At 46.3% G+C, this 64933-nt stretch overlaps 1 protein-coding gene across 2 annotated transcripts; it reads right to left on the bottom strand.

Annotated features, from left to right (window-relative positions):
* Positions 1 to 35462: 35462 nt before the first annotated feature.
* Positions 35463 to 63443, bottom strand: cpeb2 (cytoplasmic polyadenylation element binding protein 2). Of its 2 annotated transcripts, XM_084338224.1 has the most exons (10): positions 62005 to 63443; positions 56377 to 56646; positions 50938 to 51028; positions 45535 to 45585; positions 41390 to 41551; positions 39616 to 39705; positions 39278 to 39396; positions 38994 to 39108; positions 38476 to 38657; positions 35463 to 36570 (listed from the first exon to the last, which is right to left on the bottom strand). In XM_084338224.1, the coding sequence occupies exons 1-10, from the start codon at positions 63151 to 63153 to the stop codon at positions 36343 to 36345; spliced, it is 2457 nt and encodes an 818-aa protein (XP_084194350.1). In that variant the 5' UTR covers positions 63154 to 63443; the 3' UTR covers positions 35463 to 36342. The 2 variants fall into 2 exon arrangements, with proteins under 2 accessions (XP_084194350.1, XP_084194351.1); XM_084338225.1 differs by lacking the exon at positions 45535 to 45585.
* Between the last annotated feature and the right edge of the window lie 1490 nt (positions 63444 to 64933).

The following is a 64933-nucleotide window of genomic DNA, read 5'->3' as shown; positions in this document are numbered from 1 at the left end:
CAATCATTTTGTAAAAACATCAAAAGTAGAATTTGTGCTTTCATCAAGAAGAAACGGGCACTGCACACATATACCAGGGTCAACGAAGGTAGACAAGAATGAACAATGAACATTATCGCACTTCTTCAACCATTATCTGAATTAAAAAAAAATTAAAAAAAAATCTAAACCTAACTAACCATACTGTCATGCACTTGTCCTAATAAACTAACCTACACTGTAGCACTCAACACTTTGATGAACATTGTTACTCAGCTGACAGAGTTGTGCCCTTCCTGATGGCTTGTCGTACAGAACTTGTAAGTCGCTTTGGATAAAAGCGTCAGCTAAATGACTAAATGTAAATGTAAATGTAAACTGAAACAAAGTACAAGTCTGCACTCTTATTTCAAAATCCAACGGCATCCCAGCTGTCTGATGAAGAGCACCATGGCTTGAAACATCACATTGACATGTCTTTGACTCTTTACATTACATTCAATCTAGTGGTGTTAGATTGTGTGGAGGGTGCAGACTTTACCGTGTACATTGTCTTTACTGTCGGAACCAATAGAGTGAGACCGGGAAGATTGGTTCAGTTTATGCGTGGGCAGCAGCTCATAGGCCACTCCCCTTTTTAGGTCATATTGTGAGGTCATCAGCCCATCCCCTTGACACAGAGTCGAGGCTAGAAGGCATACCCCTTTTAACTTAATTTTTGAAATTTTATTATCAGTATTCACAAAAAAAAGAAATGTTTTCGCACTTCTATTTTAGGTTAGGGTTGGGGCGTGATGTCTCCAGTGAAGTTAAATTCCAAGTTACTGAAATTAGTTTTCCGATGACACAAATATTTTCTGTTCTGGGGATAATTCAAATAAACGATAGGTTATGAATATAACCGTAGTTCTATGAGTATTAGTGACGCTCAGCGTCTACTGCACATATCTCACTCCAGTGACGTGCACTGAACAAAAACTCACAAATGTACCTTTACCTACCAACATCCGTCTGGCCACACCCCCATCTGCTACCTACAAAAGCAGGGGTGTGGCCACACACTCATCTCCTTCTCAATCATTTCACCACAAGGTAAGATCAAGGGCCGTGATATCGTATTTGCTCCGCTCAGCATCTACTGCACAACGGGAGCTGAGCGGGAGCTGATGCTCGACAAATGTACCCCACTGAGGCCCCCCACAACCATCAGAACCGGGGAGGACCGAGCCCCCCGACCCTCCCTAATGGAGGGATACCCTCCCTATTGGAGGACGGGAGGGAGACGGATCCGACCGTGCGAAGAGGAACTCGACGCACAGGGTGAGCAGACTGTGGCTTGACCCCACGACTATGCACACGCACAACCCGCATGCCACCAGGGAACGAACAGAAGGAACAAACCTCGTTACCGCCCCCAAAATCACGGGGTCAAGAGCAAAACTCAACCCCGTGGCAAGGCCGTAGCAGCGGAGCGCGAAGGAAGACCCAGACCCAGAAGGGACTGGATCCGGTCACTAGTGACACCGCCCCCCACATCGCCAGCGTATTAGGACAGGGCCCATCCAAGAGCAGGCCCTTCCCCCCACTAGCACGCCTCCTGGCACACTGCAGGGGCACACTCAACCGGGTAACCCGGGAGTTGACTCCACTCCAACACACCAGGGAATCAACCACCCTCTTGGTTCAACATGCGGTGGTTGTTCCTATAACCCCTCAGGAAAAAACTCAAACACACCTGCGGGTATACACTGGCTATACCGCAGTACAAGTGTTTTAGTTTTCAAAAAGGGGTTATCCCAGGCCTACGGGTCGATGAAAACGACTTCGGACCGGGCCCGGTGGACCGGGACGTACACAGGGATGCCAGAGGAGTACTACAAAAACCACCTCAACAGCCCCCTCTCAGCCATGCATAAGCGGGAGAAGAGAGGGGCGAAAAGAATGGAGAACGAACATCTCCATAATATCAAACCCTGTGACACCCGGGCCGACCCGGCATTTTTCCCCCTGAAAAAAGCACAAGTCCCTCAGGGTACCAGAACAGCAGATCTGCGTCCCCGGCGGACAACGGGTTAACTGACCTGGACCAGCGTGACCAGAACCAGTCCTGTGTCCTAATCACGGCGACATCCCCAACTCTAGGAGGGGGGGGTAGGTACGCGTGTCAATCTAAAACATTATAGAGGGCGCCACCCAGACGGTCCCGTTCGTACCGCGCTCAGTGGCCCACCCCAAGGGCGTGAGACCCCTCTACCTATGCTTTGATCTATTCCGTTAACATCCCCCAGATATGAACGAGAATTCGTCGAGACAAACCTAGTAAACTGGCGCTCGGAAGAGACAAACTCCATCCCAGTTGCCCCATAAAAACGCTGTTTTAATGATGAGCAACCAAGGCGCACAAGCCTCATGCGTGATTCCTATCAGAAACACCCAGGGCCAGCACTATGTCTAACAAGACACCAGATACCGTTCCTCCAAGCCGCCTGGGGAACGACAAGAAGCCGCTTTTTCAATTTTAAATTTTTTCAGAAAAAAGAAAAGATAATACGGACATGGGTCCCATGCGACGCGGCTGAGGGAAAACACCACCCCGTCAACCACACTTCATAAGAGGGGACGGTGAACACCAGAGGAGGAGGCTCTGACCCAATACACACACTACCAGTAGGGAGCAGCGCAGAAGAACCACGTCTCTACTGCGTTGCATCACCCACCAAGCTCAATAATCGAATTGAATTGAATCGAATACACATATGTCATGTACAAAGGTCTGATGACCACATAGAATAGTAACTGGAGCAGGCTGCACATGAACAAAAAACAGCCCCTCTCAGTAGATGCTTTTAAAGCACAGTCCCGGGCAGGTAAGAAAGTAACACACAAGACGTTTTCCAAATAGTAAATTATATATTTTATGGTGGTAGGGATTTAAACCTCCACCATAGTGCACAGGGAAAAAGGTAGGGGAGGACAAACAAGATATACATATATACAAACAAAACACTTAGTAAATAATATAATTGTGCCAGTCATGGGACACAAAGACAAAAGCCACACGATATCACTCCCAGACAGCTGGACGAAAGGGCAACCTCCTCACTCCATTCTGGACATGGCAGTGATTCAAATGAGGCGCTAGGATGTGTGTGTGCCTGTCAGGTTTTATCCACCCGTCCCTCGAAGTGACTACCGTCAGCTGCCACTAATCAGGTAATCAGCACTCCAGTGCAGGGACGGGCGGCACCTTGACAAAGAGAGAAATGGACAGGCATTAGTACCCTGACACACGTCACACCTCCCCCCATAAGAGCGAACCTGTAGGGTTAGCAAAACATTATTACTTATTTAACCAACATCAGATTAGCACCAACAGAATGCTTAGATTAGCATCAGATTAGCACCTTAGAATGTTAATGGAGAAGTATAGAGAAGGCCAGAAGGAGCTGCATTGCATCTTTGTAGACCTAGAGAAGGCATATGACAGGGTACCAAGAGAGGAGGTGTGGTACTGTATGAGAAAGTCAGGAGTAGCTGAAAAGTTTGTGAGGGTAGTACAGGACATGTATGAGGGCAGTGCGACTGTGGTGAGGTGTGCAGTGGGAGTGACGGAAGGGTTCAAGGTCGGGGTAGGATTGCACCAAGGGTCGGCCCTCAGTCCTTTCTTATTTGCAGTAGTGATGGACAGGCTGACAGACGAGGTCAGGCAGGAGTCCCCATGGACCATGATGTTCGCAGATGACATCGCAATCTGTAGTGAGAGCAGGGAGCAGGTGGAAGAGAACCTGGAGAAGTGGAGGCATGCCCTGGAGAGAAGGGGGATGAGGGTGAGCAGAAGCAAGACCGAGTATATGTGTGTGAACGGGAAGGAAGACGGGGGTGTGATGATGCAAGGAGTAGAGGTACCAAAAGTGGACGAGTTTAAGTACTTGGGGTCAACAGTCCAAAGTAATGGGGACTGTGGTAGGGAGGTGAAGAAGAGAGTGCAGGCCGGGTGGTGCGGGTGGAGAAGGATGACAGGGGTGATCTGCGATAGAAGGGTACCAGCAAGAGTAAAGGGAAAGGTCTACAGCACGGTAGTGAGACCAGCTATGCTGTATGGTCTAGAAACAGTGGCGCTGACCAACAAGCAGGTGGCGGAGCTGGAGGTGGCAGAGATGAAGATGTTAAGGTTCTCTCTGGGAGTAACAAGGTTGGACAAAATCGAAAATGTCTACATCAGAGGAACGGCCCATGTTGAGCAGTTCGAGCAGAAAGTGAGAGAAGCAAGACTGAGATGGTTTGGACATGTGCGGAGGAGGGAGGTGGGGTATATCGGGAGGAGGATGCTGGAGATGGAGCTGCCAGGAAAGAGGAGGAGGGGAAGGCCCAAGAGGAGGTTTATGGACACAGTGAAGGAGGACATGCAGGCAGTGGGAGTGACGGAGGACGACGCAGATGACAGAAACAGATGGAAACCGGCGGTTAGGTGGCCGAGCGGAGATTGCGTTCGTCACCAGCCCCGGAGCTGTGAGCTGGATTCGCCTGTTCGAATCCAGCTCACAGCTCCGGGGTTGTCACCAGCTTGGCTGGCCGTCTGCACTAATACAATTGGCTGTATTAGAGGGTGGGAGAAGCTGGCGGGGTGGGTCCGGGTCGTTGTAAACAGCGACTCCTACAGTTCGGTCGGGGCGCCTGCTAAGCGCGGATAGGACTCGAGGGGGATAGTGTGGTCCTCCCACACGCTACGCCCTCTCGATGAGAATCCGCGCTGCCAGGTGAAAAGAAGCGGTGATTGGCTGGACGTGTGTCGGAGGAAGCACGTGGTAGCCTCCACTCTCCCAGATGATCTGACTGTGGGGGGTAAGTGCGCAGCGACCAGGAAGGGACTGGGAATTGGCATACGACTAACATTGGGATGGGAGAAAATCGGAGGAAAATGGAGGGGGAAAAAGACCAAGAAAAAAAAGAAAAAAAAACAGATGGAAACGGATGATCCGCTGTGGCGACCCCTGACGGGAAAATCCGAAAGAAAAAGAAGAAGAAGATTAGCACCAACAGAACAACAGAAATAAATAAAAATCACCCTCCATACAGGCCATATATCACCTCCACATAGGCCACATGCCCCTATTCCGGGCCCACACGGTCGACCACCACATCACCCAAAACACATATTTCCCCCTTAGGCACATCTCCCAATACCAGATGCATCAGCCGTCGGAACGTGGCCGGTGTATTCCTCATACCGAGGCCATGACGGTATACTGCAGTCAACCATCCCGGGCAACGGGAACGAGTCAGGCACTGTCATTGCGTTCACCTTCCTGCATTCAGTAGAGAAAACGGGGGAGACACATCCGCATTAGGAGCCAGAAGGCAAGGAGGACTCCATGAACCATGGCTAGGTTTAGCTAGCCCCCTTTTCCAGGGAGTACAGAGCCTTTCTCCTCATGACCTCCCTCATCGCCACCGGACACCGATACGCGAATTGCTTAATGGGGTTCGCACTCCCAACATCAACACCGTGCGTCCTGTAAGGCACATTAGAACACAACACAGCATGTGAAACAACAGTCCTGTCACATCTCAACTCCGATGAGACGCGGGCAGGACTTTTCATTAGCCTATTCACATGACACCAGCGTGTCCTTCTCCGCCGCTCGGGCGCATACAACATATACTTAGTGGCAGACACCTTTCTCTTTACCACATAAGGTCCTGAGAACCGGGCAGTGAGCACATTACCAGGCGTGGGCAGCACAATAAACACCTCATCTCCCGCCTCAAATTGTTGCTCCACCGCAAATTTGCAAAACTCACCACAGACAGTCACCCAATGCTAGACCTTGGTCTCGCTTCCTCTCCTGTGCCCTGATGACAGCACAAATAGAAGAAACATTGGGGTGATTATCAATCAATGCATCACACAATGAGTCAGTAAATGGAGCGTTTTCAACCTCCAACACAGGGACGACTTTACCCCCAGCAATATCATTCCCCATGACGAAATCTACGCCCTTCACAGGAAAACATGGGCGAACCGCGACAGGAAAACACCGCTCACCGCTCACCTTCATTTACGAAACAAGCGCCACATCGCTCCACAGAATTTTTTTATTTTTTTTGGAGCATGATGTCAATTCGCTTGATTTGACCAAACTACAACAGTCTACACCCCTTGGGCCCCTTAACAATTGTTTGTATTGAGCCGTATTGTAATTGTACCCATTCTGCAATGTTAAATAACGTTGTTTATCCATTCACTACCTCTTCTAAGCGATGGTAGCTCGCCTAGCCACAATGCTATGGTCGCGGCCATTCACGTTAGCATGTAAGGCAAGCTAACGACAACAACAATGGCGGCATATACTTTTGTCTAACAGGATGTGAGTGACGGTTCACCCTTCTCATTGGTTGAAAATGGCCTTCATGTTTGTACATCGCCACCTGTTGCTTTGACATTGTACTACATGTATATTACATCAGTGTTAAACCACTGTGTGAGCGGCCCCGGAGCGGATTGGAGCGGAGGAGAACTCTCGCTCCGGACGTCGCGCCGACCCATTTTAAAACCCGCTCCGTCGCTCACGTCAAAACCGCCCGCGCCGCTCACGCGCCGCACCGCTCACATGCTCTGCACCTTATGCAACGGCACGCGCACACACCCCATGTCAATACCTCTCACCATTTCACTCGACTGACAGGAAGTCACATCCAATGGTAACACATCAGCCAGGATGAATGACTGAGAAGCTCCTGTATCACGGAGTATCCTCACCCGTTGATAGTCACCAACTTTACCCGACAGGGACACATAACCATCAAACACAAAGGGCTTAAAACAACTATCCGGCCTCCCCAGAGAGCTATTCAGGTCAGGACATGACACTGTACCAATCAACCCCACCCCTTTCGGTTCCTGGGCTGACCCCCTTGTCTCCTGCCGATCCCTTAGTGTATGACAGTCCCTCACAATATGCCCTGTCTTCTTACAATAATGACACACAATGGCGCTTTTAGATGGCGGTGAGCGTGGTCGGAATGCTCGCTCGTCACACAAGGCCTTTTTAGACGGCGGTGAGCGCGGTCGGAATGCTCGCTCGTCACCTCCCTGAAACGGTGACTCACAAGGAGAGAACGAGCTGCCACCAACATACACACCATCACGCACCTAAACATGTGCGTTTCCCACATGTCTGTGGGTCAATGCGAACTCATCTGCTAAAATTGCAGCTCCCTGGAGGGTAGATACTTTGTGTTCATTTAAATACACCACGATGTGCTCGGGCAAGCAGGTCTTAAATTGCTCAATGAGGACCAACTCGCTCAAAGCTGCTACATCATCCACTTCACATGCCGAACACCATCGATTAAATAGAATCCGCTGTTCACGGGAAAAATCAACATGTGTTTGAGAAGGGGACTTACATAATTGCCTAAAACGTTGCCGATACGCTTCTGGGACCAATTCATATACTCGTAAGACCGCACCTTTCACCTTCTCATACTCCAAGCTGTCATCCATTGATAATGAAGCGCATGCCTCTTGAGCCTTACCAGTGAGCTTGCATTGTAATAAAATTGCCCACATGTTATCTGGCCAATGCAAAGCACACGCTATACGCTCAAAAGCAGAGAAATATGATTCCACCTCAGACTCCCGAAAAATGGGAACTAGAGAAACATGCTGGCTAATGTTAAAAGGGCCCTGAGAGACCCCAGTTGAAGAGGAGGAAGAGGAGGAAGAGCTACCACTCTCCAACTCCAGTTTCCGTATAGTCAACTGGAGCTCCCTGTCCTTTTCTTCCTTTCTCTCCAGCCTGTCTCTCTCTCTCTCTCTCTCTCCTCCCTGTCTCTTTCCTCCTTTCTCTCTTCCCAGTCCCACACAGCCGCTCTCTCCTCTATCTGGAGACGGGCCAAACGCAGCTCAGCGCGTGCGCTCGATTTACGAGTGGAAGAAGAAACTGAGTGTACAGAGTTATCACTGTCATTCTCCTCAGCCTTAGTGCTTCTTTCTTTTTGTATAGCACCACCGGTTCCCTCGCTAGCCTCGCCAGACGCCTCGCCGTACGTGACGTCCTCCGAATCATTTCCCTGGGCTATGGGCGAACTGAATATGTTCTTATCTAATAACCCAGCGAGCACAATCGCCTTTACCTCCTCCTTACTTTTTGAACTTTGGACCGTAATGCCATAATGTTTGGCGACACTACACAATTCAGCTTTTGTGCAGATATCAAATTGATCCCTTGTAGGATCCGCCACAAAAACATCCAACGTAAAAGCTGCCCCAGCCATATTCTCTACCACAGAATATGACTATGCCACAAAAAAAAAAATATATATATATATACCCTGCGCTCCTGTAGCAACACACGTTACCACCAAACAAATCAGACTTCAATAAGCCCTACAAAATAGTCACTCAACTACTCAACAATATCCGTGCTCAACACCTTTAACAGCCACATTCCGCAGTACACAACTTAACCAATAAGATTTAATGACCACATCTACCATTGATGAAAATAATAAATGTTGATCCTAACCACCTAATTAGGATCACCTGGGTAACACTAACTACCCCGTCTAAACTACTCCCCTAGCGGGATGAGGACTACACATATCTTCAGTCGCTTACCGATTTCATTGTCCCGCGATGATGTCGGGGAGTTCGCGACCCTCTCTGCGCCACCCCCTATCTCCCTGTCTCCGGCTGTCCCTGAGCAACGACCGGAGTGTTTAATGTCCCGTGACTAAGACGGGGAGGACGTGACCCTCTTTGCGCCGCCCCTGTGCCTCAAATAGATCCGCTATCAACTCTATCTTTAATCCTTCAAAATGTTCAGTTGCTATCGCTATTAGCTCTATCTTTAATTTTTCAAAATGTACAGTTGCTATTGCATGCACTCATCTGTGTTTCACCACACACATGAGTGCATGCTTACCAACTGTCCGTCTGCAACACTACTATCACCAACATCTAAGAAGGGAGATCCCCCCTTGAATGGCCCTTCTAAGGTTTCTCTCCTCCACACTGCCTGTGGAGCTTTTTTCCCTATTGTTAGGTTTTAGTGAGTTTTTCCTTACCTTCGCGTGGGGTATGTCTGGGAGTGCTTGCATTCTTTCATTTATTTGTATTCATCTAAAAATGTTTGGACCTTATGGTGTTCTTGTTCTGTTCTTGACTTATTGTTATGTTGTCTTCTTGACTTGTTTAAAGAAGACCTGTACGGCCCATGGGGACATTAACGTGTGTTGTCGGGCCCTATAAATAAATTTGATTTGATTTGATTTGATTGCGCGCTCCACCGGATTCACAACGCGTGCCCCCCTCCCCCTAACCAAGCAGGTGATCCCCCTTTTACCTATGTGGCAGAAAACAGATCGATTAAGAGCATTACATACAAGAACGGTTTACATCAATCAAACTGTGTAGCATGGAAAATGGATACACAACAATATAATTTACCTGACATGCTCCAATTGACAAGTTACAATGTTACATAACAAACAAGGAACTATACAATTGTGCAAACTAGCGAGCCCCCATGTCATGTACAAAGGTCTGATGACCACATAGAATAGTAACTGGAGCAGGCTGCACATGAACAAAAAACAGACCCTCTCAGTAGATGCTTTTAAAGCACAGTCCCGGGCAGGTAAGAAAGTAACACACAAGACGTTTTCCAAATAGTAAATTATATATTTTATGGTGGTAGGGATTTAAACCTCCACCATAGTGCACAGGGGAAAGGGGAGGACAAACAAGATATACATATATACAAACAAAACACTTAGTAAATAATATAATTGTGCCAGTCATGGGACACAAAGACAAAAGCCACACGATATCACTCCCAGACAGCTGGACGAAAGGGCAACCGCCTCACTCCATTCTGGACATGGCAGTGATTCAAATGAGGCGCCAGGATGTGTGTGTGCCTGTCAGGTTTTATCCACCCGTCCCTCGAAGTGACTACCGTCAGCTGCCATTAATCAGGTAATCAGCACTCCAGTGCAGGGACGGGCGGCACCTTGACAAAGAGAGAAATGGACAGGCATTAGTACCCTGACACACACACATCTCAAGCATAACCTATACATATAAACATAACGTGAGATATACTAACCTGATGTTCACATGGTCTTTCAAATACAGTAATAATGATAATGACCAACCCACGTACCCATGTACGTCACAACATACAACAGAGCAGAACTCCTTTTCGAAGTTCTACTCACCTTGACAATCTGAGGAGGAGGCTCTGAAACTCTGAGGAGGCTCCCTCACTGGGAGGGAGGGTCCGAATTCACAGAAGGCTCTTCTCCCTGAAGAAGAGCTCTGTGAGGAGGAGGCTCTGAAAACTCCCTGAAACAGAACCATAACATGGAACCTGACCAACTCACGGAAGTCTTACCAATAGAAACGCGCCCAGTGAGGTACTCTATGGCGGGGGAATTTCCTCTCACCATTTCACTCGACTGACAGGAAGTCACATCCAATGGTAACACATCAGCCAGGATGAATCACTGAGAAGCTCCTGTATCACGGAGTATCCTCACCCGTTGATAGTCACCAACTTTACCCGACAGGGACACATAACCATCAAACACAAAGGGCTTAAAACAACTATCCGGCCTCCCCAGAGAGCTATTCAGGTCAGGACATGACACTGTACCAATCAACCCCACCCCTTTCGGTTCCTGGGCTGACCCCCTTGTCTCCTGCCGATCCCTTAGTGTATGACAGTCCCTCACAATATGCCCTGTCTTCTTACAATAATGACACACAATGGCGCTTTTAGATGGCGGTGAGCGTGGTCGGAATGCTCGCTCGTCACACAAGGCCTTTTTAGACGGCGGTGAGCGCGGTCGGAATGCTCGCTCGTCACCTCCCTGAAACGGTGACTCACAAGGAGAGAACGAGCTGCCACCAACATACACACCATCACGCACCTAAACATGTGCGTTTCCCACATGTCTGTGGGTCAATGCGAACTCATCTGCTAAAATTGCAGCTCCCTGGAGGGTAGATACTTTGTGTTCATTTAAATACACCACGATGTGCTCGGGCAAGCAGGTCTTAAATTGCTCAATGAGGACCAACTCGCTCAAAGCTGCTACATCATCCACTTCACATGCCGAACACCATCGATTAAATAGAATCCGCTGTTCACGGGAAAAATCAACATGTGTTTGAGAAGGGGACTTACATAATTGCCTAAAACGTTGCCGATACGCTTCTGGGACCAATTCATATACTCGTAAGACCGCACCTTTCACCTTCTCATACTCCAAGCTGTCATCCATTGATAATGAAGCGCATGCCTCTTGAGCCTTACCAGTGAGCTTGCATTGTAATAAAATTGCCCACATGTTATCTGGCCAATGCAAAGCACACGCTATACGCTCAAAAGCAGAGAAATATGATTCCACCTCAGACTCCCGAAAAATGGGAACTAGAGAAACATGCTGGCTAATGTTAAAAGGGCCCTGGGAGACCCCAGTTGAAGAGGAGGAAGAGGAGGAAGAGCTACCACTCTCCAACTCCAGTTTCCGTATAGTCAACTGGAGCTCCCTGTCCTTTTCTTCCTTTCTCTCCAGCCTGTCTCTCTCTCTCTCTCTCTCTCCTCCCTGTCTCTTTCCTCCTTTCTCTCTTCCCAGTCCCACACAGCCGCTCTCTCCTCTATCTGGAGACGGGCCAAACGCAGCTCAGCGCGTGCGCTCGATTTACGAGTGGAAGAAGAAACTGAGTGTACAGAGTTATCACTGTCATTCTCCTCAGCCTTAGTGCTTCTTTCTTTTTGTATAGCACCACCGGTTCCCTCGCTAGCCTCGCCAGACGCCTCGCCGTACGTGACGTCCTCCGAATCATTTCCCTGGGCTATGGGCGAACTGAATATGTTCTTATCTAATAACCCAGCGAGCACAATCGCCTTTACCTCCTCCTTACTTTTTGAACTTTGGACCGTAATGCCATAATGTTTGGCGACACTACACAATTCAGCTTTTGTGCAGATATCAAATTGATCCCTTGTAGGATCCGCCACAAAAACATCCAATGTAAAAGCTGCCCCAGCCATATTCTCTACCACAGAATATGACTATGCCACAAAAAAAAAAAATATATATATATATACCCTGCGCTCCTGTAGCAACACACGTTACCACCAAACAAATCAGACTTCAATAAGCCCTACAAAATAGTCACTCAACTACTCAACAATATCCGTGCTCAACACCTTTAACAGCCACATTCCGCAGTACACAACTTAACCAATAAGATTTAATGACCACATCTACCATTGATGAAAATAATAAATGTTGATCCTAACCACCTAATTAGGATCACCTGGGTAACACTAACTACCCCGTCTAAACTACTCCCCTAGCGGGATGAGGACTACACATATCTTCAGTCGCTTACCTATTTCATTGTCCCGCGATGATGTCGGGGAGTTCGCGACCCTCTCTGCGCCACCCCCTATCTCCCTGTCTCCGGCTGTCCCTGAGCAACGACCGGAGTGTTTAATGTCCCATGACTAAGACGGGGAGGACGTGACCCTCTTTGCGCCGCCCCTGTGCCTCAAATAGATCCGCTATCAACTCTATCTTTAATCCTTCAAAATGTTCAGTTGCTATCGCTATTAGCTCTATCTTTAATTTTTCAAAATGTACAGTTGCTATTGCATGCACTCATCTGTGTTTCACCACACACATGAGTGCATGCTTACCAACTGTCCGTCTGCAACACTACTATCACCAACATCTAAGAAGGGAGATCCCCCCTTGAATGGCCCTTCTAAGGTTTCTCTCCTCCACACTGCCTGTGGAGCTTTTTTCCCTATTGTTAGGTTTTAGTGAGTTTTTCCTTACCTTCGCGTGGGGTATGTCTGGGAGTGCTTGCATTCTTTCATTTATTTGTATTCATCTAAAAATGTTTGGACCTTATGGTGTTCTTGTTCTGTTCTTGACTTATTGTTATGTTGTCTTCTTGACTTGTTTAAAGAAGACCTGTACGGCCCATGGGGACATTAACGTGTGTTGTCGGGCCCTATAAATAAATTTGATTTGATTTGATTTGATTGCGCGCTCCAACGGATTCACAACGCGTGCCCCCCTCCCCCTAACCAAGCAGGTGATCCCCCTTTTACCTATGTGGCAGAAAACAGATCGATTAAGAGCATTACATACAAGAACGGTTTACATCAATCAAACTGTGTAGCATGGAAAATGGATACACAACAATATAATTTACCTGACATGCTCCAATTGACAAGTTACAATGTTACATAACAAACAAGGAACTATACAATTGTGCAAACTAGCGAGCCCCCATGTCATGTACAAAGGTCTGATGACCACATAGAATAGTAACTGGAGCAGGCTGCACATGAACAAAAAACAGACCCTCTCAGTAGATGCTTTTAAAGCACAGTCCCGGGCAGGTAAGAAAGTAACACACAAGACGTTTTCCAAATAGTAAATTATATATTTTATGGTGGTAGGGATTTAAACCTCCACCATAGTGCACAGGGGAAAGGGGAGGACAAACAAGATATACATATATACAAACAAAACACTTAGTAAATAATATAATTGTGCCAGTCATGGGACACAAAGACAAAAGCCACACGATATCACTCCCAGACAGCTGGACGAAAGGGCAACCGCCTCACTCCATTCTGGACATGGCAGTGATTCAAATGAGGCGCCAGGATGTGTGTGTGCCTGTCAGGTTTTATCCACCCGTCCCTCGAAGTGACTACCGTCAGCTGCCATTAATCAGGTAATCAGCACTCCAGTGCAGGGACGGGCGGCACCTTGACAAAGAGAGAAATGGACAGGCATTAGTACCCTGACACACACACATCTCAAGCATAACCTATACATATAAACATAACGTGAGATATACTAACCTGATGTTCACATGGTCTTTCAAATACAGTAATAATGATAATGACCAACCCACGTACCCATGTACGTCACAACATACAACAGAGCAGAACTCCTTTTCGAAGTTCTACTCACCTTGACAATCTGAGGAGGAGGCTCTGAAACTCTGAGGACGCTCCCTCACTGGGAGGGAGGGTCCGAATTCACAGAAGGCTCTTCTCCCTGAAGAAGAGCTCTGTGAGGAGGAGGCTCTGAAAACTCCCTGAAACAGAACCATAACATGGAACCTGACCAACTCACGGAAGTCTTACCAATAGAAACGCGCCCAGTGAGGTACTCTATGGCGGGGGAATTTCCGCGGTGCACACGCCCAATCTTTCAGGGGGGGGGGTTTCCTGGTCCCACGCCCTGAACGATTGGGCGTGTGCACCCTGGGAGTTTCCTGGTCCTCCCCCCCCCTACCCTGTAACGTGCCGAACTAGCAACGTGACAGGAAGCCCGAAGGACAGGGGGTTTTAACCCCTGCCCAAACGGAAAAAGGGGGAGGAAGGGTTTACCAGTTCACCCCTTTACGACCCCTCACCCCTGATACGATGTAATGACAAAGTAGAGCCATGACACCAGTCATAGCATGCTACATGAAGCATTTAACAGCTTCACATAGCTCATGTGCTAACCTGCTATTTGATTTTTACTAAGGAAAAAACACAGAACAGAGAGGGCCCCTTTAAGAGCCCCGGTACCAGACTTACACATGTGCTTCTGTGGGCCAAAACCTAACCCAGTTGTAGATCTCAACGACACACACAACCCTTCATCACAACAAAAAATGGCAAAAGTACACTCTTACTACAGAGGAACGCCGTTTTTCATAACGAGAGAGACATAAGTCCTCGATTACGTATTGGCCACAGGCCTTGCTAAGCACACATGATAGTGACCAAACAACCTTTTCCCTAGGAATTTTTTTTTTCTCAAGCAGAAGCACAACCCCAGCAGCTTAAGCTGAGGGTTACATCGTATCCCCACAAACACAGTGACACAATATATTGTAAACAAAACATGTCTGAGAGGAGGGGGGGAAGCCCCAGGGAAAAACCGGGGGGGTCACCCCTCCTACCTTACCCTTGATACGACCAGGTTGAACAGGTACCCCTGTTAATATGTGAATACGCTGTTCATTGTCATCACAAGCTGAGAGAAGAATTTATTCCTCAATCACATGTCACTAAGCATAGCTTCATAGGTTAATTAACCCACTTAGTTGTGAGTTCAACCACGTTACTAACGTTACATGAACACACATGTTCTCATCACAACTAAACCAGTTAATTTTTACACATGTAAAAAACAACGCCGATTTCCTAGGTAGAGAGAAGCTATACCAGGCGACAAGACAATTCACACACAACACGCGTCGTATCCTCAATGTATTGCAGCAACACACGTTTTGGAAAACATTGTTATTACAAAACATTTAGAAGGGAAGGAAAGAAGAAGTGTTAAAGGTAAGAAAGTAACACACAAGACGTTTTCCAAATAGTAAATTATATATTTTATGGTGGTAGGGATTTAAACCTCCACCATAGTGCACAGGGGAAAGGGGAGGACAAACAAGATATACATATATACAAACAAAACACTTAGTAAATAATATAATTGTGCCAGTCATGGGACACAAAGACAAAAGCCACACGATATCACTCCCAGACAGCTGGACGAAAGGGCAACCTCCTCACTCCATTCTGGACATGGCAGTGATTCAAATGAGGCGCCAGGTGTTACGTTCTGGACACCGACCTCGGTCGGTGACCACCCACATTCCTGGCATATGTCACTGGGCTTGTCACCTGTCATTTCCCTGTCAATTAGTGCTGTCACTTAGGGGTGGTTCCTGATTGGCTGTCACGGGGGTGTGTGTGGAATGTTGGTATTCTGTCTCTATTTAACATACCTCTCTTCTGCTTGTCCATTGACAGGTCTTCACTAATTGCGTTCGGGGATAACGCGGACGGTTCTACTGTGGACCTCCAATAAGCTCCCATTTACCTTATCTTACACTTGTGCTTTTAGCACTTGTTCTCTCTTAGAATTTACTCTGTGTTCTTACTATTAAAGTCGAACCTGTTCAAGAGTAAACACTCTCTGTCTCTGTGATTGCCTTCAACCATTGGAATTCACCTACCTGCATTCTGACAGAAGACCTGACCATCAGAATTCCATGGAGGCCATCATGGAGATGCTCCGGACGCAGGGAGCAGCCCAGACACGGATGGAGGAACATCAGCAGCTGGTCAGCGCCGAGTTAATCCGACTCAATGGGGTCGTCGGATCATCCCAAGCGGTGGCGCAGTCGGCGTTGGCCACAGCTCGACAAGCCCAAGAAGGAGTGGCTGGTGTGCAGTCGGCGGCGGGGGAAGCAGCGCTCCACGCAGAGGAAAGTCGGGGGGGGTTTGGGGTCCAGGAGCGGTCCCGCGAACCACATCTGCAGGCGCCCGCTCGCTATGACGGATCACCGGATGGTTGTCGGGAATTCATCACCCAGTGTCTACTCGTTTTCCGGCTGCAACCACGATCATTTCCATCGGAGACAGCGCAGGTAGCGTATATTATCACACTGCTCACCGGCGAAGCTCTCTCCTGGGCTACGGCGGAATTAGAGGCAGGGGCGATAATCTGCGACAGTCTGGACGCCTTTACCCGGGAATTGAGAAGAGTATTCGATACTTCCCGGGTACTCTCGATCTTCGAGGCTGGTGGTCGTCTTCTCGACTGCCGGCAGGGCCTCCGCACAGTCGCAGCTTATGCTATCAATTTCCGGATCTTGGCTCGGGAGACAGCTTGGGCGGAGAACGTCTGCGTGGTTCTGTTCGTCAGGGGACTCTCAGCGCGGATGCGAGATGCTCTCTCCGCGCGTGAGATCCCCGAGCAGCTGGAAGTGCTGATCAACACCACCATCAAGATGGATAATCGGCACCGGGAGAGGGAGAAGGAGCATGTCAACAACACCCAGCCCCAGGTATGTTTTCCTTCTTCTCCTGGTGTTGATAATTCCATGCATTACACGAGTGGGCCACTGGGTGATGAATCCATGCAGCTTGGAGCGCTGTCGCTCTCGGACGATGAGAGGCAGCGCTTCATCAAAGAGCGACGCTGCTTCCGGTGCGGCCGCACCGGTCACCGCTTCGGCAGCTGTCGGGTCCAGGCTGTATCGGCTCGGCGCCAATCGGGGATGGAAGGTGCGCCGTCGGGCCTCGAGAGGGCGCCAGCAGGTGGGCTCATTCCTGCCAAAACCACGGATTCTCGCAAATTTTTTGAGGTGGCGATCAACTGTGGGGGTGACATTAGGGGAACTAAGGCTCTCATTGACTCAGGGGCGGCGGGCAATTTTATTCACGTGGGATTGGTGAAGGAGTGGGGAACCCCGGTGGAGGACTTAGGGGTTCCCTTACCAGTCTATGCCCTGGACGGTCGGCCCCTGGGCAGTGGGAGCGTCACCCAGCGCACAGTTCCCTTACACATCCGGGTGGAGGGTGGGGAGTGGGAATGGGTTACTTTTTTTGTCATCTTTTCCCCCTATTCTGTCTTGGTGTTGGGTCATCCCTGGTTGTCGTCATGTGTTCGTGTCATTAATTGGAGCGCGGGCAAACTCTCAACGGCGGCCGACGTCAAGTCGATCGTCAGCGGGAGTTTGCCCAAACCCTTGTCTCCCCCCCCCTCTTCTCTTTTGTCTCCTCCCTCTTTCTCCAGGATGGTGGGGAGCGTGGCAGATTCTGATCTACCCTCTAATCCCGATTTAATAGGGGTGCCTGAGATCTATTGGGACCTGGCGGACGTTTTTAGCAAGACGCGTGCTAAAGCACTTCCGCCTCATAGATCATACGACTGTCCCATTAATCTTCTACCCGGTACCTCCCCGCCTCGCGGGCGAATGTTCTCTCTCTCACGCCCCGAAACCTTGGCCATGAACACCTACATAGAGGAGGCATTGCTTGCGGGGCACATACGCCCTTCCACTTCCCCTGCCGGCGCTGGCTTCTTTTTTGTTGATAAAAAGGATGGGGATCAGCGCCCATGCATTGATTATAGGGGATTGAATGACGTTTCCATCAAGAACCGATATCCTTTACCCCTCATGGACACGGCCTTTGAGTGCTTACAGGGGGCACAGGTCTTTTCTAAACTTGACTTACGTAATGCCATGCCTCCCACCCACAAAGCAGGCAACTCCTTGGATCTCATATTTTCCCGTAACTCCAGCATCATTAACACCACGGTAACTCCCCTACATGTATCTGACCATTCCTTCATATCCTTTTCACTAACTCTCATGCTTAACCGAAAGGTCTTCACCCCAACTCAAACCGTCTCACTCAGATGCAACCTGGCCTCCCTATCCCCCTCCACCCTCTCCTCTGACATACTGTCCGCTCTACCTTTGAGTGACACCTTCTCTGCTCTCTCCACAGAGATGGCAACCTCCACCCTCCTCTCAGCTCTTGCAACCTCCTTCGACAAGCTCTGTCCCCTCGTTGAGAAACCTGCCCGCCGTTCCCCACCCAGTCCATGGCTGACAGATCCAGTGAGAGAACAAAGACAGGTCCTGAGAGCAGCTGAAAGGAAGTATAGAAAGTCACGCCTCACTGCTGACATCGACACATATCACAACCTCTTGTTAACATTCTCCAAAACCATTACTAATGCCAAAGCTTCTTTCTTTCACCATAGGATCGAGGCCTCTGCCAAGAATCTTCGCAAACTGCATGCTACCATGTCCTCCCTCCTCACTCCCCCCCCACCCCCCCCCCTCCATCATCTTTCTCTGCCGAAGACTTTGCGATCTTCTTTGAGGAAAAAGTGGAGAACATCCGCAGCTCCTTCTCCCAACCCCCACCCATTCCAAATGCTGAATCGAGAACCTCATCCTTCACTCTGTCATCTTTCTCTCCCATTACAGAAGCCGAGACCCTGACACTGGTAACGTCGAACCGTCCGACTACATGCCAGCTGGACCGGCTACCTTCCCCACTCCTCCAGACCATAGCACCAGACATCCTCCCATTCCTAACTGCAACCATCAACTCCTCACTCAACTCGGGGGTGGTCCCCACCTCCCTAAAACAAGCCTCATAAAAAAACCATCCCTGAACCCTACCGTCATAGGCAACTACCGTCCTGTCTCTCTTCTCTCCTTCCTTTCTAAAACACTTGAACGTGCTGTATCCAACCAACTTACTGCTTATCTCTTACAGAATGACCTCCTAGACCCTAATCAGTCAGGCTTCAGAACTGGTCACTCCACAGAGACAGCCCTCATTGCGGTCACAGAGGCACTTCACTTAGCAAAAGCGAAAGGCCTCTCCTCTGTCCTGATTCTCCTAGATCTATCTGCAGCCTTCGACACAGTCAACCACCAGATCCTCCTCGCGGCCCTTGCAGGAATGGGAGTGGCTGGCTCTGCGCTGACATGGTTGTCATCATACCTCAATGACCGCTCCTACCAAGTGTCATGGAGAGGGACCCTGTCGGCCACCCGCCCCCTGCGGACGGGTGTCCCCCAGGGCTCGGTTTTAGGACCCCTTCTCTTCTCCCTCTACACTAAATCACTGGGTAACATTATCACGTCCCATGGCTTCTCCTACCACTGTTATGCCGACGATACTCAACTCTTCCTCTCCTTCCCTCCCTCAGATATCCACGTCTCTGAGCGGATCTCGGCCTGTCTGTCCAACATCTCCGCCTGGATGACGACCAACCACCTCAAACTGAACCTAAGCAAAACAGAATTGCTCCACCTGCCGGCCAAATCCTCCCCCCTGACCGACCTTTCCATCACAGTCGAGAATGCAGCTGTGACCGCGTCCCCGACCGCCAAGAACCTTGGCGTTGTCCTCGACGACCAGTTGAACTTCTCTGCTCACATCGCAGCGACAACCAGAACCTGCCGATTCCTCCTGAGCAACGTCAGAAGGATCCGCCCCTTCCTGACAAAAGAATCCACCCAACTCCTCGTCATCTCCCGCCTCGACTACTGCAACGCACTGCTCGCTGGCCTCCCGGCCACTGCCACTAAGCCTCTTCAACTCATTCAGAACACAGCGGCCCGCCTGATCTCAAACCTACCGAAGTCGGCCCATGTCACCCCACTTCTTAGGGACCTGCACTGGCTCCCCATTGCTGCACGAATCCGCTTCAAGGCCCTCGACCTAGCATACCGTGCGTCAAAGGGAACTGCTCCCGCCTACCTCCGGTCAATGGTCTCTAACTACACACCCTCAAGATCCCTACGCTCTGCTTCTTCTGGCCGCCTCAGACCTACTCCTATCCAAGCTCCGGGAGGGTCATCAAAGAGAAGTCGCCTATTCTCAGTCCTTGCCCCACAATGGTGGAATGAACTACCCACCCCAGTTAGGACAGCTGAAACACGTCCAATCTTTCGCCGTCGACTAAAGACGCACTTCTTCAACCATTATCTGAATTAAAAAAAAAAAAAAAAAAAAAAAAAAAATGATCTAACCCTAACTAACCATACTGTCATGCACTTGTCCTAATAAACTAACCTACACTGTAGCACTCAACACTTTGACGAACATTGTTACTCAGCTGATAGAGTTGTGCCCTTCCTGATGGCTTGTCGTACAGAACTTGTAAGTCGCTTTGGATAAAAGCGTCAGCTAAATGACTAAATGTAAATGTAAATGTAAATGTAATGCATACAACCTGGTCAGGATTAGAGAGGGAGACGAGTGGAAGACTGCATTTAACACACCCAATGGGCACTATGAGTATTTGGTCATGCCCTTTGGTTTGGCTAATGCTCCGGCAGTCTTCCAAGCCCTGGTTAACGACGTGCTGCGAGACTTGATTGGGGTGTCGGTGTTTGTCTACTTAGACGATATCCTGATTTTTTCTCGCGATATGGTGCAACACCAAATGCACGTTCGGGAGGTGCTAGACCGTCTCCTCAAGCATCAACTATTCGTTAAGGCTGAGAAGTGTGTGTTTCACACGGACACCGTGTCCTTCCTGGGCTTTGTGTTGACGAAGGGCGATCTGCACTTAGCGCCTTAGCCAATCCCTTAACAGCTCTCACTAAGGCCTCTCTCCCTGGCTTTGAATGGTCGCCTAGGGCTGAGTCGGCCTTCTGCGATCTTAAACGTCGTTTTACATCCGCTCCTGTATTGATCCGCCATGACGCGGAGGTTCCGTTCATTGTGGAGGTGGATGCCTCTGACGTCGCGGTGGGGGGGGTGCTCTCTCAGAGATGCTTAAAGGATGGGAAAGTGCACCCGTGTGCTTTTTTTTCTCGCCGTCTGTCACCAGCCGAGCGTAATTACGACGTGGGTAATCGGGAGTTATTGGCGATCAAATTGGCACTGGAGGAGTGGAGACATTGGTTGGAGGGGGCGGCACATCCTTTCATTATTTGGACTGACCATAAGAACTTGGCTTACATCCAAGGGGCTAAACGCCTTAACGCTCGCCAGGCCAGGTGGACGTTGTTCTTCACACGATTTCGATATACCATCTCCTATAGACCCGGCTCCAAGAATATCAAACCTGACGCGTTGTCGCGCCAGTTTGATCTTCCTGGGCGGGAGGAGCAGCCCCATCCCATTATTCCACCGGCCTTGATTTTGGCACCCGTGTCTTGGGGCATAGAGAAGGTGGTAAGGTCGGCGCTAACGCGGGAGCCCGATCCTGGTGGGGGTCCTCCGGGACGGTCGTATGTTCCCAAGGTGGCGCGCTCACGCTTGCTACAGTGGGCACATGCGTCATCCCTCACCAGCCACCCAGGGGCAACCAGGACCCTGGAATTTATCCGTAGGAGGTTCTGGTGGCCGACAGTGGAGGGGGATACGCGTTCCTTTGTGGCGGCCTGTCCGGTGTGCGCACGTAGTAAGACCTCTCGACGGGCACCGGCGGGTCTCCTCCGACCACTTCCTATTCCTAAACGACCCTGGTCACACATATCTCTGGACTTTATTTCTGGTCTTCCCCTTTCGGACGGATTCACCACCATTTTGGTGGTGGTGGATCGGTTCTCTAAGGCGGCTCACTTTGTCCCTCTCCCCAAGCTTCCTTCGGCCCGGGAGACTGCTGATTTAATTATACAGCATGTCTTTCGGGTCCACGGGCTGCCAGTAGATATCGTGTCGGACCGGGGTCCTCAGTTCGCCTCCAGGTTCTGGAAGGCGTTTGCCGCCGGTCTCGGCGCCTCTGTCAGTCTGTCGTCTGGGTTCCATCCACAGTCGAACGGGCAGACGGAGAGGGTCAACCAGGATTTGGAGGGGGTCTTGAGGTGTTACGTTGCCGGTAGTCCGGCAACGTGGAGTAGGAGGTTGGCTTGGGCTGAGTACGCGCATAATACCCTTCTCTCCTCTTCTACCGGTATGTCTCCCTTTCAGTGCCAGTATGGTTTTCAACCTCCTCTGTTTCCCGAGCAGGAGCAGGAGGCGGAGGTGCCCTCGGCCCAGGCATATGTGGCTCGCTGTCGCAGGACGTGGAAACAGGTTCGGAAGGCGCTACAGAAGGTTTCGGTTAGTACCCAACGGCAGGCTAACCGTAAGCGTCGTCCGGCTCCAGTTTACCGTCCAGGGCAGCGGGTTTGGCTTTCCACCCGGGATCTCCCTCTCCGGGTGGAATCCAAGAAGCTGGCTCCTCGCTTTATAGGACCATTTAAAGTGATTCATCGGGTTAATCCAGTGGCTTACAAGCTACGACTTCCGAGCTCTATGAGGGTTCATCCGACGTTTCATGTGTCCCTGTTGAAGCCATTCCTCTCATCGCCCCTGGCCCCGCCACTGCCTGTGGTTCCTCCGCCCCGGTTTATTGGCGGTCAACCCATTTACACGGTGCGGAGGATACTGGGTTGTAGGCGGAGGGGTAGGGGGTTTCAGTTCTTGGTGGATTGGGAGGGGTACGGGATAGAAGAGCGTTCTTGGGTGCCTCAAAGGGATATTTTAGATCCCAGCCTGATCGTTGATTTCCGGCGGCTGAATCCCGAGGCTCCTAGGTGAACGTCTGGTGCCGTTCGTCGGGGGAGGGTACTGTTACGTTCTGGACACCGACCTCGGTCGGTGACCACCCACATTCCTGGCATATGTCACTGGGCTTGTCACCTGTCATTTCCCTGTCAATTAGTGCTGTCACTTAGGGGTGGTTCCTGATTGGCTGTCACAGGGGTGTGTGTGGAATGTTGGTATTCTGTCTCTATTTAACATACCTCTCTTCTGCTTGTCCATTGTCAGGTCTTCACTAATTGCGTTCGGGGATAACGCGGACGGTTCTACTGTGGACCTCCAATAAGCTCCCATTTACCTTATCTTACACTTGTGCTTTTAGCACTTGTTCTCTCTTAGAATTTACTCTGTGTTCTTACTATTAAAGTCGAACCTGTTCAAGAGTAAACACTCTCTGTCTCTGTGATTGCCTTCAACCATTGGAATTCACCTACCTGCATTCTGACAGCCAGGATGTGTGTGTGTCTGTCAGGTTTTATCCACCCGTCCCTCGAAGTGACTACCGTCAGCTGCCACTAATCAGGTAATCAGCACTCCAGTGCAGGGACGGGCGGCACCTTGACAAATAGAGAAATGGACAGGCATTAGTACCCTGACACACACACATCTCAAGCATAACCTATACATATAAACATAACGTGAGATATACTAACCTGATGTTCACATGGTCTTTCAAATACAGTAATAATGATAATGACCAACCCACGTACCCATGTACGTCACAACATACAACAGAGCAGAACTCCTTTTCGAAGTTCTACTCACCTTGACAATCTGAGGAGGAGGCTCTGAAACTCTGAGGAGGCTCCCTCACTGGGAGGGAGGGTCCGAACTCACAGAAGGCTCTTCTCCCTGAAGAAGAGCTCTGTGAGGAGGAGGCTCTGAAAACTCCCTGAAACAGAACCATAACATGGAACCTGACCAACTCACGGAAGTCTTACCAATAGAAACGCGCCCAGTGACGTACTCAATGGCGGGGGAATTTTCCGCGGTGCACACGCCCAATCTATCAGGGCGTGGGACCAGGAAACTCCCCCCCCTCCCCTGTAATGTGCCGAACCAGCAACGTGACAGGAAGCCCGAAGGACAGGGGGTTTTAACCCCTGCCCAAACGGAAAAAGGGGGAGGAAGGGTTTACCAGTTCACCCCTTTACGACCCCTCACCCCTGATACGATGTAATGACAAAGTAGAGCCATGACACCAGTCATAGCATGCTACATGAAGCATTTAACAGCTTCACATAGCTCATGTGCTAACCTGCTATCTGATTTTTACTAAGGAAAAAACACAGAACAGAGAGGGCCCCTTTAAGAGCCCCGGTACCAGACTTACACATGTGCTTCTGTGGGCCAAAACCTAACCCAGTTGTAGATCTCAACGACACACACAACCCTTCATCACAACAAAAAATGGCAAAAGTACACTCTTACTACAGAGGAACACCGTTTTTCATAACGAGAGAGACACAAGTCCTCGATTACGTATTGGCCACAGGCCTTGCTAAGCACACATGATAGTGACCACCAAACAACCTTTTCCCTAGGAAAAAATCGTTTCTCAAGCAGAAGCACAACCCCAGCAGCTTAAGCTGAGGGTTACATCGTATCCCCACAAACACAGTGACACAATATATTGTAAACAAAACATGTCTGAGAGGAGGGGGGGAAGCCCCAGGGAAAAACCGGGGGGGTCACCCCTCCTACCTTACCCTTGATACGACCAGGTTGAACAGGTACCCCTGTTAATATGTGAATACGCTGTTCATTGTCATCACAAGCTGAGAGAAGAATTTATTCCTCAATCACATGTCACTAAGCATAGCTTCATAGGTTAATTAACCCACTTAGTTCAACCACGTTACTAACGTTACATGAACACACATGTTCATCACAACTAAACCAGTTAATTTTTACACACGTAAAAAACAACACCGATTTCCTAGGTAGAGAGAAGCTATACCAGGCGACAAGACAATTCACACACAACACGCGTCGTATCCTCAATGTAACACACGTTTTGGAAAACATTGTTATTACAAAACATTTAGAAGGGAAGGAAAGAAGAAGTGTTAAAGTCAAGTTCAAGTTCAAGTTCAAGTTCTTTAATAGTTGTCATACAGAAGTACAGAATACTTTCATACAAAATGCTTCTTACTGTTACGCTCCAGAGACTGTGCTAGACAAGATAGTATCAAATAACATAATATAGCATGTAATTTAGAAGAAGAAAAATTAGGTCACAGTGTTCGGTATAGACATATGTACAATGTTCTGAGTTACCATATAATATACAATACTATGCAGTGTACTAATGTACAGTACTATCTAGTGCAAAGCAGAAATGGGATGAGGTACAATTTTAGGTACAATTTACAGTAAGGTGTACGAGTTGTAGTGCAATCCTTCATCAATAAATATAAAGTGTGGGGAGTGGGTGCTACAGTGTGTTTGTTTAAAGTGGGTGTGTGCTATAAAGTGTGTGGAGTGGGTGCTACAGTGTGTTTGTTTAAAGTGAGTGTGTGCGTGTGGATGTGTGTGCTATGTGCGTTTGGTGGTTGTTGTTGTGTAGTGTTCATTCATTGTTCGTTTAGCAGCCTGATGGCCTGGGGATAGAAGCTTCTTCTGAATCTTTCTGTGCTCGCCTTGAGACTCCGGTATCGCTTGCCTGACCGCAGCAGTTCAAAGAGGCAGTTGTTCGGGTGACTGGAGTCTTTAATGATTCTCTTAGCCTTGCCCTTGCAACGCTTGTTGTAAATGTTCTGGAGGGTGGGGAGCCCCCCTCCAATTGTGCGTTCGGCTGAACGTGTCACTCTTTGTAGTCTGCTTCGGTCTTGTGCAGTGCTATTCCCAAACCAGGAGGTGATGTTGCCGGTCAAGATGCTCTCTATTGTACATGAGTAGAAGTTCTTAAGTCCGGTCAGGACTCCTACCTCCACCCTGAGCGCAGGCCGAGAGGACTGCAACACTGGTTAACGGGACAGCCGAAGTCGAACCCGGCGTCTCCTGCATTGGTGACGAGGGTAATGTCCGCTGCGCCACCCAGCCGCCGTTCTCCATGTTGACGAAGTCCTCGCTGGCATGGCACCCGGTGTAGGGTCGACTAACATCCTCTGTCAAAGATGACGTCGTAGTCAGAGTGTTTAAGGCTTGTTATACTCACAGTAACGTTCAACAGTGTAGCATTAAGCTAACAGCCGCTCCCGACTGATAGCAACAAGCTAACGTTTCCTAGCCTAGTGAAACACAACGGGCTAGCGCCGCAGCTAACAGCTGACTGGCTAACAGTAGGCTACACACTAGCACGCAAGCTAAGCAGCTAACACCTGAACTGTACACAACGACATAACAAGCCACACATCAGACAGGCCGCCGCCTGAAACCCTCCTCATCCTAAGAGAGAAGAGAAAAAGAAATGTCAACACAGTTTTCAACTGTGATTTAACAGACATAACAGCGGAGTCGGCACAATTCCCATACGGGCTGAAGCCAACTTGAGCATGGAACTACCGATAAAGAAGATCCAGACCCACATTTCCCACATTAGGGTGTACTCTCACATTCATTTGAAAGATGGGGCCTTCACGGGACAGAGAAGCATCCACTCGTCCAGAGAACCCCGGGTTTAAACCAGATCCCGGTCACGGCCCACTAGTTTGACCATCATGGGCGTCAGACCAGGACCCTCCGTCCGTCGCCTAAGAGGCCGAGCAGAGGACCCCAATCTGGGGCCGGCCTTCGTAAAATTGTCAGCCAACCCCCATAGCATTAGCAGACAACTGGCGCCCGCATAGCAAAACATTACTCACCCAGCCCAGAGGCAACCAATGTCTCACAAACAGCCAGTGCCTCCTACAGTCCAGCTGTATAACCGGAGGTTCAATACCTATCCAGCCGCAGCAAGGAGGACTGCAGGTGGGGAGTCGATCAGCGACGCGAGCCCCTAATACGAAAAAGCCGGTGGAGGTCAGAATGATCATCATCTTCCAGACACTCCAGTGACGAAGACATTATCGCCGTATTTTCTCGAAAATAGTGAGAGAGAAAATAAAGATATAACGTCAACGTATCTCCTTGTTCTTCTGTTTTCCTTTCTTCAACTAAACCCTCGTCAAGTGATTGGTATACAGGCACTCTCTTGTGGTGAAATTTGAGAAGGAGATGAGTGTGTGGCCACACCCCTGCTTATGTAGGTAGCAGATGTGGGTGTGGCCAGACGGATGTTGGTAGGTAAAGGTACATTTGTGAGTTTTTGTTCAGTGCACGTCACTGGAGTGAGATATGTGCAGTAGACGCTGAGCGGAGCTATTACGATATAGAACTGCAGGAAGACATTACGCAGAAAATGTTTAAACTTAAAATATGGTTTGATTTCAACAAATTGTCATTAAATGTATCTAAGACCAAAATAATGCTGTTTGGAAATTGTAGGAAAGATATATGTGTACAGATAAAAATAGATGGGGTGGAAATTGAAAGAGTGTCTGAAATAAAATTTCTTGGTGTCTCGATTGACGAAAAAAATTATTGGAAATCACATATCAAACATATTTAAACCAAATTTGCAAGGAGCATTTCAGTAATAAACAAAGCAAAGCAGGTCCTGGATCACAAATCATTTTACATTCTCTACTGTTCACTAGTTTCACCATATTTAACTTACTGCGTTGAAGTCTGGGGAAATAATTATAAAAAAATTACTGATATTGTAATGTATCAAACTGCACAAATAATGTACAAAGCAAAGAAATAATAAACTCTCAGGACATATTCAAAGATTGTTCAATGTGCAAGATGGGGGTTACAATTTAAGGGGAACATTTCATTTAAGAAATGTCCGATGAGTCTTTGTATTTCAATTTGAGGAGTAAAATTATGGACCGGTCTGATTGTGGAGTTAAAGCAATGTCAAAACATAAAACAGTTTAAATACAGTCAAATGGTTTTCCAGAGGTACAGAGATGAAGAAGGGGTTTGATAACACATATTAGGGGTGTAACGGTACACAGAAATCACGGTACGGTACGTACCTCGGTTTTGAAGTCAAGGGACAACGATGGAAATAAGTCCTGGGCCCTCATTTATCAATAATGCATAGAAAGTGTTCTATTTTCGTTCCTATGCACGGCATTTAGAATGTCTCTATACGCACAGAAAAGGTCGTACACACACTCCGTGTTGATAAATACCATTGTTCTTACCGTCTAGGACCCCTTCTCTTCTCCCTCTACACTAAATCACTGGGTAACATTATCACGTCTCATGCCTTCTCGTATCATTGTTATGCCGATGATACTCAACTCTTCCTCTCCTTCCCTCCCTCAGATATCCACGTCTCTGAGCGGATCTCGGCCTGTCTGTCCGACATCTCCGCCTGGATGACGACCAACCACCTCAAACTGAACCTAAGCAAAACAGAATTGCTCCACCTGCCGGCCAAATCCTCCCCCCTGACCGACCTTTCCATCACAGTTGAGAATGCAGCTGTGACCGCGTCCCCGACCGCCAAGAACCTTGGTGTTGTCCTCGACGACCAGTTGAACTTCTCTGCTCACATAGCAGCGACAACCAGAACCTGCAGATTCCTCCTGAGCAACGTCAGAAGGATCCGCCCCTTCCTGACAAAAGAAGCCACCCAACTCCTCGTCCAATCAACAGTCATCTCCCGCCTCGACTACTGCAACGCACTGCTTGCTGGCCTCCCGGCCACTGCCACCAAGCCTCTTCAACTCATTCAGAACGCAGCGGCCCGCCTGATCTCAAACCTACCGAAGTCGGCCCATGTCACCCCACTTCATAGCGACCTGCACTGGCTCCCCATTGCTGCACGAATCCGCTTCAAGGCCCTCGACCTGGCATACCGTGCGGCAAAGGGAACCGCTCCCGCCTACCTCCGGTCAATGGTCTCTAACTACACAACCTCAAGACCCCTACGCTCTGCATCTTCTGGCCATCTCAGACCCACTCCTATCCGAGCTCCGGGAGGGTCATCAAGGAGAACCTGCCTTTTCTCAGTCCTTGCCCCACAATGGTGGAATGAACTACCCACCCCAGTTAGGACAGCCGAAACCCGTACAATCTTTCGCCGTCGACTAAAGACGCACTTCTTCAACCATTATCTGAAATCTATTTAAAAATAAATAAAATAAAAGTCTAACCCTAACTAACCTTACTGTCATGCACTTGTCCTAATAAACTAACCCATACTGTAGCACTCAACACTTTGATGAACATTGTTACTCAGCTGATAGAGTTGTGCCTTTCCTGATGACTTGTCGTACAGAACTTGTAAGTCGCTTTGGATAAAAGCGTCAGCTAAATGACTAAATGTAAATGTAAATGTTATGTTTGTTGTCAATAAAATCAAATGCTCAAATGGTTCGGTACGGGTTTTCGGTACAGTGGGGGAAAGTTTGGCTTTCCATGTTCCACTCAGGGGTGATGTAGTGAGCAGTAACTAATTGTACCTGTAGGGCTGTCAACAAATATTCTATATTGAAATTAATAATCGACTTGTAAAAAAAAGAAAATAATAATTATATTAGATTGTGTCGTTAGTGGTTAACATACCATTGTATTAGTTCGGGACACAGCCGCTACGGTACACACTGAAACGGTTCGGTACGGACATGTGTACCTTTACACCCCTAATGTATATATAAATGTATATATGTGCATATGTAGGTATTGTGACAGATCTCCTCCCCCCTCCTTGGGATACGTGAAGGATAGGAGATATATCTGTCACTTAGGTAGCTGATTACTACTGATTACACACCTGCACAGCATTATTTTAGGCACATCCACATCACATGCACACACACACACTAGCTGATTAATACTGATATAGTACACCTGCACATAATTAGTAGACACACACACCCCACGTGCACTCACAAGCATCCCACACATTACATTAACCCTGAGATGAAAAGAGTTGAGTTGAGTGGAGTATGGTGTTGGAGTATTAGTGTTATTGTTCAGAGTTGCGACAGTGAGAGGAAGTAGAGGAGTGGAGAAAGCGAGATAGGTGTTCTTTGTGTACTGAACCCTGGACTGGCTGAGATACCTCCCTGTGTACTGACCTTTTGGACTGGACAACGACCCTGAACTGTGAACAATCCCTCTTTCTGTCGGCGAGCCTGTTTTGTGTTATCGACCCCCGGACTGGATCACGACCATTCTATTGCGTTCCCCCCCTGGATTCACCGTAAATTAAATAAATACTTGTATTGATTGATATTGCTCTTGTGTGGACATTCGCATTTGTTTGTATTTGAACCATGGCGAACCTGTATCCTATCAGGTTCGTCACAGTAGTGAGTCGACTAAAGACTCACTTCTTCAACCATTATCTGAAATGATAATAATAAAAAAAAATAAAAAATAAAAAGAAATCAAACCCTGACTAACCTTACAGTCATGCACTTGTCCTAATAAACGAACCTACACTGTAACACGCAACACTTTGATGAACATTTTTACTCAGCTGATAGAGCTGTACCCTTCTTGCTGTCTTGTCGTACAGAACTTGTAAGTCGCTTTGGATAAAAGTGTCAGCTAAATGACTAAATGTAAATGTATAAGAAATGGCAAGAGGAACTATACAGGGTAACTTACAGTGTTGGCAAATATTAATAAGGTATTATTAAAAAATATATATATATTTCAATATAAGTCTAGTAATGTATGAATTAGTAAATGAATCAAATGATCTGATGAGTAAATAGGGGTGGGATTAAATAAGTGTATGCTTCTTCCCACTCCTTTTCAAATCGTAAATGACAAAAAAAATGTTGTTTGACTTTTTTGTTTGTTCTTTGTTATTTTTTATATACATTTATTATTTGAACGGCTTAAGGCTATATATGTACTTGAAGTTTGTTTGTTATGTTGCATATTTGAAACTTCAATCAATTAATCAATCAATCAAAGTTAAGGTGAGGTTTAGGAGTTCAACTTCATAGCCCTGACTGATTGATTTCTCACTATATTGTGTTCATCTCAGTTGCAGTTCTGACAGTCAGCCCCTAGATGGGGCCAAAACGTGGTATGTAATTTAAAGAGTGGGGAAGGAGATTGTTTGTACTCTTTTCGTACCTATGCAAGTGAAAAAGTAACCTTCATGGAACCACAACCTGACTAGTCATGTTAACCTTTAAGACTAGTCATGTTCAAATCAATCTAGAATTCACACATTCAGGCTTTATTTTTATTTTTTTTATCCCATGTGGAGGTAAATAGTGAAGTGAAATAAAGCACTTTTTTTTTCAACTTGGGGCCTCAGGACCCCAAGTGGTATTGCCTGATGTTTTAGTTATTCAGTAAGACAATCCTCACATATACAAACACCGGAAACAAAACAAGAAACAATAAGTTATTACCACTGATAATCCTTAATGTAATCTTATTACACAGTCAACATAAAGCGAGGTATGCCAGATTCTTAGCCCACTCCCAGCAGAAGAGTAAATCATTCATCCCCAGATTGATTCTGCTGACCCAGGTTATGTTCTAAGTCTGTATGTTTAACATAATGATAAAATGACCCCATACTACTTGATTTCCCTTGATAGAGTAAGTAATTATTTCTAAGGATAAACATGTGGACATCTCTCGAAACCACCGACCAATGTTAGTGCTGTTATCCATCTAGCCTGTAACAAACATAAGACCGTAATAAATATATAATAGTCTATACAGCTTTTGGTCTGTGCAGAAGGTATTCTGTGAGCCATGCAGCCTATACAATTATTATTGACCAGCTCACAAGAGCAGCTTAATTTCTGTCCTCCCAGAAAATGAAACATTGTCTGTGTGCAGTGTGGAGTAATAATCAGGACAATGTGAACAATAAGAACCATGTGTTGAAATGGGGTCACCTGCCAAGAAAAAGGTTGTGAACCCCTGATGTAAAGCATGATATATCGTAGAGCATGTACACAGTATACCTCATTAAGTCTCCTTGCTTGGTTTGACTGCCAATAAAGACTGTTAATCAGTGTTGTGGTGCTATTTTTGGAAGTGGGAGAGTGCACCTGTCTGGCTGATTATAGAGTGTAGATAGTGAACATTGAATGACCATTTGAAAGGAGAGGGGGAGTAGCACTCCTCCCTGCCCACTTCCTCCCTCCCACATCCCCTGCTGCTAATAATGCAGCTGTTGCAGCATGGGAAAACACATCAGACAGACATAACAGAACACAGACAACGGCCATGTTGTGTCCAAACAGAATGGGTCTTTATTCGGGAAGTGAAAGAGAAAAAAAAAGATTGTAATCAACACATCATTTAAATACAAAACCAACAAAAATAAAAATCGACATGATATTCATTTTTGCATATCAAAGAACCATTCAGTAATAATTACAATCCTCATAAACCACTTTTGTGAATCTATACACAAAACTCTTGATTTAGAAATTAGTTACTATAACAATAATATTACAAATATTTAGCTTTAAAAATAATTCAACTCAAAATATCTTAGCAATTAGCATCTTAAAATTATATATACTGTATTTCCACATAGATACAAAATAATACCAATGACATTTAATATGAAAAATTATTCCAAGATTTCTGCTACTATTAAATGAAATAAAAAATACGGGATAAAACAAAATTAAATGAAATAGAAATATGCATGAAAAAGTCTCTCCTTTTGTTAGCAAAACACTATCCAAAATAACTACAATCATTTACATCAGTACAAAGATATCTGGATTTAAAAATAGTTGCAATGAAAAAAAGGGGTTTATTTTCTGACAGTAAAAAATGACATTGTGGATCAGAAATCTGCAAAATATGCAATGAAAAAAATAAATCTGCATTTAAAAAGGTTTACACTGTAATTCTTACTTTTTATACAAACATTAGAAACAGTATTGCACGTCACAACACAGATTCGAGGTTAGTCAGCCTTTCAAAATGTGTTATATTCAAGTTTCAGAGCATCTAGGAGGACGGGCAGCACGAGCCTCGATGCAACAGGGGGGAGAATCTCAAGTGACTGCCATGAATATAATAGAACCTTCAATGCGACCTTCCTTCAAATTAAATTCTGTAATGTATACTAAAATAGGAAATTATAACCCACTTGTGTACTAAATATATTACTAAAATATTAATGACATGATTCTTTGTCTTTGAACAGAACATTTTGCTTTTGGACATAATTAGCGTTAGGGAGGGGGGGGGGGGATAAAACGTATAATAATCCTATTTAAATAGAAAAATACAATCAAAATCAAATAGTTATTTTGTCTACAAAAATAGTGAAATAAATATGATTTTTTTTTTACAAAAACAAAGACACACACGTACAGTACAAAGTAACAGTGTTCAACATATAAAAAAAGGACACGATCCTCACGAAACAGCACAAGGAGTCAAGTGTTACAGGTGACAATGTAGAAACGAGTTCTCTTCAGAGCACGACACCACGAGAACTGGGGGCCACAGGGACACATATACTGCGTATACGGATTGGGAGCTACTATATCTTTCGTTTTGCCTTCATGGGCTGTTCGCTCATCGAGATTTGGCCTGTCGTGTTGAAGAGTCGACCCAACAACAACAACAACACAGCACCCCGTGTCGCTCGCCTCACACGGTCCTTGCAACACCCGCGCTACCTTAGAATATATTAGAAAATATCAAGATTAATGCTTCATTCGAAATAGAACACAGACAAACCTAAGACCACTGCGTCACACCTACTTCTTAAATAAGTCATTATGAAAAAATAAAACAAATTAATTTAATAAATCATCTGTAGAATTATAAATAGGGATAAGTCTTTTTTATGGGGGAGACGGCGCAAAATAGGTCATGTTCCAAGTCTTGAAGTCACTGGACTGTTGGGGCGGAAATGAGCAAGAATAAAAACTGGGGGGAAATATGGGAAGTATAGAAAAAGGTAGTGCATAATATATATATATATAAAAAATGTATTAGACATACTGGAGATAGTGAAGGACCGATGGTGAGCAACAAATTTAATAACAATGATCACCCAAATACATTGTGAGAATAAATTAAAAAAAAAAGAGAAAAGAAAATCTTATCTCCATTAAGGTATTGTAACGGTACACACTTGACGCCTGAAACACCGATACCAATTGGACAACGCACCAGGGGTGTGGGGTGTGGAAACACAAAACCACAGTGACACTAGGGTTATTATACTGCAGAGATACACACTTGTACAGTACCAAAGAAGGGGATGGCTGGAGCTCCAGCACCATCCATTGCTCACAGAGAGATCGTCCCTATAGAAGAATACTTAAAGCGTGACATCCTTAAAGGGTCACTGTCCCAAAAGAAAAACAAAAACAAAACAAAAGAAAAAGTTATTAGTTATTCATATTTTGCACACCAAAAGACCTAGAGTAATCGTCATCATCCTCATCATCCTCATCATTATCATCGTCAGAGGAACTTATCGAGGAGGTGCTTTTCTTTTCATCATCAAAACAGGGGCCAGAGAGTTCCCCTGGATTCACACAACAGTGCCAGGACATGATTGTTCCAACGTGTAATTAAAAAGTGAACAGTTTCGGAGAAACACACAAAAGTAAAAGGAACGTGTTCTAAAGATGCCCCCTCATCAAGACCTCCTCCATAACAACAGGTTGACCCAACAGGTTGACCCAGGTCGACTCCACACTGCATAAACACACTTCTCCCAGTTATGTCTCTAGCTGGTCAAGAAGTCCTCGGAGCTGATCAAGTATTTTTTTTCTTTTTTAATCGTTTGAATTTGGTCTGCTAAGGGCTATGCTACATTAAGAGTAACCACGGTAACCGTACGAGAGAAGGGGGGATAGGAAGGGCAAAGGCAAAAGTATTTTTGATGTTCTCGTTCTCCTCTACATCATCTGTTTTGTAACTAAACTACAACCTCAATCCACATCATCAACAAGAGTCACACGGCACAGGGACGACACGTACACAAACCACTGAACACCACTCCGCTTCTCAACTGGCTTTCTGCCATACAAACAACCACTGTGTCACAAAATGGCGGCATCCACTATAGTCTATGGTAGAACCAAATATAGCTTTTTTTGTGTGTTTATAAGTATGTAAACGGATCAAACGACAGATAAACATCAATGCATGCAAGTTTAAATAAGTAGTTTTCGCTAGTTTATCTTTATTTTCTGATTTTTTTTCTCTCTTAGGCATTTTGTTATGGCTGGTCATGCTACTCACCAACCATAGGGTTTTATGTCTTGTCTTTTACAATTATTTCAGTGTTTTTTGTGTTTTCTTTTTCCCTCAACATCTATCCCACATGCAAATGGTGTAGCTGAGCCTATCAACATATGGTAACATGCACTTTTAACGTTCACATTCTATTCTTCCATGACAATGGGGACCACAAGTGGTTGAGTGCAGACTGCATTTTTCATTTTGAATGATTCTGGTCTGGCATTAAATATAACACCTATACATCTATTCATATATATATATATATATATATATATATATATATATATATATATATATATATATATATATATATATATATATATATATATATATATATATATATATATATATATATAGCAGCAGAGCTTGTATTTTATTTCAAAATGTTATTGTTAAATACAGTTAATATAAACCAGATTTTAATATTTTGAGGTAACATTTTACGGGTCAATTATGAGCGTGGACATAACCCTATCGTCGTTTTCATTAACCTCCCCACAGGGAGGAGAGAAGAGCACATTGCAACGTTAGAAAAGAAGTTTTGTGGCAGAAGTTTTTTCAAATTTTTATGCTTTTCCTATCGTTTCTTTTTTGCTACCTTTGGTTAATGACCTGGGGCCGGTGTCGAGATTATAGAATCAAGATTTACCCAGAAATACGTGTGCGCTACACCCGCTGGGGGTGGCTAGCAGCAGCAGCAGCAGACAGACAGACAGACAGACAGACAGACAGACAGACAGACAGGCAGACAGACAGACAGACAGACAGACAGACAGACAGACAGACAGACAGACAGACAGACAGACAGACAGACATAAAGACAGACAGGCTGCCCCCATGCAAAAACATTCTCATATCTACTTTGAAATCTCAACATACAAAAATAATAATAATAATAATTCAAAAGAAAACTACAAAAATCAATCTCTCTTTTTTTTCTTCTTTTTTTCCTGTTCAAATCTCCTCTTAGAAAACATGAAAGTACCACAAAAGAGTCGTAGAGTCGTCAGAGCCTGAGATGTGAGGGGGTTTTGGTGAAAAACTGAGGCTTGTGGTGTTTGGCTGCTAGAAAAGATATATAGATAATATATATATATATATATACTGTTATGTACTGGATTATACTGCTAGCTTAGGGGAAGAGGCAGAGCGATACTCTCCTTCCTGTCCACCAGTGTTTCTCTTCCTCTCTCTCTCTCTCTCTCCCTCTGACCGTGTCACCGTGGTGGTCGTATCCCTCTCTTTAGTTCCAGCGGAAGTGGATCTGGCGCGGGCGGTCGGCCCCCTCTTTGACCAGCGGCTTGTGGAACTCCCGTCCGGCGCGCGAGTGGATGTTGGCCCAGCAGAACTCGCAGTAGTACTGCAGGCATGTCACGTTGGCGCAGAAGAAGGGAGCGAACTTCCCCCCGCAGCGGGCGCCCTGACACTCGTCACACAGCTGGTCGTCCAGCACGTAGGGCTTCACCTCCACCTGCGCACAGAGCAGACACACAAGGGGGGGGGGGGTACAGAGGGTTGGTTACACCTCTCGCTTCAACGCGATTCTTACAATCTGATGGTCACTCTGGCATTGCAGAGTGTGTCCATGCTTGGCCAAAATGTTTTTGCAGGGCGGCTAGGTGGCGCAGTGGGCAAGGCGCTCGCCACCAACGCAGGAGATGCTGGGTTCGAGCCCAGCTCTCGGCGTTGCTACCAGCTTGGCTGGTCGTTCATACTAATACAATTGGCAGTATTAGGGGGTGGGAAGCTGGTGGGTGGGAATTGGACGTTGTGGACAGCGACTCCTACAGGTCGGTTGGTGCGCCTGCGCAGTAGAATCAGGAAGCGACGAGGGCGGCGTGTCCCTCCCACGCAGATGCTCGCCGCTGAGAGATTGCGCTGTGCAGGTGAAAAGATGCGACGGCTGCCTCCTCGAGTACCGGAGGGAACACGTGATGCAAGGCTTCGTCCACATTGCAGCCGGCTTGTGGGAGGCATGGCCTAACAGCGTTCGAGACAGGGGAGGGTAGAATTGGACAATACGAAATTGGGGACGGGAGAGAAATAGAAAAATGGGGAGAAAAAGGAGATAAAAAAAATAATAATAATAAAAAAAAAGTTTGCTGTTGTGGCTGTAATGCGTCAACACTGTGTAGAATTCTGATCACGATGTGAGCCTGACCCGGGATCCCGGCCTGGCTCATCGGATCACACAATGCGAGCGGGAATCTGACCTGGGACTGTCCTTATCTGACAGCGAATGCATCTCGGTGTGACCGAATGATCACGTTTAAATGGCAACGTGTAAACTGTAGCAAGGGTTCACGTGTGCATCTACTGAGGGAGCAGAGAGGGTAACAGAGCATCTACTGAGGGAGCAGAGAGGGTAACAGAGCATCTACTGAGGGAGCAGAGAGGGTAACAGAGCATCTACTGAGGGAGCAGAGAGGGTAACAGAGCATCTACTGAGGGAGCAGAGAGGGTAACAGAGCATCTACTGAGGGAGCAGAGAGGGTAACAGAGCATCTACTGAGGGAGCAGAGAGGGTAACAGAGCATCTACTGAGGGAGCAGAGAGGGTAACAGAGCATCTACTGAGGGAGCAGAGAGGGTAACAGAGCATCTACTGAGGGAGCAGAGAGGGTAACAGAGCATCTACTGAGGGAGCAGAGAGGGTAACAGAGCATCTACTGAGGGAGCAGAGAGGGTAACAGAGCATCTACTGAGGGAGCAGAGAGGGTAACAGAGCATCTACTGAGGGAGCAGAGAGGGTAACAGAGCATCTACTGAGGGAGCAGAGGGTAACAAAGCATCTACTGAGGGAGCAGAGAGGGTAACAGAGAACTAAGCACATGGATGGATCTGCGGGGCTTCACACAGCTGGTAGCTAACCCTCCATGGATCAACTATACAAAAAAATAAATACATATCACATATCAAAGAACATAACTTGTTAGTGGCTAATATTGAGATAAAGGAGTCTGGGCTGCAAGGAGAGGATACAGGGAGCTAATTCAATCAGCACTCACAAGCTTTCTCCTCACCATAGCAACTAGGCACTGACTATATGAGTGTGATGGTGCTGATGGCACACATGCATGTGTGTGCGCCCACACACACACACACACACTCAACGCTGCTTTGAACCACACTTCCTAATGAGCACTAGCTCACTCACACACACACACACACACACACACACACACACACACACACACACACACACACACACACACACACACACACACACACACACACACACACACACACACACACACACACACACACACATACACACACACACACACACACACACACTCTCTGTTTGTGAAAAACACAGGGAGAATTTCTCCGACAGAGCTCTGTTGATAATGAGAGAGGGGGGGGGGGCACTCTACCCGCTTGTCAATGTCTCCATGCTGCAGCTGGACGAATCGGGCGCTGATGGCGGCGATGTAGCTCTGTTGATTGGAGAAGGCCACGCGTCCCGCCCCCTTGGGATACTTGAGTTCTGGATCGGTGTCGATTCCGGCGTAGCAGACGCCGCCGTAGAGACGGTCCATGATCATGGCCAGCTCGACTGTCAAGAGGCAGACGTGGGGGGAGCGAGGGAAGAGAGAGGAGAAAGGAGAGACAGGAAAGAGAAAGGGGGGAGGGGATTAGGAAGTGATACAGGAGGAGGTGAGATGGGGGAGGAGGTGCGACAGTGTGGAGGGGGAGAAGCTGTCACACTAATTTCTCTAGATGGTTCAACTCCAGCTCTGAGAGCCCATGTTGAACAAACACACATCAACTCTCGCAGGATCTACCCGTCAAGGCGACACGAACGTCTCGATCCACAGTCTGGGCTGGAGAACAGGGGTAAATGTGAGCTCAATATTGTGTACAGTTATTATAGTATAGTAGGTGCATTTACTTGCTCTGAGGGGGCGAGGCACCCCACCCACAAAGATGGTCTTGCGTGGGTCGAGAGGCTGAGAGCCATCCATCACGAAATCACTGTCACTCAGGTTCCACGGACGAATTTGTACCTAAAATCAAATACATATTTCACATTCAGTCACCACTCTCTTATTCCGAGAATTCCAGAAATAAATATCCATCAGCATATATTGTGAAAAGGTCCATCTGTATGATATTTATTTTTCTTCCATATCTCCCAGCCCTATTGTGACAGGGAACAGCTGTTGTGGGACTCACAGGTTTGTCCTTGATGGTGGGGCTGGAGACACAGAGATATAGCTTCCCATCTTCCTCCATGCAGGCTTCTATCAGAGCCTGCACAGAGCTCTCCTCCTGGAACAGCAGGAAGGCGTAACCTAGGAAACACACACACACACAGATATCGTCAAGGGGATACAATCTGGAAGCATATGGAATAGCACTTGACTATAAACACTATAAACACACTGTGCGGATATCAAGGGGGGAGATCTCAAGATGCTTTCAAAATGAATTGTCATTATGATCATCTTAACCGATCAAATCCTACACCATCTGTGCATAATTAGGGCAGGCAGTAAAACCCTGGCCAGTACCTTTAGGGGGGAAGTAGGACTTGCTCTCTGCTTTGTGTGGCCAGTCCACCACCAGGTGGCCAAAGCGACGGAAGCTTGAAGTGATCTCATCTGAGGAAAGACAGAAGGAAGGAGTGTGGATTACGATCTTCCTAGCAACCGACAAAAACACTCTCAGAAACGGCGAGTATGTTTACATGCACATTAATATTCCGGAGCTACTGATATCCTGGTTAAAGAGCAACTAAACCCTAGTGGCTGATATTTTCGCCATGCTGCACACTCGGCCCCCGACCCAATTGGTGATGTCAGAGTACCTATTTGGAGGTACTATTAAAGTTTGTCTAGGGAAACAAAAAGAGGTACTCTGACCTCACAGATTGGGATGGGGGAGAGTCAAGTCAAGTCAAGTCAAGTCAAGAGTTTTATTTGTCACGGCATACAAGTATACAGTGAAATGCGGGGGGTCTTGCCCGCAACAATTGTGCATAATACAATAATACAATAATAAGAATCCAATAGAATGAGAATGCGACATTTGTGCAATAGTACAAGTAATAAGAGTAAGACATATCAGGTATATGTACATGATTTTTACAAAAGCATGGTAAGACATGCTAGGTCCTGTGATAGTGCAATACACTGTTAGCTACGGATGAGGCACTGGGTCATTATGTACACTGCTATACAATGCTATATTATACAATCTCAAGTTATACTATGCGTCCTTATGCTCGCTTTCTATCCATCTATTTACTATACAAGAACCACTCCCGTTCTTGTTTTTAAAGTGACCTTTCATTGTGTAAAAGTGACCATAAGTGTGAGCGTGTGCAGCATGAGTGTGTGTGTGTTCATGTTAAAGTGACTGCTAGTGTGTGAGCGTGTACAGTGTGTGTGTTGTGTGTGTGCTCATGTGTGCTTGTGTGTGGAGAGTTCAGTGTTCAAGACTCTGATGGCCTGGGGGAAGAAGCTGAGCCGAAGTCTCTCTGTCCTAGTTGCTGGTGTTCGCAGGCGTTTGCCTGACCGCAGCAGCTTGAACAGGCTGTTGTTGGGGTGGTGAGGGTCTTTCATTATTCTGCAGGCTCTGGATTTGCACCTCTTGTTATATAGGACCTGCAGGGGTGGTAGTGCAATACCCGTAGTACGCTCAGCTGAGCGTACCACTCTCTGTAGGGCCTTCTTGTCCTGTGCCGTGCTGTTTCAATACCAGGCAGTGATGTTTTCAGTCGAGATTCTCTCTACAGCTCCGGAGTAGAAGGACTGGAGTATCTTCCCCGATACTCTGAACTTCCTTAACTGTCTCAGGTGGTAGAGGCGCTGCTTCGCCTTTTTCACGACTGAGTCTATGTGTGTTGTCCATGTCAGATCCTCTGAGATGTGGACCCCCAGGTACTTGAAGCTGCTCACCCTGTCCACGGTAGCCCCGTTTATCCTCAGTGGTGTGTGTGTCCCCTGCTGTGTTCTCTGAGTATGCGGCAGGATGAAAGTTTATATACCTCTTCATATCCCCATTACCAATATGCCCATATACATGAGTAAAGGGAATATTACCATGGAAACAGAACTCACATAGACCAGAAAACCCAGACAGTAAATTGGTTATGGCGTTCACATGCTTCAGTATCCTGGCTAATATTGCCATACCCCAGTGATATTGCTCCAGTTCTTAGTCTGCACTTATCCTGGGCTATCATAAATGGTGTTCCGTAGTTGGAGAACACAATGCTGAATCATATAGAAGTATCAATGTGTCTGTAAACACGGTCGGTGTCACACACACCCCAGCTCTCACCTTCATCTATGTCGGGGGGCAGGCCGCCCACAAACACTTTACGGGAGAAGCGCTCGATGCGCTCCCCGTTCTGATGCGGGTAACAGTTGGGTGGAACACCCTGGTTGCCATGGTTGCCGTCGTCGAGGAGATTGTCATCGATAGGGAAGAGGGAGGAGCGTCCTGTCGGAGACAAGGAAACAGGTAAGTCCGAGAGCAAACATCAAGCATTCCCAACGACACACCCGCAAAGCACACACTATCCAAAAACCAATCACTTTACATCACACCAAACACTAGTGATAACAACACTCCTATCTTGCGTGGAGATAGCGTGTTAACACTAGAGCATTATGCCTCTATTATTACTCCATTGAAAGGACATACAAACAAACACCAATTCGGAGAAGAGAGGCTGTCTATAAAATCATGTGTCCACTTTCATCGCGCCGCCATTATGCTCAGTAGTTACGAGATAAAGCACAAGCTTAAAGTGATGGGAGGATTATGTCCAATCTAGTATTTATAGGTCCAATTCTGGGACACACGCAACACTCCACTCAGAGCAGTGTAGGAAGCAGGTGTGGGAAAGGGAGCCTTGTGGGATTATAAGCCGTTAACCAAGCAGCAAAGCAGAGGCATAGTTAAGGTAATGGTCCTAGTGAACTTAGTACGAGATGTGACACAACCTGAGACCCCCGGGAACATGCATGTCTGGATAGAAACACAATGGAATCCAAAATATACTGTGTGTTAAGCCCCCCCCCCCCGCCACCCTATTTTCTGCATCTGATTATTGTGCCGAAATGATAACCGAGTACCTCAGACGAAGAACCATATACCGGTAACTCTGTTTTCAGTTTCAAAGGGTCATTGTTCTTAAACTTTGTTCATTCATAGTTAAAGACAGTAGAGGTTGAGTACTTCCTTGTGATATATCACATTCACACTTCTTTGGTGTGAATTGACTTTACGACTGCAAATACATGGGGCTGTCCAAAGATATTATGGTCATATGGTTCTTCAACGCAAGGGTTCAATTATTAATTAATATCAATGACACAACAACACTGTAGAAATACTCCTGACAATAGAAGCAGAATAGGAAGATAATTTCCAGAGTAAAGTCCAGACCCGAGGCCTCAGTTTGGTGGTGGTTTAAAACATTACAAACGTGCTCTAGTCGAATAAGCCATACGAACACAGACATTGTAGGATGAGTTTACCTCTACGTCTCCCATAGCTCCTGGCTGCATGTAAGCAAAGTACAGAGATAGACGTTATACCCTTACAAAAATGTATCATGGTAGTTTTTGATGCTAATGATACTAACTAGGGATGTCCCGATCCGATCACGTGATCGGGGCCGATCACGTGATTTTCCGAAGATCGGGATCGGCAAAAAATAAATAAAAAAATCAAGATTTTTTTTATTTCTTTATTTTTTTTAACTTTTTTTTTTATTCAACAAACATGACCATGTTCACGTCTTAAACTCATACTGAGGCCTTCGTTTTGGTTTTAAATTGCATATCATCATTCATTTATTTATTTTCACACAGAGCAGAAGAATTTTGCCAAAACAAACCAATAGTATCCAGCTGCAGAATAGCAGACCAGCCACACTCTCAGACCCAAACGCATTTCCTTTGATTTAATTATACATCAAATGATTTATGTCAAGGATTGCAATGCCTCGCTTGAATGAAGTAAACTTTTCACCTGGATAACGTCAACATTCAGGGTGAATGTAATGTGAGAAATTGGGAAAAAAATTTAAAAATAAAAAGATTTTTTTTTGTATCAGATCGGTATCGGTAGATACTCAAAATCACATGATCGGGATCGGATCGGGAGCAAAAAAATTTGATCGGGACATCCCTAATACTAACCATTGTATAAATAATTGATGGTAAAAGTCGTGTAATGCCATGATTCAACTTTTGCACTTAAATGACACCACGGTATAATCCAATTTAAACCGTGACACCAATGGTAGTGTCATGGTATTTCCACCATTAAATAAATACCATCATGCGTTTTTTGGAGATATATGGTGATACTTTTCTGTGAGGGTTCATACCTGCAGAGAGGTCTCAAGGTCTTTATATCTTACCACTAACAACTACTCCCTGGGATTTCCTTTTATTGAACATGATTATTGTTTTTCTCACGTTATTACATGGGTTTGAAATATGTTTTTTGAAACCCTTCACGTGTGATTTACAGTACGGTACATAATCCCATATGTGGTTAAGATGATTTCCTATATGAATCATTTTAATGGCACCTTTGGTTTTCACGTACCGTCGCGATTAAATCAGATCACAATACCTTCACAATCGTCTCCATGCGACAGCAATATGTGGTAATATGTCAAAGCAAAGTTTTCTAAATGTATACCGTGAAAATTATACATGAGAAATCATGTTAGGCCCACGTGGGAATCGTGAAAATCACATGTGACGAGTTCCATTGAAATCACACGTGAAATTTGTGCGGCTTTTCTACCATGACGTTCACCAACACATGAACAGCATGAAATGTCTCCGCAGAGCTACTGTACCCAACAGGGACGTAGGTCACCTGTATACGGTAATCGATGGACACCGACGGTCCTCGTCGTGCCAAGAGTGGACGGAGACATGACCTAAACGTGACATGTGCCATGAAGCATTCCAGCTGCTCATGTGACTTTCAACCACGGAACATTCCAGCTTATCATGTGAGGAGCACCACTGTGAAACATTCCTAGGTAACACTTATTTTACACATGATAATCGCCGGAAGCATCTGAAAGCGTCGAGGACAGCTGGTACTAAACAGATGCTACAAGTGACAAAAACAGCACTTGTACACAATATGCCCAAAGAAGAGTAAAACTGTTAAAGCCTAGTAGAATATACAACTACGGTGCGGCTGGGTGGCGCAGCTCGTCGCCACCCAGCGCTCGTCACCAACGCAAGAGACACTGGTATCGAATCCAGCTGTCAGCGTTGCTTCCGGCTTGGCTGGCCGTCATACTGGCTCGATTGGCAGAATCAGCGGGAGGGAAGCCGGTGGGTGGGTCTGGGTCGTTGTGGACAGCGACTCCTACAGTTCGGTCGGGGCGCCTGCACAGCGAGGGAAGGATCTAAGAGAGGTAGTGTGACCTCCCACACGTTACACTCTCTCAGTGAGCCTGAGAGTCCGCACTGCCGGGTGAAAAGAAGTGGTGGGCTGGGTACACATGTGTCGGAGGAAGCATGTGATAGACTCCGCCCTCCCAGACCGACGGTAGGGGGTAGAGTGCGCAACGACCAGGAAGGGGATTGGGAATTGGCATAACGACTAACATTGGGAGGGGAGAAAAATGGAAAAAGAAGGAAGAAAAAATATTAAAAAAAAAATATATATATACCGGTATATACAACTACCATACCATAAGACGAGGATGGGTCACAGCCCCCTTTTTGAACATTACCGACCCAACCTCTTCTTATTATCCTAGTAATTATGTTGCTCAGATTACTATAGAATTCAGGGCAATGTATGTCATTTATACTGCACATGTGATTGGGGTTGGACAGGCCAGCATTGCACTTTGGGTCTCAGCGGCCGAGAACGTTTTAAAGCCACAATCTAGCGGTGGAGCGGGATCGGGGTGTTGGTCCTGGGGGGTCCTGGGGTGGGGGGGAGAGTGGGGAAGGAAATGTCTTTTATGGTGTCTGTGATAATATCATTTGATTTAGTTTTTATGTTCTGTATTTATAAATTTAGTTAATTCTACTGTCATTTATATTGTCTTTATTGTTATTGTTACTACTATTATTGTCCTGTGAAGTCCTGTTTAGTATTATTATTATTATTGTATTGTGTGTTGTCATGTTTTTATATTTCATGTAAAAGAAAATAAAGAAAATAAAGAAATTCGATAAAGAAAATTAAGAATTCAGGGCAATGTATTAGAAAAATAACAAACAAAACATCCGCTGTATAATAGTATATCAGACATAGTGTATAGTATAGTATATCAGACAGCAGACAGAGGAGGATTCAGGTGGACCTCACCTCCCAAGAGAAGACCATGCTGTGGCCTGTTTGTTTCCTCTAATGAAGAGTGAGAATAAAGACATCATGAATGGAGCAGAGACACGGGGGAAGTGCTGGTGCTGAGGGATAATTACCATTGAGCATGAGCAGGCCGTCGGACCCGGGGTGAGGGCATCCCACACGGCCTGACATGGGAAACACACACACACACACACACACACACACACACACACACACACACACACACACACACACACGCATGCACGCACGCACGCACACACACACACACACACACACACAAACATGCACACACAAATAGGGATGAGACACAGAGCAGATGGAGAGGACAGGGTGAGGTGCGTGCACGCACACACACGCACACACACACACACACACACACACACACACACACACACACACACACACACACACACACACACACACACACACACACACACGCACAGAGCCGTGGTGCCTGCCTGTGTATGTGGCAGCAGCAGCAGCCTGGACGTCACATGATCACACTGAGCACTCTCTCTGGTCAGATTGAGGAAGAACAAAACCCCTCTTTATCCTCAAAGACAGCTTGAGCTGGCAACATGAGGAAACAAGACAAAGCTACGGACAGTCTGCTTCACCATCCTGGAGTGGTCCTGTGAGGTTTGCCGTTGGCACAACTCAAAAATCATTTGCTTTCCTGCTCTAAGGAAGCAGAATAGACAGAATGTTCTCTGGCTTTTTACCTTTTTTAATAGGGAGAGAACCTAGAAAAATGGAATCTAGGTTGCTACTAATGAAACCATCTGGCAGCCTCATAAAGGGTTAAGCCTATATGTGTTAAATGTGTGAATTGCATCTCTGCCAGTTGAGAAGATGCCAACTCATACACATTCCATTCCAAATTGGCTAATATATTTTCTATGCTAGCTTTACCATGCTGTTTTATAGGACCCTGTTAGTGTGGTGCTACTACCAGTCAGTTCGCACTGCTAGCTTAGCCGCGGCGAGGCTATAAATGGCAGAGCCCACCCTACCTAACCCTCCTCTCTCCTCTCTTCTCCTCTCCTCTCCTGGCTGTCACACACAGCGTGTGAAAGTGTGATCACGTCTAAAATTAGTCTAGTTCCTCCTCTCCCTCTGCTGTGCATACTGGCCCGTGCCCCCCCCCCCCCCACCTGCTCCTGCAGGAAAAACAAGAAACTCAACCTAGAAAGTACAGGTTGACACCCAGATCTAGCCGGGTTGAATCTACAAATATTCAAACACACACGCAAGAATTAAAGACGCAGTCCTCGATACATGTAGGCTGACATAGGGTCCGCAGCACGATACGTAATGGTGCTTCACGCAAATCATTATACAAATGACACAAAGGGTGGATTGTATTTACACTCAAAATGGTTAGAACAAGCCTCATTTGTCGGTGTTATTCCTAGGCCATATTCTAAAAAGAAAAATGTGTAAATAAGCCTCCCAAATCCAACTGTTGTAGCAGCTGAAGCTGAGGTTAACTGTGCTGTCCGCTCTGCAGGGACGCCGCTCAGTGTGGCAGAGACATCCGACACTGCTGCTCTGATGTCCCAGCAGCTGAGCCTGGATGGCCCGAGCCGGCCCAGTTACTGTCACCCTACACTGCCCTGCTCAGGCCCGCCTGCACGGGGGGGGAAAGGTTGTCAGAAGTTCTGTACTTTTCTTACGTCTTTTTAAAATGTTAATGACGCCACGCCTCTGCATTTGTTTTAACCTGCTCGGGGGGAACCAGGCGGGTTGACTGCGTGAGAACCGTTTGGATAGTGGTCTGGTAAGTTGTCAGTCGACAGGCAATTATTGATTTATGTATGCTACTGTATGTACGTTGGAAGCATAAATTAAAGAAAGTGAATGGTGTAAGGCAGGGGTGGCCAACCTTTTTTGAACCAAGATCTACTTTTTTATTTACCACCTAGCCCGAGAGCTACCAGCCAAAATTGTATATTGTAAGCAGTCATTTGAGGCTTTATAAAAGCAGCATAATGAACACAAATCTGTCAGTGCCGAGTCCGACCTCATCTTAAATAACAAACAGCATTGCTTGTTGTAGTTAACAAGGAGAGGAAGAGTTGATTTAGCAAATTTTTTTTTTTTTTTTTTTTTTTAATAATCAAATTTTATTAATCAAGATCTACTTGAAATCAGCCTGCGATCTACCTGTCGATCGCGATCGACTGGTTGGGCACCACTGGTGTAAGGTATAGAATATATAGGATATATGCCATAAAGCATCAGTAAATAAAACATGAAGAAAAGGGTGTATATTTGAAAGCAGACACAGAGTCTCTGGGCCTGGTTAGTATCCTATGAGGACTGGGCCTTCGGCCTCTCCTCTGTTCACGCTGCTTTCTGTGCTGGCCAGGTTAAGCAGCAGCAGCAGCAGCAGCAGCAGCAGCAGCAGCAGCAGCAGCAGCAGGGTCAGAGCAGTAAGGTCATGTAGAGACACAGCCGGTGGTAGAAGTAATACGCTCTCAGCAGCAGAGAGAAAATAAGCTGCTCTGTGGAAAAACAACATACCTCCGGGAGCAACCAGCCTGTCACTGCCCTGTGTCACTGCCCTGTGTCACTGCTGCCCTCTGTTACTGCCCTGTGTCACTGTCCTGTGTTACAACCCTGTGTTACAACCCTGTGTCAGTGCCCTGTGTTACAGCCCTGTGTCACTGCCCTGTGTCACTGCCCTGTGTCACTGCTGCCCTCTGTTACTGCCCTGTGTCACTGTCCTGTGTCACTGCCCTGTGTCACTGCTGCCCTCTGTTACTGCCCTGTGTCACTGTCCTGTGTCACTGCCCTGTGTCACTGCTGCCCTCTGTTACTGCCCTGTGTCACTGTCCTGTGTCACTGTCCTGTGTCACTGTCCTGTGTTACAACCCTGTGTTACAACCCTGTGTCAGTGCCCTGTGTTACAGCCCTGTGTTACTGCCTGTGTTACGGCCCTGTGTCACTGCTGCTGCCCTGTGTCAGTGCCCTGTGTTACAGCCCTCTGTTACTGCCCTGTGTCACTGTCCTGTGTTACTTACAACCCTGTGTTACAGCCCTGTGTTACGGCCCTGTGTTACTGCCTGTGTTACGGCCCTGTGTCAGTGCCCTGTGTTACAGCCCTGTGTTACAACCCTGTGTCAGTGCCCTGTGTTACAGCCAGTGGTGCAGTCGTAATATGGGGAATGCCCAAACGCCACGTGCACGCGCGCTCCCGCGCACGCGCGTGCACGCGCATACATGTTCCCTCGGTTGCGCACAGTAGAAAGAGATGATTATTATGCATAAATGTTTTAAATGTAATTGTAGTTACAATTTCTTTAATTTAATTAACTTAAACTAGAAAAGTAAATACAAACTAAATAAACAATGTAACTTAGAAGTTTACAGAAGGACAGTTTACAGAAGGACAGTTTCCTTCAGCGACTCCCCGCCGGAGCTGGGCGGCTGCTCCGAGGACTCGGATTGACGCTGGTGGAGAGGCGGTAGTGGAGGAGAGCAGTCCGTTGTTATGCTATCGCCTATCGGTATCCTATTATTATGCAAAGTCTAGGTGATAAGTGCCGGCCGGCGCGACGAGTCGTGAACGCATTCCTGTGTGCGCGTGCACATCCGCACGCACTTCTGCCTCAGTGACATACCTAAACGGCGTCCCGCGTTTGTGCACGACTGCATGCCTGGTTACAGCCCCTGTGTCACTGCTGCCCTCTGTTACTGCCCTGTGTCACTGTCCTGTGTTACAACCCTGTGTTACTTACAACCCTGTGTTACTGCCCTGTGTCACTGCCCTGTGTCACTGTCCTGTGTTACAACCCTGTGTTACAACCCTGTGTCAGTGCCCTGTGTTACAGCCCTGTGTTACGGCCCTGTGTTACTGCCCCTGTGTCACTGTCCTGTGTCACTGCCCTGTGTCACTGCCCTGTGTTACTGCCTGTGTCACTGCCCTGTGTTACTGCCTGTGTCACTGCCTGTGTTACTGCCCTGTGTCACTGCCCTGTGTTACTGCCTGTGTTACGGCCCTGTGTCACTGCCCTGTGTTACTGCCTGTGTCACTGCCCTGTGTCACTGCCCTGTGTCACTGCCCTGTGTTACTGCCCTGTGTTACGGCCCTGTGTCACTGTCCTGTGTCACTGCCCTGTGTCACTGCCCTGTGTCACTGCCCTCTGTTACAGCCCTGTGTCACTGCCCTGTGTTACTGCCTGTGTCACTGCCCTGTGTCACTGCCCTCTGTTACAGCCCTGTGTCACTGCCCTGTGTCACTGCCCTCTGTTACGGACCTGTGTTACTGTCCTGTGTCACTGCCTGTGTTACAGCCCTGTGTTACTGCCTGTGTTACTGTCCTGTGTCACTGCCTGTGTTACGGCCCTGTGTTACTGTCCTGTGTCACTGTCCTGTGTCACTGCCTGTGTTACTGCCTGTGTCACTGCCTGTGTTACGGCCCTGTGTTACGGCCCTGTGTTGGGGCGAGTGTGTGTGCAGTCAGTGTTAGGCCTGTTCTCTACGTACAGTACATTACAGCACCCCCGACTTAAAGAGGAACACCACTCAAGTAAAAAAAAATATTCTAATACGTTAGTACTCTTGCTACTCTCTCCCAAAGCCAGAAACCAGAGAAGTAAGAATCAAACGTATGATGTCAAGTCTGGAGCTGCTCCATTGACAATGAGATGGGAGACTGATTTTGTGGACCCACAGTATAATTTTTTTTATATCCAAATAAGCTTTATTCTATTGTAATGTTCTTGGTTCTGAAACAGGGTGTTCTCTATAAAACCTTTCCCAATGTCTATGGCGTGTATTAGGCCTGTCCCCGACTGAGGATTTGTATAGTCGACTTTGATTGGCCAAAATTTGCCAATAGACTACCCCCCCCCCCCCCCCCCAAATGCCAAATAAATATATAAAAAAATATATACGTATATATACTTTTTATTTTTTATCATTCCATTTGGGCTGTGGGGCGTGCTTAATGTCTGAATGAGTCAACTGAAGGCTTCTTGTCCTCTGCGAAAGCATGCAATTGTCCACTGATGGATACATCTTGATATTTGTCTAGTGTCATTAGACGAGTGAAATCCTCTTTCAGTGCCTCACTGTGCCCAGTTTTCTTAGGCAGTTAGCCTCGCTGGTATGCGCACCATTAGCGTTAGCCACGCTTTTAGGCCTCTTTGCTTTTGGAAAGAATGACAAAAAATACATATATACTTTTTTTCAACAAATTCCATTAGACTAAGAGGTTGGCAGTCGACTACGGCTCCTTTCGATCGATTAGTCGATAATTCGACTAGTCGAGGTCAGCCCTAGAGTGTATGGAGCAGCTTCAGACTTTATACTTGATGACATCACAAGTTTTAGCGCTCTAGTTTTGGGGATTTGGGAGAGAGTTGCTCATTTTCACTAATATATTTGTGCCGTCTTAGACCAGAAGAATAACATGTATGAGTTCTGAAATCAGGCGTCGTTCCCCTTTAAACACCCTCTCTTCACACCAACCCAACAGGACTGTACGGTACAGACAAAGAGAGTCTCACCCTTCATTGGATCCTGCTCCGCCCGCATGATGTCAATCAGGGAGCTTTCCAGAGAGTGCATGTTCAGACTGTCGTACATTCTAGAGCGATCCTGAGAAAAGGGAGGAGAGGTATGGAGACGTTTAATTACCACACGGAGCTACAAAAATAAACACGCATCATATGAACATCATAATTATGCTGAGCGTCATGTTTTCAACACGCCTTAGTGATTTGGCTTATGGTAATAAAGCCTCTGGTGTGTGTGTGTGTGTGTGTGTGTGTGTGTGTGTGTGTGTGTGTGTGTGTGTGTGTGTGTGTGTGTGTGTGTGTGGTGTGTGTGTGTGTGTGTGTGTGTGTGTAAGATAAGATAAGATAAGATAAGATATTCCTTTATTGATCCCCTTGGGGAAATTCAGGCATCATAGCAGCATGGGGGGGAGGGGGGGAGGGGTACAGGTAGTAAAACAACACAGTATACAGGTAGTAAAAGACAACACAGGCAGTGTAAACGATTTGATCAATATGGTCAATATAATTTACTATCTGACTAGCTGAGGAATATTCACATTATTCACAGTGTCACATGAGGTGCAGTATGCATGTGTGTGTGTGTGTGTGTGGTGTGTGTGTGTGTGTGTGTGTGTGTGTGTGTGTGTGTGTGTGTGTGCGTGCGTGCGTGCATGTGTGTGTGCACGTGCATGTGTGTGTGTATCCACGCTTGTGTGTGTGGCTTAACATTTAAGAGTGCGAGTAGCACACGCTTGGATTAACATTCTTTCCGTATTTATTCACTTTAGGGGCAGTAAGGTATGTTTGTGAGTAGCCTGAACAGTGGATTCCCCAGGATCTCTGGACCAGCTCCCAGAGACAGGGAGAACATTTAGCCCCGGAGAGCTGTGATGGAGGTTATGAGATCATCACCGAACCAACAAGGCAGCCCTCCTATTAGTCTCACCAAGACCCAGAACATTGTGTTCTGGTCCAACGGCTTATCACATAGAATCTAAATAATCACATAGAATCTAAATAACATACTGCTCTGGAGAACAGTATATCACATATAATCTAAAATAACATAATGCTCTGGAGAACAATATATCATACATAGAATCTAAATAACATTATGTTCTGGAAAACAATATATCACATATAATCTAAATAACATAATGCTCTGGAGAACAATATATCATATAGTCTATAACACAATGCTCTGGAGAACAATATATCACATATATTCTATAACATAATGCTCTGGAGAACAATATATCACATAGAATCTAAATAGCATAATGCTCTGGAGAACAATATATCACATATATTCTATAACACAATGCTCTGGAAAACAATATATCACATAGAATCTAAATAACATAATGCTCTGGAGAACAATAATATCACATAGAATCTAAATAACATAATGCTCTGGAGAACAATATATCACATAGAATCTAAATAACATTATGTTCTGGAGAACAATATATCACATATAATCTAAATAACATAATGTTTTGGTCAAACAGCATATCACATATAATCTAAATAACACAATGGTCTGGTCGAACAGCATATCACATAATAAGCTACAGGAATAGCAGGAAATGCATTTTACAGCGCATAATAATGGAGAGAAGTCAGTTCAAACTCCTTTGATATATAGCTGTACAACACATCCAGGAAAATAGGGTTATAAGTCAAAAGTCGTTTTTCACTTTATGGGCACTTTAACTTTAAGTAGCCTAGTAGTACAGAGAAAATAAATCATTAAAGGGAGAAGAAGAAGGATGACTGTTAATTTCACCATATATGGACCGTGTTCCAGTCAAGCTTACAGTTCACTAAATCATCATGGCAACCAACATACAACACACTTGATTAGGGCTGGTGAGGTGGAAAAAAAACAACTATGATAATTAATTTTCTTTTGATATATACCATGATATCAGCTTAGGTATGGAAAACCCACGATATAATAACAGATACATATGAAAGATATGAATATATTGCCAAGCCCTATACTTGATATCTACTTTATTGATCTGTTTACTGCTTACTTAAATTCTATTAATAATGTCATCATCATTGACAACCCCTCAATAATACACTACAGCCAACCAGTGATCCTGGATTACAAGCTCTGAACCAAAAGAAAACGGCACGCTTGGCACGCAGTCTAATGGTGCATCTGTGTACTGTTGGTGATGACAGGCCAAGGTATCCGGGACAACTAGAAGCCACCAGTGAGAGCTGCTGCTGGCAGCAGAAGGTAGGCCCAGATAAAGGCTTTGGTTGGGTAATATCAGATTATTGCAGTCCAGCCATGGTCTTTCTTGGCCTGTTTACAGCCGGGCATTAGGGGAGAGAAAACCTCAACTTAAGCACAATTGGGAACATAAGCATGTCAGTTATGGGGAGCCAGCATCAGCTCCATTCTAGGTTTAAGGTGTTTGAGGATGGTTTTATAATGCCTAAACAGTGGGGGAAATTACTGTCAACGTTGTATGGATCTGTTTAGTCTACTAAAGGCACAATATAGAATGATTCATAAAGGTATTATGTACTTGACCCTTTTCCCATCTCCTTTGTGTCTCCTTTTGTGTATCTGTCTGGGTGATGCTGAAACCATAACACGGTGGAGACGTGTTTATCCGTCTCGAGTGATGTTAGGAACCGTGACATGGCAGAAATGTGTCACTGACAAACATTAAACAGAAAGGAAGGAAGGAAAATAATTGGAATTTGAAGAATCCCGGGTCGGACACTGTTTATGGAAATGAACAATCTATGGAGCCGGGCCTGTTTCCTGGAGAAGGAAGAGGGGCGCTCCAGACTCAACTTTTGCCACTGGTGGCGCTGGAGGCGCAAATATTTTCTCAGCTGGTCGTACCGGGAAATAATTTGGCAGTGCCGACTTATGATAGGCTAGTGTGTGCCCGTGACGGGCTCTCTTTTCATGGAAATAAAAAAGTCGATGTATATCTGTTAAAGGGGTAAAACTATGGAATAACTGTGACAAAGAAGTAAAAATGTGTAGTTCGATACATACATTCAAGAAATTATTCAAATATAAGGTGATACATAAATATAAAACCTTATTATTATCCTAATTATATTTTATTATAACATAACTGTATTAAAATCGTGATTTTTTTTATATATATAAAAAACAAATAAATAAATGTGTATATGTTTTGTATATAAAACTATACCACTTTTGTAATCTTTTGTTTTTGCAAAATCATGTACTGAATTGTGTTTTTTATTTATTTTTATTTATCATAATGTAATGTAAAAGGGGTAGGCAATTATAAGCCTCGGCTTCAGCCTACACCTTTTCTGTCATTTCCTTCCGTTTATAAATGTTCTACTACTGTACATTGCTTTGTAAAAGAAGACAGAAATAAAATCATTCATTCATTCAAATAATACTACTTAACAAATTGAAAAGCATGTTCTCTAGTACATCATGTGTGTATACTTATGAAGCCTTTACAATCTTGTTCCTAGACCACATATCTTTACCGAGATAGATCATTACTACTTTTGTACTTTGTATTTATTGTACAGATACATATGCATGTATCGGACGGACAATCGGTATCTGCCAATACGGCTTTAAGAAGCATTGGCTATGGGTCCAATTGGCTGATGCCAAGCTCCAAGGGCAATGATATTGGGTACATTTTGTGGGAGTGTGTTGCTTAAGTGCCAGGTGAATTTAGTTTAAAGGAACACGTCAACATTATAGTAAATGCGCTTACCTTCTTCTCCAGAGAGATACCAATTTCCTCTCTGTGCGTTCAGCAGAAAGCTATCCGGCTGCAAGTTAGCCTAGCTTAGCACTAATGACTGGAAGCGGATACGGTGTGGCTAGCCATAGGCGTTGGCCAAAAAGACCTCTGCCAGAATCTGAAGCTAGGCTAGCTTCCATTAATTTGTGCTAAGCTAGGCGAACTTGCAGCCGGATAGCTTTCAACTGAACGCATAGAGAGGAAACTGGTATCTATCTTCTTGTCTGACTCTGGAGAAGACGGTAAGCGTGTTCCCATAATGTTGACGTGTTCTTTTCATTTATGAAACTCAATAACTTGCTAACGTGCCATGGGGGACCAATTGACTGTAGACTAGAGAAAGGATAGAGAGTGAGACAGAATGAGTGCAGTGATTAAAGATATTATTAAAGATCTAGTATTAAAGTATAGTATTAAAGATCCCCTCCACTCAAAAACATATCTTTTCTACAGTTAACTCTTGGAGGCATGACTTTGACTATACAAATTATTATTTGTGCAGAACTTGTCACCCGAGTGTGACGCAACTAATCCTGCAATTTCATCATGGTCGCTGTTGCTCAGCTGGCCACACTGTGATCCAGGAAATGCTAACGGCTAACGTGAAATGCTAACGCGAAACTCGTATTATAAGTTGATACATCTAGTGATCTATGCACAAAAACACTTTTTCCCCCAGCAAATCTCTTAGTTATAGCAAGATTGTGTTAACTAAGAAGTGTTGTGTTTGGGTGTAACACATTTTGGCGAACCGTTTAGGTGGAAAAAGAGAACGTCAACCAGCTTGGGGGAAGAGGTGAGGGGGTGGGTGTCATAGATCCTTGGATTCTCAATGAGGGCAAAGGTGTAGGGATGCTGCTAAGCCATTTTCAGTAGTTTATTGAAATATTTTGGTGGAAAACCATACCAAACTAATTGTTATTCAATATACAACCTTTTTCAACAGTTAAAAACATGTGTGGTGGGGAAGGCTAACCAGTACCCGCTGTGTTACAAAGCTTGTACAGTAGCCTAGCCTACGGTATATTGTCTGAGTCTTTCTGCTTGCCTAATATTTGCAATTTGTAGGATTTAGCAAGCTAAAGATTTATAGTTCTAAGGTCATGGGAAAGTTGAAACCATATCACAAGACTGTAAACTGAAATAAATAAATAGATTTTTGGTATTTGTGAACTTGGCATTAAGAAGGTACTAGCAAATTCTTGGCATTGAGAATTTCTAATCCTAACGGATAGAATGTTGATTCTGAACCGCCAATGTACCTAAATGTTTACTGTTTACTGTGAGCGATTTGTAGTGCCAAATTTCCCTCGGGGTGAATAAAGTATTTCTATTCTATTCTAAATCCAATGGACTGTTCCCCTCCAACTCAATCCTTACAATAATATAATAGGTCCATAACATTCTCTCTCTCTCTGCTTTGGAAACGCACTCTCAAAAATGTTATCCCCTCTCTCACTCTCATGATCCAATATCTAATTCAGGAAATGATTCAGTAATCCTGTGCGTCCAGTACTTTCCCACCATTAAAACCGTTTACTCTCACCACACAAGCAATAACACAGTAATCCAGCAACACAATATGAAACCTCCACTTACCCACCGACTCAAGACATAACAGGAACATGCCAAGTCAAGTAAAGCACAGCGCAGCAACAACAACACATACCTGCAGAGGCAACAAGGTGTTGCTGTTGCCATCTGTTCGAAACATGTTCTCTTCGATCCAGGATTTAGGGCCTAGCGATCCACCGGAGCGCGGGAACTTCGGGGGAGCGATGACGTTGCTGCCGAAGGGCTTCTTCATGGGCGAGACATGGGTGACAGAGCCTGGCATGCCCATGCCAACCCCGCGGCGGTGGTCCCTGCCCCAAGACATCCCACCAGAACCCCAGCCACTCCCCTGATGACTGCCCCAGGGAGACGGCTTGACCATGGGCTGCAAGGACACGGGGTGGGGGTTGGAGAATGAGAGGTTAAAGATCAAGTGTTAATGAGAATGTTATTTGTACCTCTTTTGACATAAACTACATACAAGCATTTGTTGTTATCCTGTCTCCCCCCCCCCCCCCCTCTCTCTCTCTCAGCAACAGCCTGAATGACCTGCTCCTGTAACAGGGTGGGTGGGTTGGTAAGAAGATTTAGGGCTTTAAGACTAATACTAAGTATCCCGTCACACTGCGACACCACCAGTGAACATTACACTCTCTATCTGCCCCCCCCCACCCCCCCACCCCTCTCTGGGCCATACATACATACATACATACATACATACATACATACATACATACATACATACATACATACATACATACATACATACATACATACATACATACATACATACATACATACATACATACATACATACATACATACATACATACATACATACATACATACATACATACATACATAAACTCTCCGACCATACAACACTCATCATGCTTTCTCGCACATGCTTTCACAGGAAAATGAATAACAGTGTGTTGATCTTTATTTATTCATAAAAAGAAATAGGGAGGCACTGTTATCACTCTGCTGACATCTATTCTGAATCCTGTACTTTCAGAATCCGATACCAGACAGGAACCGATCCGAACACTATCTTTAACAGTGTAGACTTTGACCATTCGTTTGGGGTCATTGGCAGAAATGATTGAGATATATAAATGTTTTCCTCCGTGAGAGAGATCCAAAATCCTTCTATGTTCCACAAATGCAGAGAATCAAGTGGCTTTGCCTTCTAACACGTTACAAGAAGCCCTGATACCAGAGTATTGGGGAAATGCTCCGACATGAAACCCTGTTTCAGCCTGGTATCGGTCCGATATCCAATGAGTGGTATCAATACATTCTTTGATTGTAAACCGTTCTAAGGGATCTCTGTGTTGCATAAATAATTGGAATATTGATCTGCTGATCTCTCATTAATTCATATCAAGGATAGGATATAAATATATGATTAATCGTGGACACATACTGTATGCAAGCATATTACACACACACACACACACACACACACACACACACACACACACACACACACACACACACACACACACACACACACAAGCACACACACACACACACACACACACACACACACACACACACATACACACAACCCGGACCCCAGGAAGAATAGCTTTTGTCAAGTGCAAAAGCTAATGGGGATCCTAAATAAACATAAACAACATAAACACACACACACACACAGGCCTGCCCCTAATGGGAGGAAAAAAACGATTTCTCGGGGCCAGCTGCTAGGGCATGGAGGCCAGCAATAAACGTATGTTTAATATATGATATGAGTAAAAGCAGGTTTGACGAGGGCCCATTCACTTGACTTCTCCAGGGGCCCAGTCATTACACACACACACACACACACACACACACACACACACACACACACACACACACACACACACACACACACACACACACACACACACACACACACACACACCTACACACATACACACACACACACACACACACACACACACACACACACACACACACACACACACACACACACACACACACACACAGAAACACTTGCGTGCACACACGCACACATACAATAAGAAAATCTGTAGCCGACTGGAGCTTAATCACATGTGAAGCCTGAAATAGAGAGCGAACACATGGGTCCTGAGAACATCATAGTATCTTCATGGGGGACTCTGGTGCTGCTGGTCTTTCCTCTATAGTCTCCTGCTGAGACAGCTTTCGCATGATCACTGATTATCCTCTGTCCTGCCCCACCCACCACCGTCACCACCACCACCACCTCTACCTCCAAAACACACACACACACACCCTCCAAGCAGGGGTGTACAGTGCGACATATATATCGCACGTGCTACAGCAACAGCTGTCTGTGCGATGGATGGATTTACTTCAGTAGCACTGGTGCGATAGGGATTCGGTTCATATAGATACTCTTATTTTGAAAATCCTGTAGCGGGTCTCATTTCTGCCCACGCGCAGCTCCAGCTAGGCTCCGAAAGCTAGCAACGTTCAGGTGCATATGATACTCTTATTTTGAAAAAACTCTTGTGACAACTCGACGAGTCGTATCCGCCCTATCCGTGCTTGTGCTTCTGCATTATCTGCAAGCAGAGCAGCGCGTTGGTCGGTTCGTGCGCGCCTACACGTCCCGAAATAAGTCCGTGGTGTTTTTTCTTTCTCGCAACGGGTCAAATGCATCTACATGCTTTGCACCGTCGCCATTCCTTTATGCGCACATCGCCCGAAATTAACGTTTATGTACCATTACAATCACTACAACGTTAGCAAGCTAACAAGCTAATCCTGATCAGAGGCGCAGACACAGTGTGGAAAGGGAAATGGGGGGGCACTCTCTCCCCTTCCCTGTGTGTGTGTGTGTGCGTGCGTGCGTTTGGAAAGACGATGAAGTCACTAGTCAGGACTCAGGACAGGAGTATATTATAGTAAACTGAGGATGGACAGATAATGATGATATTCAAATATAAACAAGTTTCGAGAGGAGTGGAAGTTTGAAGACAGACTAGACTACAATATGATGCGGGGGTGGTGAGTTGAAACAGTGTGTGTGAATGAATTAATGAAAACTTTATTTAACAGATTGCAGAATGGGTACAGTACGGCTCAATACACACAATTGTTAAGGGGATGCAGACCAGAGAAAGACGTTTGTCTTGTTTACATCAGGGTCCCCCATTGTGTGTGTGTGTGTGTGTGTGTCCCAACCGACCCCACTTCTATGTTTCAATAAATTATTTGCATTTAAAACTATTAACGCTGACTCATTCCTTCAGTCCACTCAAAATTATGCTAATATTCCTTATGTTGTTTATGATATTAATTGAAAATAGCATATGAGAGTATCATAGTAATAATAACACATGGCGATATACTAAATGACAGCCAAACATGGCACTGCAACTAAATAACACAAATACAATAGGCACATTTGTGACTGTTACAAATATAACACGTTTTATACTTGTGCTACAAGATTTTGGCCTGTGCTACAAAACTATCAACCTCTGTAGCACCAGTGCTATGTGCAAAAAAAGTTAACGTACAGCCCTGCCTCCAAGATCATATAGATGTTTTTTCTACACCCCCATTTAGGACAAAAGAAAACCTGCAAGCCTTTGTATTCTCACTGAGAGAGAACCACAAGGCATGGATGGTCTCATGCCATGTGACTGCCTCCCAGTACCAGCCTCCCAGTACCAGTACCAGCCCCAGGCGAGAACAACAGTCAGATTCAGTCCTCTCCTCTCCCCTGCCTTCCTCCTCTCCTCTCCTCTCCCTTCCTCCTATCCTCTCCTCACCCCTGCTCCTCTCCTCACCCCTGCTCCTCTTCTCACCCCTGCTCCTCTCCTCACCCCTGCTCCTCTTCTCACCCCTGCTCCTCTCCTCACCCCTGCTCCTCTTCTCACCCCTGCTCCTCTTCTCACCCCTGCTCCTCTCCTCACCCCTGCTCCTCTCCTCACCCCTGCTCCTCTCCTCACCCCTGCTCCTCTTCTCACCCCTGCTCCTCTCCTCACCCCTGCTCCTCTTCTCACCCCTGCTCCTCTTCTCACCCCTGCCTTCCTCTGCTCCTCACCCCTGCCGTCCTCCTCTCCTCACCCCTGCCGTCCTCCTCTCCTCACCCCTGCCGTCCTCCTCTCCTCGCCCCTCCTCCTCTCCTCACCCCTGCTCCTCTTCTCACCCCTGCCTTCCTCTGCTCCTCTCCTCGCCCCTGCCTTCCCCTCCTCCTCTCCTCACCCCTGCTCCTCTTCTCACCCCTGCCTTCCCTTCCTCCTCTCCTCGCCCCTGCTCCTCTCCTCACTCTGCTCCTCTCCTCTTCTCACCCCTGCCTTCCTCTGCTCCTCTTCTCTCCCCTACCTTCCTCCACTCCTCTCCCCTGCCTTCCTCCTCTCCTCTGCCTTCCTCCACTCCTCTGCCCTCCTCCTCTCCTCTCCCCTGCCTTCCTCCTCTCCTCTGCCTTCCTCCACTCCTCTGCCCTCCTCCTCTCCTCTCCCCTGCCTTCCTCCTCTCCTCTGCCTTCCTCCTCTCCCCTGCCCTGCTCATCTCCTCTCCCCTGCCCTCCTCCTCTCCTCGCCCCTGCCCTCCTCCTCTCCTCGCCCCTGCCCTCCTCCTCTCCTCGCTCCTGCCTTCCTCTGTTCCTCTCCTCACCCCTGCCTTCCTCTGCTCCTCTCCTCACCCCTGCCTTCCTCTGCTCCTCTCCTCACCCCTGCCTTCCTCTGCTCCTCTCCTCACCCCTGCCTTCCTCTGCTCCTCTACTCACCCCTGCCCTCCTCCTCTCCTCACCCCTGCCCTCCTCCTCTCCTCACCCCTGCCCTCCTCCTCTCCTCTCCCCTGCCCTCCTCCTCTCCTCACCCCTGCCCTCCTCCTCTCTTCACCCCTGCCCTCCTCCTCTCCTCACCCCTGCCCTCCTCCTCTCTTCACCCCTGTCTTCCTCTGCCCCATGAGCAGTGACTCCAGCCCATAGGACATGACGAATGCGTTTAAAAAAAATGATTTACCTTCGAGGGCTGGGTTTTAGACTGAACACACACACACACACGCACACACACACACACGCACACACGCACACATGCACACACACACACACACACACACACACACACACACACACACACACACACACACACACACACACACCTTTAGGCTACACTTCTCTGCACTGTCACAAGATGGTCCCAAGCCTTGCTTGGGACATCGTTCTGGTAGTAGGCTACTCTGCATAGAAATATTGCCTAGGCATTATGTAATAACACCATAATGGAGCTACTATCGCAATGTGTGGAATAATAAAGCGATAGCTCTGATCTTTTTTCTTAGTCCTTTCTCAGCACAATCCATGCTGTTCCCCATGCTAGCTCTGTATAGTTAGCCACAAACCAATGCAAAGTCAATGGGTCAAGCTACTGTCTGTACAAGCTGACTGAAGCTCACTGAAATTGACTTCACGGTGCACACAAAGCAGATTTCAATAAGCTTCAGTCAGCTTGTACATTGACTTTGCATTGGGAAACTTGTATGAGAAACGGAATGGATGGCATTGTGCTGATAAAGGACCAACAACCTCATTGGTGTCTAAAAAATTAAATTAAAATAGGAGTATGGTTAAAGAAAATCTGAAATATCCCTTTAAACTCTGGCCTAGGTTCTAGGCGTCATTGAACTTGCCTAGTAACATAAACATAATTAATCATTTCCATTTTGATAGAGGGATGTCATCTCCCCCTATCTATAGCAGTGCTGGAGAACAGAGAGAATCGTAGCTCACCTGGTGATGGTTGTAGTTGTTCCTCTGCTGCAGAAAGGCGCCTTGCCCGTGGGGGTGCATCTGGGGAGAGACCGGGGACCGGCGACTCTGCGGCTGTTGGGGGACGTTTATCTGGGGCGAGAAAGGGCCGCTGAAGCCCTGCACGTTAATCCCGGCGCACGGATTAGCTGACACCGGCGAAAAACCCTGGAAGAAGGCCGGGTTGATGGAGGAGGGGATACCGGGGTAGAAGCTGTTGTCAGATTCGGTATTGGGTATCTGGTTAATCGCGTTTGCGTGGATGGGGTGGTTGACTGAATTGGGTACGGGGGGTGGCGAGGAGCTTGTCTGAACGGACCATGGGGTTCCGAATCCAGGGAGAGGAGGCGAAGCCGCGCCTCCACTTGGATTCTGCATCTCCTGGGTCTGGAGGTTCGGAAAACCGGCTCCAAGACCTCCGGACAACATATTGCCGGTGCTGCTGCCATTGCTGTTATTTATATGGTGGGTGATGGGGGAATCCATTTGGATCTTGCTTGGATTTACGGAAGAAGTGGGCGATGGCGACGCAGCATCGGCGTCAGTCTCTTCCACTGGAGAGCCGCTGATCCCCGCGGGGCGAGGCTCCGCGTTACGGTCGGGTTTGGTGAAGGGTCGCCTCTGCGGCAGGTGACTGGGTTTCCCTTGGGGTGGGGGCGACTCGGTGTGCTGCTGACTTAACCGCTGATGTATTTTCCGGTCGTACTGAAGGTCACAGATAGACTGTGTCGGACAAAATGTCTCTTGATGAAAATCGGGAAAATCTTGATTCTGGTTTAGATGGTTATTATAGTCCGACGTGAAGAAGCCCAACTGGCTGCAGTGGTAGCCGGTTTGGTTCAGCTGTTTCCCAGTTTTGATGATGATATTAGTGTTGCTGTTGTTTTCCTCGGTTGACGGGGGTCGTTGCGTGGTTGTTGTCACCCCCACAGGCTCATCCTGCATGTTCTGCAGATGCGCAGCAGCTGACGGGAGCAGCGGGGACGTGGTGCTGAAGGGCGAGCAGCCGGGGCGCAACTGACCGAGGAGGGCAGCCGGAGACGGGGAGGAGGCGTAGGGTCTGAAAGCGCGTCCGTCTAGAAGAGCGCTTATATTCGTTGCCAGCAAGCCGCACCCGTAATAATCACCCATTTATTGAAGCAAACATATGCGTTTGAAAAGACCTCTAAGGAATGCAGCGTTTTCGATTTTCAGTCTTTTGTGGAACAATATATAGGACAACACAACAGGCTATAGGCTTTTTTGAGAATATAATGGAGAGAGGAGGGGTTTGGCCTAACGAAATAGGATAATAGTCGGCTCGTTCTATAAACAACCAACCATTTCTTCGTTATACTCGTTATTATCTGTTAAAGACCGATTATTTTCGGCCTTATAGTAGCCAATAGCCTACACGCAGTCCACTCCCGTCCGACCGTGCTGCCCCCTCCTCTCGTTGCCGGCTGTGCTGCTGCAGCAGAGGATTAAAGATCCCCGAGTGAAGGCTACGTCACGACGCGTCACGCCTCAGTCCGCCCTTGGTGAATGCCAAGCGCTTCAACTCCGAGCTGCAAAGAAGACCGCATTGTTTACGTCACTTTTTCATTATTCATAAAGTGCAGTAGGCCTACATCCTCATGATGTTTTGAAAATTAACATGAATAATGGTAGACCTGTTTATAAATGTGTTTTCATCTCATGGATAAAAAAAATACATACTGTATATTGGGATAATCATACAGCCAGGCTACACTGCAATAGAAATGTCTTGTATCTGCTCCCCCCATCCATCAATGATTGAAGTGTATGCCCCCCCTTCCAATGACAAAAACGAACAGCCTAACAGAATCTAATTCACATAAGCCATCCCAAAGGCATAGATCAGAACTAAATCTAGGATATCTTGTCAGTCATATGGGGCTCCCAGTTAGTGAAGTTTCCTAAACATCTTTTCATTAACTGCTTATAGGCTGACTTAACTCTTATGACGGTGTTGTGATCTGCCTCAACGCACGGCGTGCGTATCAAATAGTTCTATTATATGGTGCGTAGTCACTCCACAATCACAGTGCGTGCTAGAGGCTAAATATAGCATTGTAATATGTCAGCGCTTGTCAAAGGAGATGAACCCCCCCCCCCCCCTGCACACTGTAACCCAAAGCTGACGGGCGACTCTCCCGACTTCCACCATAGACGCACACCAGCGGCATGTTTACTGGAAAAAGTGTGTGTGTGTGTGTGTGTGTGTGTGTGTGTGTGTGTGTGCGTGCGTGTATGTGTGTGTGTGTGTGTGTGTGTGTGTGTGTGTGTGTGTTTTGGGACAAAACAGAGTGAGACCAAATGTATGATTATTAAAATCCCTACTCTCAGCAGATGGGTATATCCATTATGCAGTTGTTAAAAAAAGAGATATGGACCATGAATGAATGAATGAATGAATGAATGAATGAATGAATGAATGAATTAATGAATGAAAACTTTATTTAACAGATTGCAGAATGGGTACAATACAGTACGGCTCAATACATACAATTGTTAAGGGGATGCAGACCTGAGAAAGACGTTTGTCTTGTTTCCATCAGGGTCCCCCATTTTCAATTCATATAGATGGACGCATGGGAAATGCAAACGAGCAGTACTTCGAAAAAAAAAAAAAAAAAAAAAAATACAAATTATATTATGCTTAAAAAAGAGAAGGAAAAAAACGCTAATGAAATTATTGAAGCCAGAGTATTAGAACAATGTATAAGTGTTTCTAGAGTGAAGTATTTTGGAAATTGATCACATTCACATGGCGACCATTTTGCTTTCATGTCATGCTCAGGTTGGGATTCCTTTCCACCCAGGAATACCAACCTGATCATGACATGAAAGCAAAATGGCCTAAACTAAATTGGCCGCTGTGTGAATAGTCAATGACAACATATCCCAT

This window comes from Notolepis coatsorum, assembly GCF_963971535.1.
Source record: "Notolepis coatsorum genome assembly, chromosome: 2".
Classification (NCBI taxonomy): domain Eukaryota; kingdom Metazoa; phylum Chordata; class Actinopteri; order Aulopiformes; family Paralepididae; genus Notolepis; species Notolepis coatsorum.
Note: the sequence above shows the minus strand (reverse complement) of the source record. Positions and strands in the feature narration are given on the sequence as shown.

What these genes read in the sequence shown, in the direction of transcription:
- cpeb2 (XM_084338224.1), bottom strand. Translation starts at nt 63,153, where the DNA reads ATGGGTGATTATTACGGGTGCGGCTTGCTGGCAACGAATATAAGCGCT. An exon ending in GGAGCAGGATCCAATGAAGG is followed by an intron (nt 45,586 to 50,937) that starts GTGAGACTCTCT and finishes TTCCCATGTCAG; the next exon opens with GCCGTGTGGGATGCCCTCAC. An exon ending in ATGGAGACATTGACAAGCGG is followed by an intron (nt 36,571 to 38,475) that starts GTAGAGTGCCCC and finishes CTCTGTGCGCAG; the next exon opens with GTGGAGGTGAAGCCCTACGT.